The sequence below is a fragment of the Protomyctophum bolini genome (assembly GCF_963924005.1).
Source record: "Protomyctophum bolini genome assembly, chromosome: 15".
Taxonomy (NCBI): domain Eukaryota; kingdom Metazoa; phylum Chordata; class Actinopteri; order Myctophiformes; family Myctophidae; genus Protomyctophum; species Protomyctophum bolini.
In genome coordinates this window covers 3080826-3152471 of record NC_137876.1, presented here as the reverse complement: position 1 = coordinate 3152471, position 71646 = coordinate 3080826, and the positions used below count along the sequence as shown (strand labels likewise).

General features: G+C 48.0%; 9 protein-coding genes across 9 annotated transcripts; 5 read left to right on the top strand and 4 right to left on the bottom strand.

Annotated features, from left to right (window-relative positions):
• Positions 1-14205: 14205 nt before the first annotated feature.
• LOC308329212 (ATP-dependent RNA helicase DDX3Y-like) lies at positions 14206-16389 on the bottom strand (the record flags this gene model as incomplete). Its single annotated transcript, XM_080783416.1, has 2 exons — positions 14206-15988; positions 16130-16389. 2 exons carry the CDS (start codon positions 16387-16389, stop codon positions 14206-14208), a joined length of 2043 nt encoding a protein of 680 aa, XP_080639542.1.
• Positions 16390-16837: 448 nt separating this feature from the next.
• Positions 16838-17410, bottom strand: LOC308329211 (vacuolar protein-sorting-associated protein 25-like; the record flags this gene model as incomplete). The annotated part of the gene is made up of 1 exon (XM_080783415.1): positions 16838-17410. The coding sequence occupies one exon, from the start codon at positions 17408-17410 to the stop codon at positions 16838-16840; it is 573 nt and encodes a 190-aa protein (XP_080639541.1).
• Positions 17411-18263: 853 nt separating this feature from the next.
• On the top strand, positions 18264-18872 carry LOC308329210 (NADH dehydrogenase [ubiquinone] 1 beta subcomplex subunit 8, mitochondrial-like; the record flags this gene model as incomplete). Its single annotated transcript, XM_080783414.1, has 1 exon — positions 18264-18872. One exon carries the CDS (start codon positions 18264-18266, stop codon positions 18870-18872), a length of 609 nt encoding a protein of 202 aa, XP_080639540.1.
• A 2924-nt stretch (positions 18873-21796) lies between these two features.
• LOC308329209 (IST1 homolog) lies at positions 21797-22894 on the bottom strand (the record flags this gene model as incomplete). Its single annotated transcript, XM_080783413.1, has 1 exon — positions 21797-22894. One exon carries the CDS (start codon positions 22892-22894, stop codon positions 21797-21799), a length of 1098 nt encoding a protein of 365 aa, XP_080639539.1.
• Positions 22895-25170: 2276 nt separating this feature from the next.
• Positions 25171-25449, top strand: LOC308329002 (SH3 domain-binding glutamic acid-rich-like protein 3; the record flags this gene model as incomplete). Its single annotated transcript, XM_080783149.1, has 1 exon — positions 25171-25449. The coding sequence occupies one exon, from the start codon at positions 25171-25173 to the stop codon at positions 25447-25449; it is 279 nt and encodes a 92-aa protein (XP_080639275.1).
• Positions 25450-29726: 4277 nt separating this feature from the next.
• LOC308329208 (cysteine protease ATG4B-like) lies at positions 29727-30890 on the top strand (the record flags this gene model as incomplete). Its single annotated transcript, XM_080783412.1, has 1 exon — positions 29727-30890. Exon 1 carries the CDS (start codon positions 29871-29873, stop codon positions 30888-30890), a length of 1020 nt encoding a protein of 339 aa, XP_080639538.1. The 5' UTR covers positions 29727-29870.
• A 2023-nt stretch (positions 30891-32913) lies between these two features.
• On the top strand, positions 32914-33297 carry LOC308329207 (proteasome assembly chaperone 3-like; the record flags this gene model as incomplete). Its single annotated transcript, XM_080783411.1, has 1 exon — positions 32914-33297. One exon carries the CDS (start codon positions 32914-32916, stop codon positions 33295-33297), a length of 384 nt encoding a protein of 127 aa, XP_080639537.1.
• Positions 33298-43408: 10111 nt separating this feature from the next.
• Positions 43409-44449, bottom strand: LOC308329206 (transmembrane protein 120B-like; the record flags this gene model as incomplete). The annotated part of the gene is made up of 1 exon (XM_080783410.1): positions 43409-44449. The coding sequence occupies one exon, from the start codon at positions 44447-44449 to the stop codon at positions 43409-43411; it is 1041 nt and encodes a 346-aa protein (XP_080639536.1).
• Positions 44450-44906: 457 nt separating this feature from the next.
• On the top strand, positions 44907-47213 carry LOC308329205 (trifunctional enzyme subunit alpha, mitochondrial-like; the record flags this gene model as incomplete). The annotated part of the gene is made up of 1 exon (XM_080783409.1): positions 44907-47213. One exon carries the CDS (start codon positions 44907-44909, stop codon positions 47211-47213), a length of 2307 nt encoding a protein of 768 aa, XP_080639535.1.
• Between the last annotated feature and the right edge of the window lie 24433 nt (positions 47214-71646).

Here is a 71646-nt window from a genome sequence, read left to right as displayed (position 1 = left end):
GACGAAGCCTTTTGAAATCCTCCGGAGGGAACATTTTATCCTCCGTGCGTCGGGTCGGTTCGTTCTCTCTTGGCGGCGTGCCGCGGTGAATGCTAACGCTGGAGTCCAACGACCGCTGTTCTGTTCCCCCTGTCTGACAGTGGCGCTCCATGTTTATTTCCCTCTCTAACCCGGTTGGTTTTCAACCCTTTTCATATTAACTCATTTAGAAGTGTGGGAACGTCATAACCAATCCAACCGACGGCGAGATAAGCGTATTTTCACTTATATCAAACGAGAGAAGAATAATATTCAGATTTTCTTTTTCTCCAAAGGCCACCATACTCTTCCTTCATCCGCGGTCCTGTTCACTTCCCTGTTCATACCGCTGCAGAAAGGATCCCTCGTATCTCCTAATCTAGGGTTAGCTCTCCATGGTTTTGACCAGATGGATATACCAAGCTCTTCAAATCATGTCTGACTTCTGACCTGCCTGTCGTTCAGAAAATATGAACGCGAGGCGATTATAATCGGAATCTTAGCGAGGTAAGCAAGCGAAAATATGCCTAGGTTTTTTTTCCCAACAAATGTAGCGGTATGTATCGGGTCTGGATCAAATGTAGCGGTATGTATCGGGTCTGGATCAAATATAGCGGTGTGTATCAGGTCTGGATCAAATGTAGCAGTATGTATCGGGTCTGGATCAAATGTAGCGGTATGTATCGGGTCTGGATCAAATGTAGCGGTATGTATCGTGTAACCCAGCCAACATGGCAACCCACGAATGGCAACCCATGTCAACTGTCAATCAAGGCAGTATAAAAGTGACATCAGGTCCTACACTCCCCACTCCCACTTCCACCTTCCACAAGATGGCCGAATTGTTTGGCAGCAGCATGGCAGATTCACTGTGACAATCCTGGAATACTCATCGGTGAGTCATATAGGCTTGGTGTCATTAACTGTAACTTGGATCAACTGGTTAACTGTTTGTTTATTTTGAAAACATTTGATTTATATTTTGAAAGCATTTGATTTATGATATGTTTGAACTTTTGGTTTAATTAATATTGGTGTATTCTATTATAATATATATATGTCATGTTATATAATTGTATATATTATGAAACACCTTGAATTTTGATTTATTATAATATATATATATATCATGTTATATAATTATATATATTATAAAATACTTTTGGTAAAGATATAGACTTATTAGATAAATGATTAAAGATTCGATCCTGATCAAATCGAACTCTTTATTCATTTAATAGTTTTATTTAAAGTTGTACAACAATGACTTTTCTGAACATAAGACTGATGTAGACACCTGGCCTTGCAGGTCAGGTTTTTTGTTTCCTTAAAAGGAAAACCCCACTTGGATGGTTCCGGTACCTGGCTTCTGGTACGGAACCTGGCGAGCCTACCCGGACCTCGACGCCCCCCTCCCTCCACAAATGTGGTAAAACCAATTCTCCCCCCCTGGAGAAAGAGACTGAATTTCCCTAGAATTTCCTAGAACCTGGACAGTCATCACCACATTTAAAGGGCCCCCATTCTTTTTGGTTTATTGTTTTCTATAATGTTCAACGTTGTTTAAATTGTTTTTGGTAATAATAATAATATCTCAGTTACACTTTACCTCCAGTTTCTGCCTCCCTTATTTCCTTGGTTTTCATACACTCATTGAGCTCCTTTTTCCGAACCTGGTTTACTTTACACGCAGTCAATCTCTACCCATTGTGCCACTAGCTACATGTGGCGAGCCAGCCAGGAGCTCAATACGTGTGAAAACCATTGAAGTTTTGAAGTTTTCTGAATATTTTGCCTGAATATTTTCATGATGGATTTCATTGAACAATCAGGGGTTAATGTGACAAAGTCTGTACTTGTCAAAAGTCAAAACAACACAGCAGAGACAGACGACAAACTGGTTGAATGTTTAACGAAATATGGGGCCATTGAAAAAGTAATTCCAGTTGATGATCCTAACAACACTGATTACAAAAACCTGATCGTTGAGTTTAAAGAGGAGTCTGCTATAGCAGCGTTAGAGCCACTGTTGCCACTAGTGCACACTGATGATGATGAAGGAGTTGTTTATCATATCAACTCACTTGCAGGAATACACACCAAGGACTATCTCAAACAAATCTCAGAAATAGCCACCTCTAGTGGCAGGAGTTTTGAGGGTTTGCTTAAAGACATGCTCAGGCATATGAGTAAAGAACTGAAAAAACCCAGTGAGGGTGAAGGGGAGTCACCTGAGTTGAAAGAGGAAGGTGGTGAGCCACCATCTTCAAATGGAAAGACTAGACATGTCAAAAGGACCGTGTCTCTATCAGCAGCTGATTTAAACCCCCCTGACATACAAAAAGTTGTGGTGGAACATATTTTGAAGAGAGAAGACTTCAGTTCTCATTCATTGTCTCCACTCAGACTGCGTACTTTCTCTGGGAACTGTCCCAAACCCAACAATGAAACTGACTATGAAGCATGGCGAGCACAAACTGAACTGTTGCTTGCTGATCCTAGCCTGTCTGCCTTGCACGTCACCAGGCGAATCCTTGACAGCTTGCTGTCTCCTGCAGCTGATGTGGTCAGAGGTCTGGGAGCTAATGCTCGACCAACGACTTACTTGCAAGTCCTTGATGCAGCCTTTGCCACCGTCCAGGATGGAGATGAGCTTTTTGCTCAGTTCTTAACTACTTACCAAGCTCAAGATGAGAAATACTCTGCTTATCTACAGCGACTACAGCTCACCTTGAACTCTGTGCTGAAGAGGGGTGGGGTCCAACCTAGTGAAGCAGAGAAACATCTCATCCGACAATTCTGTCGTGGCTGCCTGGAAGACCCAGTCATAACCAACTTACTTGATAAGAAGAAAGACAATCCTCCATCCTTCGCAGAGCTTTTGCTCTTACTGCGCACAGAAGAAGACAGACAGCTGGCAAAAGAGAATCGGATGAAAAAACACACCAATACATCCAAACGTGTTCACTTGAGTTCACACAGTGCCTGTGTATGTGGAGCAACATCAGAACAAGGACTCAGTGCACTTGATGACCTTAAGAAGCAAATGAATGAGCTACAGAGCCAGTTATCTGCCCTGCTTTCACAGCAGAAATCACAACCCACATCGACCAAGTCTAAGGTTGCTGCTACTGCTGTGCCATCTTCCTCCACTAAACCCAAGCCTTGGTACTGTTTTAGGTGTGGCGAGGATGGCCACATCTCTTCCTCTTGCAGTAATGCAGCAAATCCAACTCTTGTGATGGCAAAGAAGAAGCAACTACAACAGAAACAACAGAATTGGGACAAAAAGAATCCATCAAACTGAAGGCAGTCTCTGTGGAGGGACAACCAGAGGCTGCAGTGACACGATGTCCCATAAATTGCAAACAATCACAACCCACTTCCCATACATGCAAGCTACCAAAAGGACTCATTGGAACCAAAAGCACCGCACAAGTGTTCATTAAAGGAAAACGATTCAACTGTCTATTGGATACAGGCTCTCAGGTGACAACCATTCCCCATTCCTTTTACTCCAGTTTTCTTGCTGACCATGAGATCAAACCACTGGTCAATCTACTGGAAGTTGAGGGGGCTAATGGTCAGTGTGTGCCTTACATGGGCTACATTGAACTAGATGTTACTTTTCCACCTGAGTTCCTTGGAACATCCATAGACATACCCACACTTGCTTTGGTGGTGCCTGATGTCAAATCAATGCAATCTCTTATGCTTATCGGCACAAACGCACTTGATGTTCTTTATGAGAGATGTCTTGAAGATGGCTTGCAAATTAATCATTCACTTCCACATGGATATAGAACAGTCTTGAAGGTCCTTGAGCTGAGACACAACCAATTCAATAATGGTGTGATCAGAATGCATGGAAGTTGTCCACAAACCATTCCACCAGGAGGAACGGTGGTCTTGGAGGGAACTTCTATAAACTGTTTTTCCCAGAATGCTGTGCTTGTTGAGCATCCTACTTTCTCTTTGCCTGGCAGCTTGATTGTTCAATCATGTCTGGTTGACTGTTCCAAACTTCAGCCTGGTCAGTTGCCTGTCATTGTAAGCAATGAATCTGGTCACGATGTCGTCATTCCTGCCAGATCTGCGATTGCACAAATGAGTACAGTTAACACCATCATTGCAAAAGAGCAAAGTGTATCCGATCAAGATCAATCTTCATCACAGCCACTGAACTATGACTTCAGTGACTCGCCTCTCTCACCTGAATGGAAAGATCGCATTACAGCCAAGCTAAACAGCATTCCAGAAGTTTTTGCAAAACATGATCTTGACTTTGGCAGAACAGATAAAGTTACTCACCGGATCAAGCTTTCCAATGAAACGCCCTTCAAGCAAAGACCAAGACCCATCCATCCACAAGATGTCGATGCTGTCCGTACACACCTGCAGGAACTCTTTGAAAGCGGAGTAATCCGAGAATCTGAATCTCCTTTTGCATCACCCATCGTGGTGGTAAGGAAAAAGAATGGCAGTGTACGACTCTGTATCGACTATAGAAAATTGAACTTACAGACCATTAAGGATGCTTATGCTTTGCCAAAGCTTGAGGATGCTTTCACAGCTCTCTCTGGATCTGAGTGGTTCTCAGTTCTTGATCTGAAATCAGGTTATTACCAAATTGAAATGGAGGAAGCAGATAAAGACAAAACCGCCTTTGTGTGTCCCTTAGGATTCTGGGAATTCAATCGCATGCCCCAAGGAGTAACAAATGCACCGAGCACTTTTCAAAGACTCATGGAGAAATGCATGGGAACAATGAACTTGAAGGAAGTCCTTGTCTTCATTGATGATGTGATTATTTTTGCACCTACCTTGGAAGAACATGAAGCAAGGCTTATGAAAGTGCTCAATCGGCTGAAAGAATTTGGGCTGAAACTGTCTGTTGAAAAATGCAAGTTCTTTCAAAGATCTGTTCGGTACTTGGGACATGTGGTTTCACGCAATGGTGTTGAGACCGATCCTGACAAGATTAAAGCTCTCACTACTTGGCCAGTACCCAAAACCTTGAAAGATCTCCGATCCTTTTTAGGATTTGCTGGGTACTACCGAAGATACATAAAAGGCTACTCTACTATTGTCAAACCCCTCCATGACCTCACATCTGGTTATCCGCCATCTCAGAAGAAATTCAAACCAACAATAAAACCAGAACAATATCTAAACCCCAAAGAGCCATTTGGTGGACGCTGGACATCCGCTTGTCAGGAAGCCTTTGAAACAGTCATTCAAAAACTCACTACTACTCCAGTGCTAGCATTTGCTGACCCTCAGAAGCCATATATCCTGCATACTGATGCCAGCTCCATTGGTCTGGGAGCTGTGCTATACCAGGAACAAGAAGGACAGAACAGAGTCATTGCTTATGCCAGCAGAGGACTCTCTCGAAGTGAATCCCGTTACCCAGCACATAAACTGGAATTCCTTGCTCTCAAATGGGCAGTGACAGAAAAGCTCAGTGACTATCTTTACGGAAATGATTTCACTGTTATAACTGACAATAATCCTCTTACTTACCTCTTGACAACAGCCAAGATGGATGCAGCCAGCTACAGGTGGCTTGCTACACTATCCACCTATTCCTTTAAGATTCTGTATCGAGCTGGCAAGCAAGCTGCCGATGCAGATGGACTTTCTCGCAGACCACAAGGTGATCTGTTGGATGATTTAAAGTCTCAAAAGGAAAGGGAACGAATATTGAAATTCTGTGATCATCATCTTCCCGATTCAGAATTCATTCCTCTTGATCAACCCACAGTTCAAGCCATCTGTGACAGACAGCTCATCTACAGTTCCAATGCCAATCCTCATACTAATACCTTGACTCTTGTCCAATCACTTTCCATGTCCACTAAAGCCCTCCCTGACAGTTTTGTGAATGACCAGCAGTTTGGATCCTCAGTCATTTCTCAGCTTACAGACGCTGAGATCACTGCAAAACAAAGAGCAGACCAAGTCCTTCAGCATGTGATAACTCAACTGGAAAGTGGAGTCACACCACCACCTACCTTGAGGGATGAGCTTCCAGATCTGCCACTTCTCCTTAGAGAATTAAATCGGTTGGAGCTCCGGAACAACATTCTTGTAAGGAAGAGACAAATCGGCTCTCAGTGCTCTTTTCAACTGGTCTTACCACAAGAACTGCGAAACCAAGCTCTCACCAGTCTGCATGATCAAATGGGCCACATGGGAATGGAAAGGACACTTGACCTGGTCCGAACCAGATTTTATTGGCCAAGGATGTCTGCCGACGTTTACACAAAGATCAAAACCTGTGAAAGGTGTGTGAAAAGGAAATCTTTGCCGGAAAAAGCAGCACCTCTTGTCAATATAAAAACAACCAGACCACTGGAACTCGTTTGCATGGACTTCTTATCACTGGAACCAGATGGAAGGATCAAGGACATTCTCGTAATAACAGACCATTTTACAAAATATGCCGTTGCAATTCCCACACCCAATCAAAAAGCCAAAACTGTTGCCAAATGTCTATGGGATAACTTCCTAATCCATTATGGGATCCCGGAAAAACTCCACAGCGATCAAGGACCAGACTTTGAATCCCGGACAATAAAGGAACTCTGCAAAGTGACTGGAATTCACAAAACACGGACAACACCATATCACCCCAGAGGAAACCCAGTGGAACGTTTCAATCGTACACTGTTGAACATGCTTGGAACTCTGACGGAACAGGACAAAGCCCACTGGAAAGATTTTGTCAAACCCTTGGTACATGCATACAACTGCACCAAGAATGATGTCACAGGATTCACACCATATGAACTAATGTTCGGACGCCAACCGAGACTTCCCATTGATTTAGCCTTTGGCTTACCTGTTGAGGACAACCAACAAATATCCCATTCTCAATATGTCAAAGATTTGAAATCTCACCTGGAGGAAAGCTATAAAATAGCAACTGGAAATGCTGACAAAATCATGCAAAGAAACAAAACCAGATTTGACAAACATGTCACCGCTTCTGAATTATCAGTTGGAGATCGCGTTTTGGTCAGGAATGTACGCTTGAGAGGAAAGCACAAATTGGCAGACAAATGGGAATCTGATGTGTACATTGTTGTTAAAAGAGCTGGTACTCTTCCTGTTTACACAGTCAGACCTGAGAACAAGGAGAAACCTTCTCGAACACTACACCGAGATCTACTTCTTTCTTGCGGTTACTTACCTGCACCTGAAAGATCTCACACGAAACAGCCAATCAGACCAAAACCATTCCCAACTGCAGACAATCATACTGATACTACAGACAATCTAACAGATGAGGATGAAATTATTCCATCTCACTGGTACAATGGATTTTCCGACTCTGAACTTCCTAAATTCACAACAACAATCAACATTCCACAACCTTCCCTCATGGATCCAACACCCACAGAGACCACACAGAGCCCATCCTCTGATGCTCCTCTGAACCAAACCGACATACCCGACGATGCTGACGGTTCATACTTACCTGATGCCATGGACGGCCTGGAACCCCAATTACCTGGAAATGATACCCCTGACAGCCCTGAACCCCACTTACCTGGAAATGATACCCCTGACAGCCCTGAACCCCACTTACCTGAAAACGCAGAGCAAAGTCCTGAACCTGTCGACGCAACCCATTCCCTCAATTTACCACCCTCGGAGTCCTCAGACTCAGAGAATAGTGACGACCTACCTGTAAGGCGTTCAACTAGAACCCGGAGACCGCCTGACAGATTTGGTTACTCTAAACCTGGGAAACCCATCTTAAAAGCAGTGCAATCATTGTTTCATGGTTTAACTACTGCCTTTTCGTATGCCTTGTCAGGTCCAGGTGTTCCTAATTGTACTGTTTCACAGTAACTTATTGATCCAAGCCGGTTGACACCAAGCCAATTACATGTCACGGGACGTACATGAGATTAGGGGGGGAAAGTGTAACCCAGCCAACATGGCAACCCACGAATGGCAACCCATGTCAACTGTCAATCAAGGCAGTATAAAAGTGACATCAGGTCCTACACTCCCCACTCCCACTTCCACCTTCCACAAGATGGCCGAATTGTTTGGCAGCAGCATGGCAGATTCACTGTGACAATCCTGGAATACTCATCGGTGAGTCATATAGGCTTGGTGTCATTAACTGTAACTTGGATCAACTGGTTAACTGTTTGTTTATTTTGAAAACATTTGATTTATATTTTGAAAGCATTTGATTTATGATATGTTTGAACTTTTGGTTTAATTAATATTGGTGTATTCTATTATAATATATATATGTCATGTTATATAATTGTATATATTATGAAACACCTTGAATTTTGATTTATTATAATATATATATATATCATGTTATATAATTATATATATTATAAAATACTTTTGGTAAAGATATAGACTTATTAGATAAATGATTAAAGATTCGATCCTGATCAAATCGAACTCTTTATTCATTTAATAGTTTTATTTAAAGTTGTACAACAATGACTTTTCTGAACATAAGACTGATGTAGACACCTGGCCTTGCAGGTCAGGTTTTTTGTTTCCTTAAAAGGAAAACCCCACTTGGATGGTTCCGGTACCTGGCTTCTGGTACGGAACCTGGCGAGCCTACCCGGACCTCGACGCCCCCCTCCCTCCACAAATGTGGTAAAACCAATTCTCCCCCCCTGGAGAAAGAGACTGAATTTCCCTAGAATTTCCTAGAACCTGGACAGTCATCACCACATTTAAAGGGCCCCCATTCTTTTTGGTTTATTGTTTTCTATAATGTTCAACGTTGTTTAAATTGTTTTTGGTAATAATAATAATATCTCAGTTACACTTTACCTCCAGTTTCTGCCTCCCTTATTTCCTTGGTTTTCATACACTCATTGAGCTCCTTTTTCCGAACCTGGTTTACTTTACACGCAGTCAATCTCTACCCATTGTGCCACTAGCTACAATCGGGTCTGGATCAAATGTAGCAGTATGTATCGGGTCTGGATCAAATGTAGCGGTATGTATCGGGTCTGGATCAAATGTAGCGGTATGTATCGGGTCTGGATCAAATGTAGCGGTATGTATCGGGTCTGGATCAAATGTAGCGGTATGTATCGGGTCTGGATCAAATGTAGCGTTATGTATCGGGTCTGGATCAAATGTAGCGGTATGTATCGGGTCTGGATCAAATGTAGCGGTATGTATCGGGTCTGGATCAAATGTAGCGGTATGTATCGGGTCTGGATCAAATGTAGCGGTATGTATCGGGTCTGGATCAAATGTAGCAGTATGTATCGGGTCTGGATCAAATGTAGCGGTATGTATCGGGTCTGGATCAAATGTAGCGGTATGTATCGGGTCTGGATCAAATGTAGCGGTATGTATCGGGTCTGGATGGCGTCTTGGTGAACTCTTCCCTCGTCTGCGATCCATCGTACTGATGAATCGAGTAAATGTACTTAATTTCTTTCCACCACAGCTTGTATGCTTGTGTAGCAGGAAGATAAAACGATCTCATTTGATAACACCCCCCCCCCCCCCGTGCGTGCGTGCGTGTGCGTGTGAGATAATTCCCGTCCTTCACCTCACCCGAGGGGTTGAGGTTTGAACGGAGACGAAACCATGAGATATCAAAGCACGACATGATCAACGTGAATGTGATTCATCTCAGCCAGGCACGTGCACGTGCACAGTGCACGTGCACAGTACGCAGACATCAAAGGGAGCAGACTGTTGTCCAACACACCATGATAGGACCGACATGCTGGAATTCGACCGGAATAAGGTTGGCGAACATGCGTTAAGATTAGGTTATCAGTTATGATTAGGTTACGGTTATGGTTAGGTTATAGGGACCAGAAGCCTGCACGGGCTTCAGCCCCTGCCCTTTTACGCGTCTGTAAAATAACTGCCCTTTTACCCGTCTGTAAAACAACTGCCCTCTCCAGACCACGAATGCAGCGTTGGCTCCGGTTGGACGTAGCGCATGGCAGGAACACGTTATTCCAACCAGTTCCTTTCCCCTCCATCAGGCGCCCCGGCTGGCCAGGGGGAGGCTGTTTAGAGACCAGGATTACTGCATGCTTTTTGTGTGGGTAGGAGACGCGGGGAGAACATGCAAACTCCACACAGAAAGGCCCTTTCACCAACCCCGCGCGCACGCACACACACACACACACACACACACACACACACACACGGTGCATTAAGACCTGTCTGTGGTCATGGCCTGTGGCAGAGAGAGAGAGAGAGAGAGAGAGAGGTAATTCCAAAGAAAAAGACAAGAAGACAGTGGCCTTTGTTCATGTGAGCATGAAAAGGTCATGTCGGAAATAGATCTCTCTCTCTCTCTCTCTCTCTCTCTCTCTGTCATTTGCTGCAGTAAAAGGCTAAAGCCTCCTACGCCGGCCATTACAACACAACAGAGAGAGAGAGAGAGAGAGAGAGAGAGAGAGATCTATTTCCGTGTGTGTGTCGCACGCACGCACATGCAGAACCCCCCTTCCAGCAGCAGCCAGTGCAAGGTTAAGCAGTTTGCCAATGACACATTTCATTGGATATATCACATCCAGATGAAACTTTAAGTAGCACTTAAAGTGCTGAACGTCTGCCGTGCTATACGCATATGTTTAATTTATTTGATGCGATCCCTTTCATCCCTTATCCTTTATTTAACCCATTCTGAACGGGAACCCGTTTTGGTGTTAGCACTATGTCGTGCTTTAGCTATTGAAAAATAGCAGATCTACAAGCTCATAGCGCGCCACCGAGTGGCGCGCTACGAGCTTGTAGGTCTGCTATTTTTGAAAAATCTAAGGACGACTGACATTTTTTTAAATCTGATTTCAGGTCAGAATGGGTTAATCGGACCAGTGTGTGTCCAGTGGAAACCTCGTATGAATCTGATCTCAGGTCAGAATGGGTTAAAAAGAAGGCGACTTCTTACACGCTTTGAAATGCTTATTTCCATCCATGCCCTCGACTCCTAGCTGGCTCCGGGACTTTATTGGATGTGGCTGTTTGCGTATTAACTGTGAAAATGTAAATGAGTTGTTCGTCACCTTGGAATGGTTTCAGACGGACCATGCAGGGGTTTTTATTGACAGTATTCCGGTCAGTGAATTTAGAATACATTTATTGAGCATAATTGAGCATAGATATATGAAGCATAGATTGGCGTCAGGGCTCTGTCACTATTCATTCCCTGTAGGCTTAACATTAAGAGTTTAGAGCTTTGTGTGTGTGTGTGTGTGTGTGTGTGTGTGTGTGTGTGTGTGTGTGTGTGTGTGTGTGTGTGTGTGTGTGTGTGTGTGTGTGTGTGTGTGTGTGTGTGTGTGTGTGTGTGTGTGTGTGTGTGTGTGTGCGCGCACGTCCGTGTTCGAGCACCCTACAGTTTTTGGGTTTAAGATGCCTCTTCAATTGTCTCTTGAAACTTGATTTAGTTTATTCTTTTGTGATTATACCTGGCAGTTCACAACAATAGAATGAAAACTAGATAAAATTAGCATATAGTCTTGGTCAATAGTTGCAACATTTTCTTTATTTATTTCAAAATACCTGAAACTTGAATACTTTTCAAAATAGTGTTGAATCTTGTCCCTCCAAATTACAATAGTAAGTCAAATTAAGACTACAACATTAAATAAAAAAATAAGTATAACCACAAGGCTTTGGGAAAAAAAAACTATAACCAAGTTTTGGGGAAAGAAAAAACAATAATATTGAAACTGTAACCAAGTATTTAAACACAAATGCAACTTTAACCAAGCCATAAAATAAACTAGTAAACCCACTTAAAAAATGAAAGAAAAAGAAAAACTAAATGAAAATAAATACAAAAAAACCTAATGAACATTTCTAAACTATATTAGATATATAAAAAAAAGAAAACTAATGAACAATTCTAAACTATTAAGATAAGTCCCATCTTGCCTTGACTGATTCCTAGTCGGACTAGGTTGTAACCTCCCCTCATTTCTGTACGGGCATGTCTTACATCAGTGACTCTCAGAGTTGGGTCTAGGGAGACCCCGGGGGTCCCACACGAACCCATGGGGGGGGTCCTTGAAATGGAAAAAAAAGGTTTGAGAAACACTGTTGAAAATGCATTGATTGTCCTGACATTCCACGTTCCCATCCATCATCAGGTAGTCCCAGTACTTGAAAGAATGAACTGCATTTTTATGGCGCTTTTCAAAGTACTTCACAAGGGTTCATTCATCCATTCATTCATTCATTGGGAGGTGAAGCGGCGAACAGTCGACGCCAGCGTCCTCACTTCCCACTTCCACACACCAAATGGTGGCGAGCTAGCATGTGAGGCACCGACCGACGCATTGGATGGCGATGTGGGGTTCAGTGTCTGGCCCGCGAGGACACTTTGACATGTGGACAGGAGGAGGAGGAGGAGCCGGGGTTCGAACCACCGCCGACCCCACGGATGATCATTGGACGCCCAGCTTGCTCGACCTCCTGAGCCACGGCCGCCGAAAGAAGGGGGTGTTTGCGGGGACGTTCCCATCCCTCAGCAGGACGTCCCGTGCAGTGTTTGAAAGGAGGAGGGGGTGTTTTTGGGGGGCTCTGCAGCTTCATAACGTCTTGGCGGAGAACCTCCTCTACCAGGGTTGGAGTCTGTCTTTCCGTTTGTCTACTGGTTTTCCCTTTTTTTTCCCAGCAAATTGATGTTTCATATATATGGGTTGGGGGGGTTTGCTATAGCCCCCAAAAATCACCAAAGCCAATCCACCATTTATCATGTTGTTTGAAATGCTTCATTTAGGAATACCCCATTGAGATAATAGTAGTATCTCGTTTTCGGAGAGGGTCCTAAAAAAATCATCTTGGCTTCTGGTGTGATTTTAGTTTTTGGAGTCGGTTTGTTGGTCCACTTCCCCTAACCCTGTTGGTCCTCCGGGTCACGGTTGTTACCGCGGCGCTGAGGCCAAATGGAAAAAAACCAAACAGGGGTTCAGGGTTCGTGTACAAGCTGTCTCGGCACGACAAGCCCAACCGACTCCTGCCACTGTGCAGTCGAAAAAGCCGCGGCCGGGCGCAGGCGTTTTCCGACATGCCAGTGGCGCGAGACAGACATCCAGGTTACACCAGGGAAGAAACATATATATGGGTCCCTTTGGAGAACGGGCCATTAATTAGTAATATAGGCCCCCATATGTTTTGTCCTCACTGGCATCGTTTAGTAGTTGTTGGTTCCCCCAATAAGACGAGAACAAAGTATAGTACTTTTCTCTTTACAAGGTTGACGTTAAGACGGGGGCGTGTCGGCATCCACGCTCAAGCGTCTTAACGATGTGTGTTTGAATCTCTGAACTCTCCATCGCAGTGGGTCCTTAAGGTGGGGGAGTTCCGAATGGACCCTCCCTTACCGGTCTGCAACTAAGAGAGCGTAACGGACCCTTATACGGCACAATCTCGAAAAAACAGTTGCAGAACCACTGCTCCAGTGGGTCGCACGCTTCGCGTCACACTTTGTGTCGCACTTTACGTCGGACTTTGCGCTGCACTCCTTTGCTTTGTAAAGAAATCGAGGGCAGAGAATCGGGGTTGGTAAAGTACTTGTTGTGTCACTAAAGCTACATAGCATAGCAACCTCTTCCTATGCCGACTAGTTATCGTTGTAACTCCCTATTATGATCCCTATGATTTTTGTCCCGTGACAAAATCCACACAACTTCTCGCGGCTTAAAAACGGCCATTGTTCCGTTGAGGCGTGAGAGCCGATCTGATCGATTGATGATCAACACCTTCTCAGATGATGATCAACACCTTCTCAGTTGATGATCCACACCTTCTGAGATGATCAACACCTTCTCAGTTGATGATCCACACCTTCTGAGATGATCAACACCCTCTCAGATGATCAACAACTTCTCAGTTGATGATCCACACCTTCTCAGATGATGATCAACACCTTCTCAGATGATCCACACCTTCTCAGATGATGATCAACACCTTCTCAGATGATCAACACCTTCTCAGATGATCCACACCTTCTCAGTTGATGATCAACACCTTCTCAGTTGATGATCAACACCTTCTCAGTTGATGATCAACACCTTCTCAGTTGATGATCAACACCTTCTCAGTTGATGATCAACACCTTCTCAGATGATGATCAACACCTTCTCAGTTGATGATCAACACCTTCTCAGTTGATGATCCACACCTTCTCAGATGATCAACACCTTCTCAGTTGCTGCCAAACCAGTCTTTCTCGAGGGGGGTGTAGTTGTTTCCGCCGTCGTTGCCGTAGAAACTTCCGCCGAAGCCGCGCTTTCCTCCTCCCTGGCCGCCGCCGCCCATGCTTCGCCCGGGAGGCCCGCCTCCTCCGCCGCCGCCTCGGACCCCCTGACCCCCCGGCGCCCCCCCGAAGGCGCCGCCCGGCCCGGCGGCCGCCGACTGGCGGTAGTCCCTGGCTCCGAAGCCGCCCGAGGAGAACCTCTTGGAGCGCCCGCCGCCGCCGCCGGCTCCGCGGTTGCCGCCGCGGTGCTGGTGCTCGTAGGCCTGGCGCTCCAGCCAGGCGGGCACCTCCTGCTTGGCCTCCGTCAGCAGGTCCAGCAGGTCCTTGGTGATGTTGGCGTTCCTGTCGTTGAAGAATGACGTGGCGGCGCCCAGGTTGCCCACGCGGCCCGTGCGCCCGATGCGGTGCACGTACTCCTCGATGTCGCCGGGCAGGTCGTAGTTGATGACGTGCTTGACGTTGGAGATGTCCAGGCCGCGCGCCGCCACGGCCGTGGCCACCAGGATGGGGCAGCGGCCCGTGCGGAACTGGTGCAGCGCGTCCTCGCGGTCCCGCTGGCACCGGTCGCCGTGGATGGAGGTGCAGGCGTAGCCCTCGCGGAACAGGAAGTCCTCCAGCTGGTCGGCCTTGCTCTTGGTCTCCACGAACACCAGGGTGAGCGCGTCGCGCGCCGTGGCGTTCAGCAGGTCGAGCAGGAAGGAGCGCTTGTCCCCCTCCTCCACCCACTCCACCTTCTGCGTGATGTTCTCCGACGTGGAGCCCACGCGCCCCACCGCCAGGAAGATGTAGTCCTCCAGGAAGTCCCGCGCCAGCAGCTGGATCTCCTTGGGGAAGGTGGCGCTGAACATCATGGTCTGGCGCCCGCCGGGGCCGCCACCGCGCGGCATGGCGTCCTGCTCCACGATGCGGCGGATCTGCGGCTCGAAGCCCATGTCCAGCATGCGGTCGGCCTCGTCCAGCACCAGGTAGCGGCAGTGGTCCAGGCCCACGCGGCCGCGCTCCATCATCTCCACCAGGCGGCCCGGCGTGGCCACCAGCAGGTGGCAGCCTTTCTCCAGCTCCTTGATCTGCTGGCCCACGTCCGCGCCGCCGTAGACCACGCGGGGCGCCACGCGCGAGCGGTACGAGAACTTGCGCGCCTCCTCGTGGATCTGCAGCGCCAGCTCGCGCGTGGGCGCCAGCACCAGCGCCACGGGGTACTGCTTCCGCCGCTGACGGCCGCCGCCGCCGTTGTTGTTGTTCTCCTGGCTTCCTCGCCGCGCCGCCTCGCCCGCGCCCTCGCCGAAGATGTGGCTGAGCACGGGCAGCAGGAAGGCGGCCGTCTTGCCCGAGCCCGTCTGCGCGCACGCCATCAGGTCCCGGCGGGCCTTGATGATGGGGATGGCGTGCTTCTGCACGGGCGTGGGCCGCGTGTAGCGCGTCAGCGCGATGTTGTTGGTGAGGATCTCGGAGCCCAGCTCCTGGAAGCTCTCCATGTGCGGCGGGCAGTCGTTGCCCGTGGCGTCCACAGGGATGTCGTCGTACTTCTCGAAGTTGATGCCCGTGCTGCCGCCGGAGAACAGCTCGTGCTCCAGCCGCTCGTTGGGCTGCAGCAGTTTGGACCAGAGGTCGTCGTCGTCGTTTTCTGCCCAGCCGCCGTTTCCTCCTCCTCCTCCTCCTCCTCCGCCGTAGCCCCATCGCTCACCGCCAAACTTCCTTTTTCCCGCCACGCGGTCGCTGGCGAAGGCGGGCCTGTTGCCTCCCCGATCGTTCCCCCGTCCCCGGAAGTCGCCAAAGCTGGCGGCGTCCCTGGCGGCTCCTCCCCCTCCTCCTCCTCCTCCTCCTCCTCCCCCTCCCCCCCAGCCGCCGTTGTTGTTGTCGTAACCTCCGAACCCTCCGTTGTCGCCGTGAGGAGGGCTCGGTCCACGACCTCGGAAGCCTCCGTTACTGACGTCGTGGTTGCCGAATCCGTTATTGTCGTGCCCTCCCCCTCCCCACCCACCGTCGTGCCTGGAAGCCTCCTTGTTCCTGAGGTGGGGGGGGATGTAGCGCCTGCCCGGGCCCCCCGGCCCCCCCGGCCCGGGGCCCCCGGGGCCCAAGGTCAGGTCCCGGGCCCCCAGCTGCTGCTGCTGCTGCTTATCGACCGCGCTCATGACTTTAAACGAGAATCACACCTGTGGGTAAATGAATTACCAACTCTGTTAGCACTCTGAAAAGAGCGTTTTTCTGCGCTGGCGGGACACAGATCTGCCTCTTTATGTAATGTATAACGTAACGTGACTGACGTCATAGTACCAAAGAGAGAAATATCCAGCAGTCCGAAGTCCTTCTGGTACGTTTAATTCATAATAAAGCACACGGACGGGCACGGCCTCGACGCGGATACAATACGTCATCGTACCGAAATCACTAATTACTGACATTTTATCCCATTTTCTTTTGGGAGGGCCCTCCAACGTTATGGCAGCCAACTCTATGGACTTTTAATGTTTGTTTGACCCAAATTGTGATTGGCCAGAATGAGATGATGTAAAGTATGATGATAAGAGCGCCCCTCACTTCACACGGGTGTGATTTCTTTATGCTTTTCACCCCTATCAGTCAGAAGAACTTGACGCCCTTGAGGTCGTCCATGGCGATGAGCTCCGCCTTCCCCTGGGCCTCCAGCGCCTGCAGCGCGCGCAGCAGCGTGCGCTCCTCCAGCCCGTGGAACTCCTCGCCGGCCGTGCGCTCGCCGTGCGCCAGCTCGTACAGCGTGAACACGCCGTCGGCGTGGCCGCCGCGGCACGCCCAGCGGTGCAAGAGCGCCGCCCACTCGGCGGGCCGCCGCCACATGACCAGGCAGCGCGTCTTGTCCCCGCCGCGGGGGTCCAGCCACTCGGCGTGGCCCTGCCGCCGCAGCTCCTCCAGCACGGCGCGCACCGCGTCCGCCGGGAGCCTCCGCTGGATCTTCCTGTTGGCGAACAGCGGCGGCGGCGGCGGCGGCTGCTCCTGGAGGCCCGCCCCCCCTCCTTCATGTTGCTCCAGCAGGTCCAGCGTGTACAGCCGGTGGTGGCGGCAGTAGGACAGCACTAACGAGCACCAGGCGGCCAGCTGCTTGCGGCGGGTGTCGGCGTTGGGCTGCAGCGTGAAGAACGGAGGGAAGCCGTGCTGCCACGGCCACTCGAAGGCCATCGCCTTAGAATCTGGATGGAACTAGTGCTGGTTGTCTAGGCTATAGGACACTAGGCTATGGGACACTAGGCTATGGGACACTAGGCTATGGGACACCGCTGCAGTGTTGTCTAGGCTATATGGGACACCGATTCAAACTTAAACCGGGATGTTTAACGGAGCCACGTGGGAATGGTGGTCTTTGGTAAATCGATGCAATTGGTATCTGGGTTGTAAAGCCAGATCACCTTGCGGTTGGTATGTGTTTGACGTGTTCTTGACCTTGATCTTGGACCCTGTGTCTTGAGTCTTGAGTCTTGTCCTAGGTGCTGGATCCTGGATCCTGTGTCTTGAGTCTTGAGTCTGGTCCTAGGTGCTGGATCCTGGATCCTGGATCCTGTGTCTTGCTTTGTTGGGTGCTGTAGATTCTGAGGCTTTGGGATCGTTGGAGATACCGCGGGAAAGGATTCACCGCTGTGTTGCTCTTAGCTCGTATCTCTCCCTGTCTGTTTCTCTCTCTGTCTCTGTCTCTGTGTACGTCAGCGTGCCTTGGCTTTCTGTTCTGCGTTCTGAGGCTGGTGTCGTTTCTTTTTAATGGTGGGCTCAAGTAGCGAGTTGTTATCGTAATTTAATTCCCCCCACGAAGCGCTTACCCATATATGGAGATCCCCAGAATCCTGTCACCAATAGCATGTCATAGTTGTGAGGTCATGACATACATAGTGTGATGGTATACCCGCTGACAACCACACTATCGCGCACGTTGGGGCTTCGCTAACGGTTTGCGACGGCGAGTGTCGGAGTGACGGGAGAGAGCGGAAGTTAAAGACGATATTATCACGATAACATTTGAGCACAAAGCCGGTCGGAGAACATGGCGGCCGGTCTCCAGCGATGGGTTCGGACGCTGACCAGAGGGAGGAGGGGAGGTTCCGCCGGAATCCCTCCGACGCTAGCGCTGTGCAGCCGAGCCTCCTCCTCCTCCTCCTCCTCCTCCAAGAGGGACACGCTGCCCGGGCCGTACCCTGAAACGCCCGGCGAGCGTGCCGCCGCCGCCAAGAAGTACAACATGGCGCCCGCCGACTACCGGCCCCACCCGGAGCGCGGCGAGGGCCACGGCGACTACCCCGCGCTGCCCGACCGGTCGCAGCACGAGCGCGACCCCTGGTACGCCTGGGACCACCCGGACCTGCGGCGGAACTGGGGCGAGCCGTTGCACTGGGACTTCGACATGTACACGCGGAACCGCGTGGATACGTCCCCCAGCGCCGTGCCCTGGCGCACCGCCTGCGCGCGCCTGCTGGGCTTCCTGGGCGTCATGGCGCTCGGCTTCTACCTGGGCGAGAGGTTCCCGGCGTACCAGGCCGTGGCGCCCAAGCAGTACCCGTACGGCGAGCTGTATCTGGAGAGAGGAGGTGACCCCGAAAAACGCCCTCCTCCCGGCGGCCACGACGACCAGGAGGTCAGACATTATGAAATATAATGAACGTTTGCTTTGTTTACCATTTAATTATTTTTTATTATTTTTCAATCACAGTGTACAGAAAATAAAACTGTGCAGTAACAATTAAAGCAGAAAAAAAGGAAAAACTGAATGCAAAAGTGAACAATAAAGGCGAAAATTTAACAAACATACATAAAACGAAATAGAAATAATAATATAAACAATAAGGCGATTTATTGATGTTCATGTAAATTCAAATGCAGTTCATATAATTGTCTGCTCAGTTTACAACTAGACAGTGCCTCCAGTGTGCGCCTCCTCCCACTTATCCTATTTCAACAAATTAACTTTTGTTTGCTTTTGCAAACACAAACACTGCCCACTACCAACACATTTAGTGAAAACACATTTTCCCACAAACACTGCCCTCAAAAACAGTTTAAAGGGACACTTGCAAAAATATATACGTTAATGACGCTTAGAAGATTTAGAACACTTTGGGGTCTTTATGTGTGTAATATGTGGTTTTAGATATTTTAGATTTTAGCAGGGATCTCTGATGTCATCGACAGTGGGCTCACTTCCTTCCTGGACTACAATTCCCATAATGCTTTGGTGCACTGCTCCTCCGTGTGGATAGGGGGCGGGCTGTCTTACTGAGACATGTAGTCCATGAAGGAAGTGAGCCCAGTTTCGATGACATCAGAGACACTGGGCTCACTGCTAAAAACTAAAATATCTAAAATGACATAAAGACCCCCAGGAAAGTGTTCTAAATCTTCTAAACCACTGGCTACGAAGTACACACACACACACACACACACACAAAACACACGCGCGCGCATAAGCACGCAACGAGGTAAAAACATAGCAGGGGCAGCAAACCACTATAAGAAAAGGGCAGGTTTCGGTTTGGGTCATTTGATAGTGGTTACAGATCATAGCCTGTAAAATAATTTGCTGCTCTGCCATGCTTTCTTTTGACATTTCTGAAGATTACACAGTTGAGTGAACAACGTCATTGCTCATGTTTGTCTGCATTGAGGTGAAGTTGAAGACGGAGTGCCGTGATTTACTTGTACTTTTTTCCGTTTTGTATATGTGTCTATGGACTTTATTCTAATATAACCCCCATGTGTGAATAATCAAATATGTCTTCCCTGTGAATTTTCGGTTTCTTCTGAAAGCCTTTGAGTCAAAAGACCCAATCAAAAATACACATTTTTTTGTGACATCGTAACCCTAACCCCTCCCCCCGTTATCATACAACACACAGCTGTGGGGGCGAGGCTTATGTTCAGGTGGGTGGTGCTCAGGTGAAAGCCAGGTATAGTTAATGAACTGGTGGGTGTGGCCATATAAAAACATAATTTTTACCCCTTATCCACACTTACCAAATTAACAGCTCCTGGCGTAATGTTCCGTCTGATAAGCTTTATTATTGATATCAAACCGGATCGCTGATTTTTTTATTTATTTTTGGCTTGACCTTTCCTTCTTTAGCGATCCTAGACCGGATTGCGCAACCGTGCTCCTCCCTTTTATACAGGCTGACTAAAAAGCTGAATAACTCAAAATCTACAGAGCTCTCCATGGTTTGGATAAAACATCTGATGTTTGGAGGTCTTTGCTGATTATCCGGTGGTCTAGATGGAAACATCGGCGCTTTCTATAGAGCAAGGATGGCTTCATTTTAGCTCGCTTGCATTGCCGCTATTTATTTAGCATTAAAGATGGACGCCCAAACAGGATGCGAGTCCAGCGTGTGCTACATTGAAAACGGCTCGGCAGTCTGCTCTGTGTCCAGCGTAATATGGGTTAACCCATTATGCGCGGGAACCCCTTTTGGTGTTAGCATTACGTTATGCTTTAGCTATTTAAAAATAGCAGATCTACAAGCTCATAGCGTGCCACCGAGTGGCGCGCTACGAGCTTGTAGGTCTGCTATTTTTGAAAAATCGAAGAGCTGACATCTTTTAGAATCTGATCTCAGGTCAGAATGGGTTAATCAGACCAGTGTGTGTCCAGTGGAAACCTCGTATGAATCTGATCTCAGGTCAGAATGGGTTAAGGTGGACCGGTCGGCTCTGTGTCCAGCATAATATGGGTTAAGGTGGACGAGAGACTGGACTCGTCTCGAGTCCGGCCTCAAGTGCACCTTTTCATTTAGTCTTGTCTCGTATCGATCTCGCCCCTTAATTGACTCGGACTTGACTGTCTGGCAACCAAGGACTCGGGACACTTCCCCCAGGAGTTACACGAGTCACTACATGGCAATGAAATGAATGTATAATAAGCATGTTTTGAGGAGTCCAGACAGAGAGACAGCTAGTTATCTTCTAACGGAGTGTAGCTGAGGTGCCTGTGTGTTCTGTACCTACCTAAAGATCACACCCGTATCGTTATACATCATCATACAGCATCTCATGAACAACTGCATGTATGTGATTGGTTAGCCGATTTGTCTACATATGACATACATTTTCACTTCATTGTCAATGGCATTTAATGTTGGTGTTTGCCACACATTGGCATCATATTTGGTGGACATTTGACCTAATTTCTCCTTGCATTGTCAATGGCAATTATTGAGACGTGTGAGGACAAAAGCTGTATATATAAAAAAAATAAACAAGATCTGGTCTCGGCCCCACACACATTCTTTTGAGAACCTCTTGTACATAGTGTCGTTGTAAATCAGTGTCGTACATATTGTGAAGAAAGCCTGGAGACTTGACATCCGGTAATTGGGTCCTTATGATCAAAATAAGAACATAATGGTGTGTAAAAAACGGACATGACCAAGTCATGTCCGTTTTTACAAACGTTTACACATTTGTCCGTGTACGGACATATGGGATAACCCCTGACCCCTGCTCATAGGTTTATAACGGACATATGGGATGACCCCTGACCCCTGCTCATAGGTTTATAACACACGGAATGAGAACCTGAGATCACCTCTACGTGTTGTTCTTGAGCGCTTCGAACCGTCGCGTCAAGTCGTCAAAGTCGATGTCCTCGCTGGTGGAGGACGTGGAGCTGACGCTGTCGGCGGCCATGCCCGCCGGGAGCGTGTCGGGAACCGAGGGCAGCTCGGGCAGACCGCCATCGCCATAGGGGCCGGCGGTGCTCGCCCCAAACGCAGGCCCATATGGGGGCGGACAGCCGGACGCCTGAGGAGTCAGGGCTCCTCCTCCTCCTCCTCCTCGCGCAGAGGGCTGGAAGCCGCCAAAGGTCCCGGCAGGCGGCGGTGCTCCTCCTCGGGGAGCCGGGTAGTTGAACGCTGTCGGTGTCGGCATCAGCATGGCAGCCGGAGTGGTGAAACCTCCTCCTCCTCCACTCTTATGGTCGACATGGAGGGCGCTGCTACCCATGTCGATTAAGTCCTTCACCTCGCTGCAGGTGCAGACCTGCTCGAGCGCAGAGCCGCCACCGCCACCACCGCCAACGCCTGGCCCCAACTCCGCCGCCGTTGAGTCGTCGGGCTCGTACGTCACGTTGTAGTTCTTGGCGATCTCCACCAGGTAGTTCTCCACCAGGACGCGGGGCGGCGCCTCCACACTTAGCTTGCGCATCAGCCGCTCGTTGACCGTCGCGGCGGCGGTGCCGCCACCGCCGGCGGCGAGCTGGGTGTTGGCGCTGCCGGCGCCGCGGCACAGCCGGCCGAACTCGCGGCCGTACTTTGCGCACAGCTGGTCCGACACCACCCGGAGCTCGGCCACCTCGGACTGGAGGCGCGGCGCGGCCCACACCAGCGTGGCCGCGGCCTCGGCGAGGCCCGCGTCCAGCTCCCGCATGGACTGCACCAGGCCGAAGCGCGCCAGCAGCAGCTCGCAGAACAGCTCCAGGATCTCCATGGCCTCCACCACGTAGTCCTCGCGGATGATGTGCTCCACGCGGATGCGCGCGCGCTCGCCCTTGCCCGTCGACAGGTAGTCGGCGATCTCCCGCCGGGACTTCTGCGCCAGCTCCGTCTTCTTCTTCTCCAGCAGCTTGAGGCGGTTGATGACCAGCCGCAGGTTGACGCGGAGACGCTCCGCACGGAAGTCGCCACCCATGACGGTCAGAAACGTTTTTTTGGGGGGGGGGTTTTGCCGGACGTAGGTTAAGATACTTAGTCGTTGGTTCTGGGTGTTTGGGCCGCTAAGGAAGGATGCCTTGTGGGTGGAGGTTGCTTGCTTGCTTATAAACTACTTGATTCCTACTTAGTCGGAAGTAATCCACAGATCGGAATAATCGGAAAACAAACCCCGGTTATCGTGTGGCTGGCTGGCAGCGGGATATCTGCCAGCGATCTGTCTCTGGATTTTCCACTAATAAAGTTTTGCTCTCGTAGGTGGGGATGGGATAGGCTTGAGCGCTCCACACATAAAGACGATATAAACGTTTTAACGGATCCTTCCGTATCTCTCGGGATAAGCGGACCTCACACCGTGGAATGCGGTCTGCTTTTATGTTGAGCTGTCCTCGATGCTTTCATCATCCACTATGGAATCACCTATACGACCAAATATGGATCTTGGACGATCTGGGACGTCGGCCATCCTCTATGACGTATCTACGACGTGTATGCCTCCATTTTTGGGCCAAGGTCTCATCCTGATCAGGACGGAGAACCTCCTTTTGAAAGATGCAGACCTTTGGGCATCCTCGGCTGTTTGTGTCACGCAAGTTTTTGAGAATAACTGCTAAAGCAGGAAAAAGGTTTGCTTATATCGGGTTCCACGGTGTGTCTTTTCAAATGGGGGGTCCGTGGGCCTAATTTGTGTCTATGTGGTGGGGGTCCTCAACATGAGCACGTTTGAACACTGTTTCTCACTTCCGCAAGTCTGGAACTATTCATGTTGGGCATCCCTCTGTCTGCAAAGTGGTCCGCTTGGGGTCAAATAGACCACGAATGGGTCTTTACAAGTGTACAAATGGTCTATAGGGGTCCATTTGGTGTATATTGCGGTCCCAAAGATAGAGATGCTATCAAAGGGGGTCTGTGGTGGCTTATATATATAGGAATGACTAAGATACGTGACCTTCTCCTAAATATTATCGTTTCGCACGGCGTGGGTCCCTACTGGCGTTAATGGTAGCGCTGCTCGCCACCACTCCGGTGGCGTTCACCTGTGAGGCTGCGTTGCGACCGCCGCCCGGTCGCCCCGCGCCCCCAACGAAGGCCAAATCGCCCCGTGGAGCACCTGCCAGGTGTTTGCTGGCGAACGACTGCAAGGTACCCGGCTGGGCGTTGTTGTTGTTCTTGTTGTTACCGCCCGGGTGATTCTGATGAGGCGTGTAGTGGTTTCCTCCGCCGCCGCCGCCGCCCCCCCGCTGGTTCCGGTCCTGCTTCCCGGCGGCCGACTGTTGCTTGTTCTGGTGCTGGTGGTGCTGGTGGTTCTCCTGGTTCTTGTGCAGGTGCTTGTTGTGGTGCTGCTGGCTCTCCTGGGCCAGCAGCTCCGGGTTGGGCTCGCTGAAGTTGGGCTCCTCGGAGAACTCCTTGCAGAACTCGCCGACCTTCCGCAGGTCGCCGCTGCGGCCCGTGTAGAGCGTGAGGCAGCCGCGGTACGGCCCGGCGTAGCCCTGCGTCAGCCGCATGATGTCGCCGGGCCGGATGGGCGCGCCCATCTCGTCCCACAGCGAGATGGCCATGCTGCCGCTCTCGTCGGCCACCTTGAAGCAGCGCACCGTGGCGCCGTCCTTGATCTTGGTCTCGCGCTCGATCTCCAGCACGATGAACTCCACGTTGATCTTCTTGGCGTTGTTCCGCACGTCCTTGATCAGACTCCGCGGCTCCGCCTCGTTGTTCGCGGCGGCGGCGTTCGACATGATCGAGGGTGGCGGTGGCATTGACGGCGAATGGATTATACGAACGGGCGGTAATATGTGGGTTATATATATATGGTTAGTAATAGTATATATGGTAATATGTGGGTTATATATATGGTTAGGCGTTTTATTGTATTTTCTTTAAATGATAGGTTTCGACTCGCGATAATGCCCGCTCCGCTCTGCGTGGCCTGCTTTTAATTTAATGAAATAAAAACGATCTTGATATTTGCATCATCATTATGACGTCCCTATGAGGTCGGCCATGTCCAATTATGGAGTTGTTGAAATTCCTTACTTGTGGATTTCAATAAACACAATAACTATACGCGATACTTCACAAATCATCACGACGTCACAAACGCGTGACCCCACACGTCACGTTTATCGTACATAAAAAAAGCCGCCCGTGACCTTGGAAGGCCAGAGTTTCTTCTTCGCTCAGCGCTAAGAGGTCGAGAGAGAAAGACCCAACGGGATGCGAATCACGTCCTCCGTGTATTATACAGAGGGACCCAACATGGTGATCAAGATTTACTACACGTCGGTCGCCGGCTCCAGGGAGGTCAAGTCGCAGCAGGAGGAGCTGATGCGATTCGTCGAGGGCAAGAACATCGACCACGAGCTCATCGACGTGTCGGTGGACGAGCGGCTGCGCGACCGCATGCGCACCAAGGCGGGGAACCCGCGCGCCGTGCCCCCGCAGCTGTTCAACGGCGACAAGTACCTCGGCAGCTACGACAAGTTCTCGGAGGCCGTGGAGGAGGGCCGCGTCATGCAGTTCCTGAAGCTGGCGTGAGTTTTATGTCCGCATCGGCGGTCGTCCATGCCTCCGTCCGGCCTTGTCTGTGGCAAACGTTTCGATTTTTCCTTTTTTCACGCACCATTATATAGTGCTCTTATTTTTGAGGGGCGCTAGCTATAGCCCCTCCCCACGCCCAGCTTTGTGCGTCTTGTCTGTACATAAGTGATGACTTGATTGGCTGAGCACGGAATGTGATGAAGTATGATGATTAGAGCGCCCCTCACTTCACACGAGTGTGATTATTTTTTATTATAATACCCAATCACTGAATGTCAAGTCTGCAGGTTTTCTTAAGCGTATTATTTATTTATACTATCACACATTATGAGTCCAATCAGTACTATGCTTATCAGACGTTTTATTTGCAAGGACCGACATCACAATGGAGCCTCTCAGAGTAAAGGCCTATTCATAGTCTGGATTTTCGGTGGTGAGGTGACCACCGCTCCGGTGGTGAGGTGACCACCGCTCCGGTGGTGAGGTGACCACCGCTCCGGTGATGAGCTGACCACCGCTCCGGTGGTGAGGTGACCACCGCTCCGGTGGTGAGGTGACCACCGCTCCGGTGGTGAGGTGACCACCGGAGCTGAAATAACGTTGAGCGGTGGTGAGTAAAAACAGAGAGAAGGGCTGGAGCAGTGGCGGTGGTTTGCTCTTCACCGCGGCTCGTGACGTCATGTTGTAGTTCGGTGGTCACTTCACCACCGAAAATCCAGACTATGTATGAGCCTTTACAGACCTGATAGGGTCATTCAGGGCTACATCTTTATGTGTTTTGGTAAATGTGACTGTCCACGCCGCTAGCCCCTCCTATGACCAGCTTTGAGGCTTTGTGTGAACACAAACCTTGGCTTGTGATTGGTTGATCACCCCATAGCGATGATTTGACCGGCTGCTCTTCCCATAGCGATGATTTGATTGGCTGAGCACAAAGTACATTATTGAAGATTAAAGTGAAAGGGCAGAAAAGTGAAGACGCCCAAAAGTGATTTGCCGGAATGACTTTTGTGATGATTTGATTGGCTGAGCACGGAATGTGTTGATAAGAGAAGCCGCACACTGCAGGTCTAACCTCCCATTCATGAACAAGATTCATCTTTATTGTCACATCACACTTTTACAAGTCAAAAGGTGGGTTGAAATTAGGTGTTTGTGCATCGTTCAAGAACAGATATCACACATGAATGGGGAGTTAAAGTAGTTTTTGTTCGACCTGCTCCTGTGCCGATTTATTGAGGTTAGGTGAGAGCACTCGGATCGGCTGTTCAGCACGCGACAATCACAATCATTCTTTATTGGTTTACGGGTGCAGCGAAGTACGTGGACTCGTTTAGTTTGTGCACACTTTTACATTTTGTAGTTCCATGAGAAGATGGAGTAAGGGCCGATTCATTACTCCTATTTTAGAGCCGAATAAAAGTCGGTTTGGCGCTGTAGAGCCTACACTATGATGTCATTTGAGGTTCGGGGGGGGGGTACCGTCCTCTTCGGTGCTACTGAAAATTTCTGATGAGCCGAAATGATTTCGGCACTACAGCGCCGAAACAGCGGTAAAATAGGAGTATGAATCGGCCCTTAGAGTTAGAGCAGGAGAGAAAGGAACGACATGTGGGGTAGAAGGGATGCACCGATATGGAAATGATTGGCCGATATCAATGTTTAAAAACCGATACCGAACTTACTACGTTTATTTAGTTTTTTTTTAGTTTTTATTTCCCCCTTTTTGTGCAACGGAAACAACACGGAATAGATATTATAATAGTTATCACATTTGATATAAAATACAGTATCAGTGATATATACACTTTTAATACACTTTTATAGGTAAAACATGCAAATGCGCATTTTGGCACTTCCCATTGCCCGCCGGCGGGTGCAATGGGGCTCAAAAAGGCCTTAATTGACACTTTAGAAATGTGCAGATATACAATTTACAATATACAATTTAGGCATTTATCAGACGCACTTAATCCAGAGTGATTTACAGTAAGCACGAACAGAAACATGGTAATACATCAGATACATAAAATAGTCAACATGAATCATACATACGTATAAGCTAAGAACCGTGGAATAATACTATGCGTACACTATAAAGTGCTATGTCTACATAAAAATGCGATCTACAGTAAGTTACATAAGTTGAGCCTTTGCATACGACTGTAAGGTCGTCGGGGCTACTATGGGGCACGTGCTACGGGCTAAAATGGACTCTGAAGAGGTGGGCTTTCAGATTACGGCGGAAGATTGGGAGGTGAGTCTGCAGTTCTGACTGCAATGGGAAGTGCATTCCACAGTTCTGGAGCCAGAAGGGAGGTAGAGTCTGGGACGTGTGGAGCGTTGTACTGTACTGTGTGTACCGGTGTATACACCTATGTTAGTTTGCTTACTGTGGTTGAGTGAGAAAACAATGTTACACATTAAGCAATTCAACTGTGGACCCCCTGAATCATCTTGGGACCCCAGGTGGGGGCCCCCATTGGTCATATTATACAATACACACTGGGTCCCTGGAATTAGCCTTTCTATCCATTGGTTAGACTCCTTTTTGCCCAAATATGTCCCTTTTACATTATGCCCAAATATGGAGATTTCTGTATCTGCCTGCCCCTTTTACATTATGCCCAAATATGGAGATTTCTGTATCTGCCTGCCCCTTTTACATTATGCCCAAATATGGAGATTTCTGTATCTGCCTGCCCCTTTTACATTATGCCCAAATATGGAGATTTCTGTATCTGCCTGCCCCTTTTACATTATGCCCATATATGGAGTTTGTAGTCAGCAGTCATCGGTGATATTTGCGTAATTTATAGACAGATTGAATGTAAGACGTTGTTTGAAGCCGAAAAGAGGAAGCCGTTCCACGTTTCTCTAGAGGTTTTTCCAGAAAGGATTTGGCCTCGTCGGCCTTTTCAATATCTTCCTCAGAACGTCGTTCGAAGTCGTCGAGGCCGCATTGGGCGATGTCTTTCCCTCGCAAGCGTTCTTCTTCTTCTTCTTCTTGACGTCGTCGTGAGACCGAACGGCTTTGGTGGCCTCGGCTTCGATGACGGCGCCCACGTCGCCCCCTCTCTGCCAGCAGTGGCTGATGAACATTCCGAACTGTGCCTCGAGGAAGTCGTTCAGGAGCGCCGCGAGGTCCTCCTCTCCCCCGTGGAGCTGTGGGCGCAGGGTGATGCCCGTCGTGGCCGAGTTCCTCTGGCCCGCGGGGTCTTCCGTCAGGCCCCTGATGGCGGCGGAGCCCGTCCCCCCGGTGGTGGGGACGAGATTCCCGATGGCGGTGGCGTCTGTCTCCGTCACAGCGTCGGGGTTCCGCTGACCTGCAGGGTTCATCTGGGCCTCGGCAGCATCACCAGTGGAGGTGGAGGAGGTGGAACAGACCCGATGAAGAACCTCCGTCCTCTGCAGACGGGCCTGCGGCGGCTCCTCCACCGCTGGAGGTGAGGAGGGTGGCGGTCCCGCGCCGCCATAGTCACACGGCTTCGACCACCTGAACGCGGCGAGGGGGAGTTCGCCTCGTTGCTCAGCCGGACGGCAGGCGGGAAGATCACCTCCTTGCTCAGGACGGCTGCAGGCGGAGGAGAGATGGACTTGCTGCTCGGCGTGCTCAGCACAGAGCGAGGGCGGCGTCCCCTCGTGGTTGTAGGGGCACTTTGTCTTCTTCGGACAGACGGCCTGCGTCTCGAAGGTGCATCGAATGCGACTGATCCGCTTTATGTAGTGCTTCCTGACGATGGGTTTCTTTTTCGCCATGACTTAACTTCAAAGTACTCACTCTGTGCCCCGCTGAGAGAGAGAGAGGGAACTCGTATGAGACATGTAACCTGTGTTGCAGTATAAATACCATCACGTCATCTATGATGTCAGCGTGATGTCACTGTTAATCATATATATGTATAGTGTATAGGTAAGCTTATGACATCAGTTTTAGATGATGTCAGTACTGTGATGTCAGTCATCTCCATATGTGGGCATTGATTTGTTGATCAACGGTTTTGTTGACAGTATGTGTGTAGCCCGAATGGAACTCCATGATTGGGCGGGGTTACCCATTAAGTGACGTCATCAATATGACATCAGCCAGCTCCATATTTGGGTATATTTAGACAGACAGACAGAGACACACACAGACAGACAGCCAGATGGAGCCAGGCCTCAACCTATACGTCAGACACAAACATTGCCGTGATCATTTCTGTACACCCAAGTTCTGGAGATATGCGATGGGGGGAAGAGTTGATGTTCCTGTGACACCTCAGGGACCCGTTTGGATCTTGGGGAAGGAGTTCGACGCCGTGGCGGAAAAGGACGAGGTTTCCTCCGCCGTCGCCTCGCGGCTCTGGTTCACGTACAGGAGGAACTTCCCGCCGATCGGGCCGTCGGGGCCCACGTCGGACGCGGGCTGGGGCTGCATGCTGCGCTGTGGCCAGATGCTCCTCGCCGAGGCCCTGGTCCGCGGGCGCCTGGGCCCGGACTGGCGCTGGGTCAGGGGGCGGGACCAGGGGGCGGAATACGCCGGCATCCTCGACGCCTTCGCCGACGAGGAGGACGGCGTCTATTCCATACACCGGATCGCCCGGGCGGGCGTGGGCAAGGGGAAGGCCGTGGGCCAGTGGCACGGGCCCAACACGGTGTCGCAGGTCCTGAAGAGACTCGCGGCGCTCGACCCGTCGCCGGGCCGGCTCGCCGTGCACGTGGCGATGGACAACGCGGTGGTGATCGAGGACGTCCGACGTCTTTGTTCGCCTCGGCTGGACCTTCACCACCACCGCCACCCAGAGGGAGCGGGGGGAACGACCCGCTGCGTGGAGGAGGGCGAGGCTGCTCACGGTGCCTCCGTCCTGCAGGCCGAGAAGCTGGAGCCGGCGGCCCCCTGCTGGAAGCCTCTGGTCCTGCTCATCCCCGTCCGGCTGGGCCTGAGCGGCGTCAACGCCGCCTACGTGGAGACCCTGAAGCGATGCTTCACACTGCCTCAGTCGCTGGGAGTCATCGGGGGGAAGCCCAACAGCGCCCGCTACTTCATCGGCACCGCGGGCCAGGAGCAGCTCGTCTGCTTGGACCCGCACATCACGCAGCCGGCGGCGGAGCCGCGCCACGACGGAGGAGGAGGAGGAGGAGGAGGAGGGCGGATCGACGACACGTACCACTGGCAGCGGCCGCCCTGCCTCGTGGCCGTCGGAGACATTGACCCGTCCATCGCCGCCGGCTTCTTCTGCGGCACGGAGGACGACTTCGACGACTGGTGCGCGCGCGTCCGAAGCTTTTCGTCCCGCGGTGCCGACGGAGGCTGCCTGCCCATGTTTGAGCTGCTCGACGACCGGCGCGGCGTGGTCGCCGCGGTCGGCGCGGACGGCGTCCTCGGCCTCTCGGACGCCGCCGACGGGTCGGAGCGGTTCCTGTACTCGGAGGACGAAGAGTTTGAGATCCTGTGAAGGGGGATGGAGTGGCGAACAAAAGTCGAAAGTCGTACGATCTGTCACACACACGTTACCGCAGTGACATTTGTTCTCCGCATTTGACCCATCTCTTGGAGCGGTGAGCCGTAGCCGTAGCCGTGCCACGCTCGGGAATCACTTGATTGGTTGATTTGACCCCCCCAATCCAACCCTTTGATGCTGAGTGCCGAGCAGGGAGGGATCCATTTTTACAGTCTTAGGTATGACCCGGCCGGGGATCGAACCCCGACCTCCTACAGTTTCAGGGCGGACACTCTAACCACAAGGCCTCTCTCACTGTCTGGTGTCTCAAACATCGCCTATACCTCTCTGCGAGACGTGAGAAATCAGATCTATCTCCTTCTAATCCTATACATTACAACATTTTCTGAGTCACTCTGGCATGAACAAACAAACCTGATACGCCCATATATAGGCATAACCATGGCCACGTCACTAGGACAGACTCAATAACCATAAACACACTTTGGTGTGCCACAAATCTGTGCGCCCGTATATGGGACCGTCCCCTATAGGCAAGGACTCAAGGGAAGCAGGTCGGATATGTGGTTATCCACAACCACGGATCGGACCGGTTATGTCCATTTAGAGGCATATAGATACTGGACCAGTTGTCCAGAACCGCAGATCCAACAGATGTGCACATATAAGGGCATGTGGGTTTTCACCAGTCATCTCCATATAAGGGCATGTGGGTTTTCACCAGTGATCTCCATATAAGGGCATGTGGGTTTTCACCAGTGATCTCCATATAAGGGCATGTGGGTTTTCACCAGTGATCTCCATATAAGGGCATGTGGGTTTTCACCAGTGATCTCCATATAAGGGCATGTGGGTTTTCACCAGTCATCTCCATATAAGGGCATGTGGGTTTTCACCAGTGATCTCCATATAAGGGCATGTGGGTTTTCACCAGTGATCTCCATATAAGGGCATGTGGGTTTTCACCAGTCATCTCCATATAAGGGCATGTGGGTTTTCACCAGTGATCTCCATATAAGGGCATGTGGGTTTTCACCAGTGATCTCCATATAAGGGCATGTGGGTTTTCACCAGTCATCTCCATATAAGGGCAGCCTTTGGAAAATAGCAGATCTACAAGCTCACGATGTGTCGCAATGTGAAGCATTGTGTGCTTGTACTTTTATAAAGTCCATAGACCTGGCTGGTTCTAAACTGCTCTAAACAAACTAACTTAAAGTCCATACATGGTAAATGGTGCATTTAGACAGCGCCTAATATCCAATTAGGCCCTTTACATATAGATTGTGCATTACATTCACCCATTCATACACACACCGATGACAGAGGAAACCATGCAAGGCACCAACCTGCACATCAGGAGCAATTAGGGGTTCAGTGTCTTGCTCAAGGAAACCTGGTTTGAATCCAGTCACTCTACCCCCTTAGCCACTGCCGCCCCTGATAATTGGCTGGCTCTAAAGTGCTCTAAACAAACATTGTAATATCCTCAAAGTCCATAGACTTGGCTGGCAAACGATTTACGTCATAAGTGCCCGAGACAAACATTACAATAGGAGGCGGTGGCGTTGGCTCACGGGTAGAGTTCAGTGCCTGGATGGGTTGCCAGTTCGAACCCGGGCTCAGAGTTAGTCGAAGTAATGTGCTGGGTTGGTGCCTTGCATGGTTTTACGCTGCTATCGGTGTGTGAATGTAATGCACAATCTATGTATAGCGCCTTGGATAAAGGCGCTATATAAATGCACCATTTAGCATTTGACATTTACCGTGTAGCTGCCATTATGATGTATACTCTGCAAAAGCCATGCCTTTGAGGGGATATGGCGCCGCTCAAAACCGTGACTCATGTAGTATTTATATTGTTATATATATATATATATATATATATATATAGCACGCGTGAATTACGTCAGGCGTGGGCACTCTACACGTCAAAGTGACGTCAGTCTGGGTACTTATAGCCCGTTCCCGTCAGCTTGTTTGCTTCGAGATTATGAATGTATGAGTGTTTTCCGCCATGAATCCCAAAGTAGCCTCCCTTAGGTATAAGACGATGGACAAGAAGATCAACGAACTCACCACGCAGTTCGTGTGCACCGAGTACAGCGACTACATCTTCCTGGTGTGCACGCAGTACGGCAAGATCGGCACGCTGGTGTCGGTCAAGCCCGTGCTCAAGAACGACGGCTCGGCCTCGCCGTTCAACATCACCAAGGTCATGCTGGGAGAGGAGGACGCTCACGCGGTGGAGACCGCCAAGGACATGGCGGCGTTTGCCGTGCGAGAGGCGGGTAAGAGGCCCGTTCTGCTGGGACTGTCGCTGAAGGACACGGCCGTCGAGTCCATAGAACAGATGAAGGCTCACGTCAAAACTCTGATCGTGTGGCTGCTGAATAAATAAATGACCGAGGGGTGAACCCGTTGGATGTCTGATTATCAGACGTGATGATGATGATGATGATAACTAGAAACTACTGTTCCTGAAGAAACAGTGTGGGCTCGATGGTGTGAATGTGTTGACCCACATGGTGTCACTGCCCCAAGCATGATCTAGTACGAGAGTGACGACACTAGCGTCGACTCTCATGCTCATTCTATGGCAATGGGAAAGTTCCACTGTTTGGAACTATAGCCCATAGACACCCCGCTTTGTCTAAATGGGATAGTTCCCAATGTTGTTTGGAACTATAGCCCCATAGCACCCCCGCTTCACGGCGAGATCAAAGCGTGTCGTTACTCTCTCCTTCTATGGCCTCCGTCTTCCCATTGGTTGACCCGCATGACGTCACAGCCCAGAGTGCAAACGGCAAATTACGATAACATCAGTGCACCCGCTACTCGAGCACGCAATGAATGGCTTGAGAAGCCCCGCCCTCATCTGGAGAGAGAGAGGAAGGAGACAAGCAAGACAACGGGCGAGATGTGTTCGGGTTAGCATTGATTGGGTTTGACGCGTGATTAGTGGGAAGATAGTGTAACGAGCTGCCGATATGCCATTAGCATTCTTGTCAACGTACGTGACGACTAAAGCAGAGATATACATCTCGGGACGGGTAGAGGGAGATTAAGGATGGAAGGGTGGAACAGATTTAGAGGCAGAAGACTGAATCCCACGATAGTACAAACAAGGACTTGGCCGTCAACGGTCTGCCATGGGAGCAGGCAAGAATCGAGTGACTTGAAAGTCGGAGAATTTTGTTTAATAATAGAGCAATCTTCTCGGAATGTTATTTTTTTAATGACGGCCAATTTTTGTTTCTGTTTTGGTAGTTTTGTGATAGCAAGATGTGTTCAATCCCGCCGGCCATGAAACAAACCTTAACCTCTCGCCGTGCGTTCCGATGCTAAATCGACAGTGCTGAGCCGAGACTGTTCACTGAGAGGCGAGTGACTCGTCAACGTCCCCATTCCTCTCCCATTTTTTTATTATGTTAAAATATTCTTCCCAGCAACCATGTTTGTGTGCATTTTATTTATTCAGCAGCACTGACTCGTATGTCCAGATACACTTTTTTGAACTTTATGTCATGATATGGACCCACTTCTTTAGACTCCACACCTCAGCCTGTAGCATTTGACCAAATTACATGTTTTTGTTACTCTTGGGCTTGTTTTTTTCCTCGACCACAATGTTAAAATGTAGGCGGCCGGTTATTCAGACAGATGCTATGTTGCTAGCACTGGGGAATGCTACAGCTTCAAATACCCATATTGTTCTTTTTGACCAGCTCTGCGGCCATGTGTGCACGTCATTGTCCAGATCGATGTTTGGGTGAAGCTGGTTCATTAGGCGTTCCACAATATCCCCACATTCGCAGTGGGAACTGTCTGCGAGACCCCACTTCTGTATTGCCGCACCGAAACGTCCCACGCCTGTCCTCAGGCGATCGAGGGTCTGGTCAGGATCTGAGAGGTCCTCGATGTAGTGGTGTTAGCCTGGATGGTTCTGCTGCCTTCCACCGGTAACCACCATCTCGCCTTCACCCAGGAAGCCTTGGAGGTGTCGGTCGGTGAAGTTCGCAGGGTTTCCTCGGCCTGTGTGACAAACGGGTGCTGGAGGCGTCTACACGCGTCTCTCAAACCTTTAAGTATGCGTTTGTGTCACCTTGTCTTGTATAAGTGCCTCTGATGAATGCCTAAATGTGTAAATTGACCGGCAAAGCCATATATGGTTATTTGCGTTCCAAACTCACACGTGATTGGCCGAGACGTGTAGCCCATGTCACAGACACGTGGATACTTAGTGTCTCCTAATTAGCCTTTTTTACACTCTCTCCCAGCAGCCGTTGTCATGTCGTCCGCCAACCGAGCGTTGATCAGGACGCAGCAGGCTGAGCAGACCGTCAACGGCATTCCGACGCAGGTCGTTTGCACCGAGTTCAGCAACTACGTGTTCATGGTGGTCACGCAGTACGGCAAGGTGGGGACGTTGATATCGGTGACGCCCGAGTCCCGGACCGGCGACGCGACCATGCTCTCCTCCCCCGCGTTCTCCACCAGGGTCCTCCTGGGGAAGGACGAGGCCCTGACGCACGTCTGCGCCAAACACCTGGCGGCCGCCGCTGCCGCGGTGTCGCCGGAGGCCTCGGGCAACCGGCCCGTTCTGCTGGCGCTGTCGCTCAGGGACTCGTCGCTCGACTCTGTGCGGCAGATGAGAGACCTGATCAGAGGGATGATGGTGACGTCGACGTCCTCGAGTGAAGAGCGAGAGGCGGAGGTGGCCGCCGTGGTGGAGCTGCCGCCGGATTTGGACTTTTTCGGCGGAAAGATTGAGGCGGGTGTCGGAACGGGCCGCGAAGGCGACATCGGTGAGGACATGGGTGCTGACGTTGGAGCGGGTGCTGAAATTGGAGCGAACATGGGTGCTGACATTGGAACGGACATGGGTGCTGACATTGGAGCAGACATGTACATGGGTGCTGACATCGGAGCGAACATGAGTGCTGACATTGGAGTGGACATGGGTGCTGACATCGGAGCAGACATGTACATGGGTGCTGACAGCGGAGCGGCCATGTACATGGGTGCTGACGTCGGAGCAGACATGTACATGGGTGCTGACAGCGGAGCAGACATGTACATGGGTGCTGACATCGGAGCAGACATGTACATGGGTGCTGACATCGGAGCAGACATGTACATGGGTGCTGACATTGGAGAGGACTTGGCAGTGGAGGACTGTCCTCCGCTAGGCGTCACTCCGGCGGCGGCACCACTCCTGCTCCGGGAGCCCCCTGTGGGACTGTTTATTTAGTCACCACCACGCCCCCCTCTGGATCTCTGATGACCAAGACAAGACTTAGTGGAATGCTCTATTTTGACACTTCTGATTCACTAGGTTTCAAATGGTCATATCTTCTTCATTTCCCCCCCAATTTCAATGAGCAATGCATCATATGAAAGGTTACAGTGTGCAGTTTCATAATATGTAAAGAACTGAAAAATGACCATATACCTTGTATATCAAACTACTGTCCCCGGTCACATTTGACCTGAATTCCCCTTTTGTTGTCAATGGCAGATCTTGAGACATGTGGGGGACAAAAGATGTTTATAGACTGGGCTGCCTAGCGCCCCTTAAAAATAAAGAACGAAAGAAAGAAAGAGTGAGCCTAAAAAATACAACCACCCGTATTTATTTACTAGCAACTTTATAGTAAAAAAAACAAGCCCAAAGTCAGTTAAAAGAGAATTCCAGACTAGACTTACCTTTATTTCTATAGTTGTTACGTCCACCACCAAAGAGGTCCAGGTGTTATTTTGTGCAAAAGCGCATTATTGGCTATTTCCACTACCGTAAGCCCTCAATGAATTTAATTGAATTGGGTTTTAGTGCTAATTCGCTTATTTCCAGCGCTCAAAAATGATATATCCTCTTCATAATGTAAATAGTATCCAAAGCGGCATACTTTACTACTTATTTTGATGGAAACAATCCTCCGCTAAATCGCTCAAAAAATGTATAATTCTTTTCCAATTCTTTCATAATAATTTCCGTTAAACTGGATAATAATATCAGAATATGGTGAGAAATGGTTAGTCCCCAATTAACCAATAAACCCTATTTTATGCTATATGTCTATTCAAAACTAGACGATCTACAGCCTCCTAAAAAGCATAACCTGAGTACAACTTTCATTCACCTACGTTTGAGTTCAGTGCCTGGAAAATGCATGCACACACGCACATGCACGCACGTACGCATGTACGCACACATTAATTCCGCCCGCGGCTGCTGCTGTCATGTGAACACAGACACAGAGCAGAGCGTTGGGTTGTTCGTGGAGGAGAGAGTGTAGGAGTCGTCAGAAGCTTGTTATCAGCTGGAGAATGACTGATTCTACCCCAACGGAAAGCATTGTTGGATAGTTAAAAATGAAACCAAAGACTTCACACCATTAATCTCTGTCTGTCTCTCTCTCTCTCTCTCTGTCTCTCTCTCCACCAGATGGAGATGGTGTGATGTATATATTTTTTTGCAGGTGCTTGAAAAGCGTCTGGACGGCATTCACTACTACCTCTAGTATACACTGACACGACAACGCGTATTCAGGGCGGAGTCACCACCCCCAGGGTAAGTTGTGATTTGCTCTCGTTCACTGCAATGCAATTTGCGGCATTTTCAAAACAATATTGCGCAGAGTAGCGATTATCAAACGTATTTGCAATGACATAGGTTGAAAGATCTGTTGCCCGTAGACAAGGCAGGTTACCTCCACAGGTTAGATATTATCGGCATAGATGTTTGTCCGTATGTGATTAAGGATTGGAAAAAGTTGCATTGGCTCCATAGAAATGCCAGGTAAATGTCCCGGATGTGACGTTTTGGGGCGTTCCTGTCTTGTTTCGTGTCAATGTATTCGTCTCTAGGAAAATTGAAATTGAAAAATCAAAATTCACCCGGACACCTAGGAAAAAATAAAAATCACCCCCGTGTGAAGTGAGGGGCGCTCTTATCATCGTACACCATCATGACCTAACATGTCTATTTGCTCAGACTCTATATGACGTAAAATTGTCCAGTCATTGTCAACGGGAATTTAATGTTTTGTTTGTGTACGAAAAGCTGCACTAATTGGCTGAATATTAGGAAGGGGAACAAACGTACCTTTCTATGATGTCACTGAGCATCATGCAGGCACTGAAACATCAGCAACATTATGAAAATTACTAAAACATATAATTATCAGGGTGAAAGTCACCCGTGTTTAGTGTTCTAGGGTTCAATCCTATATTATGGTATGTACACCGTGCTGCTAAAAACCTGCTGCGGCTGAAATGTGGACCTCTGGAGCTGGCAGTCGATCAATATATGAATTACATCGATGCGCCCTGGCCCTTTAACCATACACGTGTAGCCTATAATGTTTCCCCCATGACAATATATAACTCTAATGTCGTATTTAGTCTGACTCTGAGCAATGCGCTGGCATGGCTCTGGCTGTTACAATAACGTGTGGTATTATTTTATTGGCTCAATACAAAGTCGGACAGTGTTTTGTTTTATCCGCTCCCAAACTGTGAGGGGTAACAAAATGAACAAAAGTGAACGAAAATTGTACTTTGTTACTTTCCACCAATGATAACATTGCAACAACGTTGCGATGTGTAACTCCGGCTAAGACCTGTCACAACAATAACAAATGACGATGATGTAACGCCCTGCAAAGCAATCCCCAAATTCACCCAGAGAGAGTAGTTCCACACTCACTCCATGCAGAAGGCGACATTTGCATACTTCTGTCGTAACAAAAATAGCCGGTCTATGAGCTCAAAACTACCGATCATCTATTTTTTTCTATATCTTTTAATTGAATTTCAAATCATTTGAACGTATTATTTAATTTCAAATGCGTTTGGCCCATCGCGTTAGGCGATGGGCCAAAAATTGTTTGTGAAAAGGTGCCATGGCTATTAGCAGTCTCACCATGTGCTGAGTTCTCCCTGTGTGTGTGTGTGTGTGTGTGTATGTGTGTGTGTGTGTGTGTGTGTGTGTGTGTGTGTGTGTGTGTGTGTGTGTGTGTGTGTGTGTGTGTGTGTGTGTGTGTGTGTGTGTGTGTGTGTGCGTGTATGCGCATGCGCGTGTGTGCGTGCATGTCTTAGAGAGTTGAAGGTCGGGGAAAGGAGAGAGTTGCATCACACACGCTTCACTCAGAGAGAGAGAGAGAGAGACAGAGAGAGAGAGAGACAGAGAGAGAGAGAGAGAGAGAGAGAAAGGAATCAGAACGGAGCTTACATTGATGTTCTGGGAAGGTTCTTCAAAAGACACACGCACCACGTGCACACACGCAACACACACACACACACACACACACACACACACACACACACACACACACACACACACACACACACACACACACACGCACATATGCAAATGCACGTACGCTCCCACACATAAGCATGCACCTAAGCACGCAGTAACCCAGATTTGTTTCTCTGATCATTGTGAGCGTGTTTTCTGTGTGTGTGCGTGCGTGCGTGGGTGCGTGTGTGCGTGCGTGCGTTGTAATGGTGCTGGAACTACACATGCAGATTTCCATTAAGTTCCCAGACCTGCCATCTGGAACGCACCTGATCTGCGTTTCAACCTGAACAGCTGAATGTATTTCTCAGGATCACTTTTTTTCCCCCTTTTTTAATCAAACACAGCTAAAAATAACCGTGCATTATGCTGCAGTGCTTAGCCTGAATACCACACATGCTGATTAGTTGGAATAGTAGTAAAGACAAGATGTACTGCAGAAAGCTATAGGTATACGTCTACGTCAGAGTTGCAAATGTGCCTCCAAATGCCTTCATCTCGCATTCCGTTCCCACATTGTGTCCCAAGCGATACGTTTTGGTGAGACTGTGTTCTGAAAGTTAAATGACTAGTCTGTCACAACACGCATCATTAAGTAATGTCTGCGTTGCTATTTCAGCACTTTGGTTAGAAAGGCTTCCTCACGCACGCACGCACACTTGCGCGCACACATGCACGCACACACGCATGCATGCACTTTTTTTTTTACTATTCTAAAACATTTAAAAATAGTTCAACTAGCCAATCTACATCGACACGTTGTTAGCTTGTAGATTTGCTATTTGTACTATCTCTCTCTCTCTCTCTCTCTCATAGAGCCCTGCACTGGGTTTTTCATGAAGTAGTCCAGTATCATTGCTGACCAGACTTTCTGACTGACAGGAATGGCGATCCAAGTTAACAGATTAATGACAGCAAAATGTGTGTGTGTGTGTGTGTGTGTGTGTGTGTGTGTGTGTGTGTGTGTGTGTGTGTGTGTGTGTGTGTGTGTGTGTGTGTGTGTGTGTGTGTGTGTGTGTGTGTGTGTGTGTGTGTGTGTGTGTGTGTGTGTGTGTGTGTGTGTGTGTGTGTGTGCGGTGTGTGTGTGTGTGTGTGTGTGTGTGTGTGTGTGTGTGTGTGTGTGCATGTGTGAGCAGATGATAGATAGCTGCATGCCAGGCGTGTAGAAGGTGATGGATGGTTGCCATGTCCTCAATACAGACACATCAAACATTCCCAGACGTCCACCCCCCCGTCCCCCCCCCCCTCCTCAAAACAAAAAAACAAAAAAATCACATCCTGTATTATTAGTATTTGGTGACTGTGGTGACTGTGAGGTCTTTCTGAACCATTTAGAGATGTTGAAGTTGGTTATCTTTGATGACTGCGGTGACTGTGAGGTCTTTCTGAACCATTTAGAGATGTTGAAGTTGGTTATCTTTGATGACTGCGGTGACTGTGAGGTCCAGGTGAAGATTAAGATCACCTGAGATAAGAGTTCTGTCATAGTTAGTGGAGCAGATAGATGAAAGTTCTGATATTTCTGTTAGAAATATTGCTTTACTGCATTTTGGCGGGCGATAAATGCTAATCATTGGCATAGAGGATTGACCATGTAGTATCGTGGCCTGGTATTCAAAGGATGTAAAGCTGCCAAGGGTCAGAGCCTTGAATTGTAACGTGTCTGAAAGAATTATTGCCAGTCCACCTCCTTTCTTAGCCTCGCGAACAGAGAGAATGAAACTGTAGTTTGCGGGACAGGCTGGCGCTAGGAGAACAGCTCCATCCGAGCCAAGCCATGTCTCTGTTCCAAACATTATTATCTAGCTTCTCTTTACAGATTATATCATTTACAGAGGAGGACTTATTTGTTAGTGACCTGATGTTAAAACAAGGCAAGGTTAAGCTTGTTATCACATTTTGTGGGGGCTGTGATGCCTGTGAGGTACAGTGACCAAACGGCATTCTCTCTCCAGACCACTCCTTGTGTTGGACACTCTATTTGAGATAACAGTAGAGATGTTGTGAACCTCAACCTGTGCAGTGATTGAAACACCAGGCTTTCTAGAAGCTGTTCCATAAGGTTGCATATTTGCTCAAACACTATGATGTGAAATTCTCCATTCATTCTCAATGTAATGTTTGTGCAGGACGGAGATCAATACTTATAGGAGCATCATTTATATGCAGAGATTTGCAGATTTGTAGGTATTTCTTATTATTCTTATTAGTATTTCCAATTTCCAATGCTTTTACTTACTACTTTCCATTACATCTCAGAGCCAGAAATTGTACTGCAAAAGCAAGATCGTCTATTTTCAAAAGAATTTTCACACATTTTGAACTTAGAGTATAGTATGTGACATTATGAGTACTTTTACTTTTAGTACTTTAAGTACATTTTTTTTTGCCGATACTTTTCCACTTACTCAAGTACATTTTGAATACAGGACAATGTAATGATGTAATGCAATGTATGCAATGTAGAGTATAGATCTACATTGCATATAATATATATTTTACTTACTTTTCCCACCACTTTCCAACAAACTCCGGTAAACTTCCGAATTGTACCATCACACCTGTATATATTACCGTAAATTACCGTATATTACTGTATATGCCCCGCTAAACTTCGCACTGCTTGAATCTTTTCACGCAGTGCGAGCTGCTAAATGGAAAGACTCGAGGCTCGGAAAGACTTTGGAGTTTCAGACGCATGCTTCTATTAGAGCCCCATATAGTGGTAAATAATATTTAAAAAATCACACCCATGTGAAGTGAGGGGCGCTCTTATCAGTAACCATACGTCATCTCATGAACAACTGAAGTGATGTGATTGGTGTTCGCCGATTTGCTCGTCTACATAATGACGTAAATGTTTGTGTTGCCACAAATGTATGTCATGTTTGAGGCGCATTGTGGCCTAATTACTCCTTTCACTGTCAACAGCAAATATGAGACGTGTGGGGACAAAAGCTGTATATAGAGCGGCCCTCAGAAATCACACCCGTGTGAAGTGAGGGGCGCTCTTAACATCGCACATCATCATGACGTAAAATTCTCCTTTCTTTGTCATTGGCAAAATTGGTGACACGGGTTAGGACCTAAAGAAGCTATAGCGCCCCCTCACACAAATAATCAATAATGATTTGTAGTTCCCTCAAAAAAGAACATCATGTCATACCTGTTGTTCTACCTCCACTGTATCTTTATTCCTATCTCTGATTTATTTCCTCATTTATTTGTATTTATTTATTGAGACACCCTCCGACGGCTGGCTTTCATTATGTGATGTCATGAGGAAGCCTGGACGTCAAACGGATGTTTGCTTCCTGTGATGTACAAAAGCAAACAAAGGCACCCCTCACTTCACACATGTGTGATTGTTTTTCTTTTTCTTTTTTTTCTTTTTATTTAATTACATCCAGTAGGCTACCTATTATTTTTGCCTAAATGTGTGTCTTTGTGTGTATGATGATTCGATTGGCTGAGCACGGAATGTGATGATGTACGACGATATGAGTGTCACTCACTTCACACAAGTGTGCTGATTTTTCTTATCTCATAATTTCAAATGTAAACGTAAAACATATTAAAAGACTCTCCGTACGTGCATTGGGCATGTGTCTCACCACGTCCACATGGTATCCTTTCCATTGCCTTGAGGTTTGTCTTCTGACAGCCCTACTACTCTCTATCCATCCATCTTCAACCGCTTATGCGTAGTCGGGTCGCGGGGGCAACAGCTCCACCAGAGTGTTCCAGACTTCCCTCTCCAGAAAAAACATTAGTGACTACTATACTACTCTATAGCTAGTGTACTCTATGGTCCTACGGTTCTCAAAGTGGCGCCCGGGGACCCTCAAGGGATCATTGAGGGGATGCTAGGGAGTCCCCCAGACAGTGGAGCCTTACGGGTCTGTAACTAGAGTGTACTATCGCGGACCGCTTATCAGTAGTCGGGCCGCGGGGGTACCAGCTCCACCAGAGCGCTCCAGACTTCCCTCTCCAGAGAAACATTTGTAACTTCCTCCTGGGGGGGTCTCTAACCAGATGTAATCCCTCCATCTCATCCTTGGTCTGCCCCGGGGTCTTTAACCAGATGCATGGACCACCTAAGCTGGCTGCTTTCCAAGCAAAAAGGCCAGCGATTCAGATCCTGAGCGTGACTGAACTTCTCCCCCGGTCATCTCTGAGGTAGATAGATGTCCAGCCACCAACGAGCTCAGTCCAGTTTCTGCGCCAGCTTCCGCGCCACCTCCTCCTCCGGCTTCTGGGTGAGCTTCTGGTGGACGACGCGCAGCGTGGTCAGGAAGTTGCCCAGGAAGAGCACGAAGAAGCCCAGCGCCAGCATGTACACCTGCCACTCCTTGCAGTCCTCGTCGCGCGCCATGCGGAACAGCGTCACCGCGATGTACAGGTGGCAGAGGTGGCCGAAGAACAGGAAGGGCAGCAGGAAGGAGAGGCCGCGCCACATCCAGGACTGGAAGCCCTCCACCGTCAGGTCCATCTGGTTGCGCTCGCCCAGCGCCCGCAGCCGGTACAGGCAGCCGCTCTGGTAGTAGTACTGCAGGTACTGCACGAAGTTCTGGTAGATGTGGAAGGCGAGGAACTGGCTGCGGAAGCGCTGGTACGTCGGGCCCTCGGGCCACGTGAGCATGACGCCCGACAGCACGGTGCTCACGTAGTGCTGGATGACCCACCACCCTTTGATCCGGGAGCCGTTGCTGCGCAGGATGCTCTCGCGTATGGTCAGCGTGCAGTAGTACCACACCAGCAGGAAGTTGAAGATCTCGTCCGTGACGCGGAAGTTGATGAAGAAGAGGCACGTGATGGCCAGGAACATCAGGATCATCGTCATGTAGAGCTTGAACTTCTCGTACTCCTCCTTGTAGGCGAATTTGGCCTGGTCGCTGAGCAGCGTGACGTTGACGTTGCCCAGGACCAGCCGGAGGTACAGGCCGTTGCTCTTCGGCAGGTAGGCCTCCATCTCGAAGAACACGTTCTCCTTCTGGTCGATCTGCGTCTGGATGTCCTCCATCAGCTTGGCGTCCTTCTCGTCGCGGCAGGTCTGCGCGCACCTGTTCAGGCTGCTTCTGAGGTCCTTCATGGACTTCCTCTGCTTGGTGATGGTGGCGCTGCACGCCGCCTGCAGGTTGGTGAGCTCCTCCAGTTTCTGCTTGTAGACTTTGTCCGTTTCCTGCAGCTGCTGATATTCGTTGTCCGTTTCCTCCCACTCTGTCTGAAAGTGTGCCGGCAGTGACATCGTCGCGGTGCCGGAACGTTTGGTTGTTGCTCCAGAAGAAAAGGGTTATTTAATATCTTCTAGTTGTTCTTTTCTCGTCTCTCGGTTCTCGGTCAAAGCGGAGTTGCTCCAGGTCTGTGGTGGTCATCACCGTTCCAGTGTCACGCGCCAAATCGTATTTTCGTAATTTCGTATTTTCCAAATAGTGTCGTCTGTCCTCGACACCCGGGTTTGTGCTCTGCAATCAGTGACAAGGTGACAACATCGGTGACGACGACAGCTGATGACGAACCTGCAGCAGGTAACGACAGGAGAATCTGTTTTTGAACATCATCTAAAACTATACTGTTATACTGGAAGGACTATTGAAACCCAAATATGGATATTGCGACATCATAGTGCCATATGACCGATGTTTTGGACTGGCCAAAGTATCGAGGTTAGACCGATGCGGCGTCAGAACAGCCTAATGGACCTTATGGCTGGTTTCCGGGCCCTCGGTGCGCTCTCCAGAGCGGCATCACGCGGACAATATGCTCTGAAGTCTCGCAACTTCTCGGCAGCGCCTGCCGTTCGGGGCAGAACCCACGTGAGCTACGACGTCAAAGGGGACAAAGTCCACGGAGACGTGGCCGTCGTTCGGATCAACGATCCAAACTCCAAGGTCAACACCCTGTCGGTGCAGATGCAGCGGGAGATGGCTGAGGTCATGGACGAGATATGGGCGAACGACAACGTCAAGGGCGTCGTCCTCATCTCCTCGAAGCCCGGCTGCTTCGTGGCGGGAGCCGACATCGGGATGATCCAGGCCTGCAGCAGCGAGGAGGAAGCCGCCGCGCTGTCTCGGGAAGGCCAGCGGATGTTCGAGAAGATGGAGAAGTCTCCCAAACCCATCGTCGCCGCCATCAACGGCTCCTGCTTGGGCGGCGGCCTGGAGCTCGCCATCGCGTGCCAGTACAGGATCGCCACGACGAGCAGGAAGACGGTCCTCGGCACCCCCGAGGTGATGCTGGGGCTTCTGCCCGGAGCCGGAGGCACACAGAGACTCCCTAGAATGGTGGGACTGCCCGGCGCGCTGGACATGATGCTGACCGGCAGGAACATCCGAGCGGATCGAGCCAAGAAGATGGGCCTTGTGGAGCAGCTGGTGGACCCGCTCGGTCCCGGCCTGAAGAGGCCAGAGGAGAGGACGATGGAGTACCTCGAGGAAACCGCCGTCGAATGTGCCAAGGGACTCGTCAACAAGACCCTACCGCTGGCCAGGCCAAGAGGCACGCTGCAGCGTCTTCAGGACTACGTCATGAGCTTTGGGTTGGCGCGGAAGTTCGTTTACAAAACTGCCCACGGTAAGGTCATGAAGCAGAGCAAGGGACTTTACCCGGCACCGCTGAAGATCATAGACACGGTCAAGGCGGGCCTGGAGCAGGGTCCCGCCGCGGGTTACCTGGCTGAATCTCGGAGCTTCGGTGAGCTGGCGGGAACCAGCGAGTCGCGGGCCCTCATCAGCCTTTACCACGGCCAGGTGGCGTGCAAGAAGAACCGCTTCGGGGCCCCCGAGAGAGACGTGAAGACGCTGGCCATCCTGGGAGCCGGTCTGATGGGGGCCGGCGTGGCCCAGGTGACGGTGGACAACGCCGGCGTGCGCGCCATCCTGAAGGACACGACGGCGGAGGGTCTGGCGAGGGGCCAGCAGCAGGTCTACAAGGGCCTCAACGACAAGGCCAGGAAGAGGAGCATCACGTCCTTCCAGAGGGACGCCACGCTCTCCAGGCTGAGCGGCCAGCTGGACTACGGCGGCTTCGAGCGGGCTGACATGGTCGTGGAGGCCGTGCTGGAGGACCTGGAGCTGAAGCGCCGGGTGCTGCGGGAGGTGGAGGCGGTGGCGCCGCCGCACTGCGTGTTCGCCAGCAACACGTCGGCGCTGCCCATCGGGGACATCGCCGCCGGCAGCGCCCGGCCCGACAAGGTGGTGGGGATGCACTACTTCTCCCCCGTGGACAAGATGCAGCTGCTGGAGGTGGTGGCGGCGGAGCGGACCTCCCAGGACACGGTGGCCTCGGCCGTGGCGCTGGGCCTGCGCCAGGGCAAGGTGGTCATCGTGGTGCGCGACGGCCCCGGCTTCTACACCACGCGCTGCCTGGCGCCCGTGCTGGCCGAGGCGGTGCGGGCGCTCCAGGAGGGCGTGGGCCCCCGGCGGCTGGACGCCCTGATGACCGACGGCCTGGGGTTCCCCGTGGGCGCGGCGGCGCTCGTGGACGAGGTGGGCGTGGACGTGGCGGCCCACGTGGCCCGGGACCTCGGCGAGGCCTTCGGCCCGCGGCTGGGCGGCGGGAACGTGGCGGAGGTGCTGGAGGCCATGGTGGCGCGGGGCCTCCTGGGCCGCAAGGCGGGACGGGGCTGCTACGTCTACGACCGCCCGGCGGGCAAGGACGTCAACCCCGACCTCGACCCGATCCTGGAGAGGTACCGGCTCGCCCCGAACCCCGCCGTGTCCTCGGACCGGGACGTGGGGCACCGGCTGCTGTCTCGCTTCGTCAACGAGGCGGTGCTGTGCCTGCAGGACGGCGTGCTCACGGGGGGCCCCGCAGAGGGCGACGTGGGGGCCGTGTTCGGGCTCGGGTTCCCGCCGCGCCTCGGCGGGCCCTTCCGATTCGTGGACTCCTTTGGCGCCGGCAGGCTGGTGGAGACGATGACGAGGTTCGAGGCGGTCTACGGGGAGCAGTTCACTCCCTGCCAGCTGTTGGTCGACCACGCAAACGACCCGGGCAAGAAGTTTCACCCGTGAAGAAGCCCTGCTTCCGGCTTTAACCCATTTAGACCTGACACCAGATTCTACAAAATGTCTTATTTTTCAGGGACACACACACACATGTCTGTCTATAGGAGTGGTTGCACCACTCAAAAACACACTCATGTGAAATGAGGGGCGCTCCCCCGGTCAAAATCCACGTTGTGTTTGAAATAGACACTTGTGCTTTCTAAGGTGTGATTCGGGGCATCCTAATACTGTCCAATAATTAGATACAGATTATGACAGGCAGTTTCTGCTCTCAAAATATGGCATAAAACTCTGTTTGAAATAGACACTCGTGCTTTCTACGGTGTGATTTGGGGCCCTATAAGGATGGATACAAAATTAATATCAACATCCTACTACTGTCTAATAATTAGATACAGAGTGGGGTGAAGTTATGACAGGCAGTTTCTGCTGTCATAATATGACCCCCCAGTCAAAGAAAACCTTTAGTTTGATGGTGTTTTATACGTTTGAATGAGGCCTAGGACTTTTCTGTGTGGATGTATGGGGCAGCTGTCAAAGCGTGCGTGCATCATGCGTGACAGAGAGAGAAAAAACGAAAGAAAAACGTACAGGAAAAATGAGGAAGTGGGTGAGGAAACGAAGGATTTGTCACGCACGTCGTGCACACACACACACACACACACACACACACACACACACACACTAATGATGAAAAGGAAATATTGATTAAAATGTCTCCCAATGAGACGGACGTTTCAGGATGAACTCTTTGATCTGGTGTCACGAAACAGCCTCTGTGTGTGTGTGTGTGTGTGTGTGTGTGTGTGTGTGTGTGTGTGTGTGTGTGTGTGTGTGTGTGTGTGTGTGTGTGTGTGTGTGTGTGTGTGTGTGTGTGTGTGTGTGTGCGCGCGTGTGTGCGTGTGCAACCAGAAGAATCTCTGTTGAATTTCAACCCTCCTGCATTCCTTCAGGCATTCCATTTAATTATGTCCTGAGGACGATTCTACAAAATACTACAAAACACTAGTTCTACTGTTGTACCGGTACCAGTACCACCACAGTCTGATACTGTTGTACCGGTACCAGTACCACCACAGTCTGATACTGTTGTACTGACCGGTACCACCACAGTCTGATACTGTTGTACTGACCAGTAAACACAGTCTGATACTGTTGTACTGACCAGTAAACACAGTCTGATACTGTTGTACTGACCAGTAAACACAGTCTGATACTGTTGTACTGACCGGTACCACCACAGTCTGATACTGTTGTACTGACCAGTACAAACACAGTCTGATACTGTTGTACTGACCGGTACCACCACAGTCTGATACTGTTGTACTGACCGGTACCACCACAGTCTGATACTGTTGTACTGACCAGTACAACCACAGTCTGATACTGTTGTACTGACCAGTACAAACACAGTCTGATACTGTTGTACTGACCAGTACAACCACAGTCTGATACTGTTGTACTGACCAGTACAACCACAGTCTGATACTGTTGTACTGACCGTTACCACCACAGTCTGATACTGTTGTACTGACCAGTAAACACAGTCTGATACTGTTGTACTGACCGGTACCACCACAGTCTGTGTGAAAGAACGGCTGACATAGAAACATAGTTCTTTCAGAAAACTGTCAGACTTTTTTAAATCTGATCTCAGGTCAAAATGGGTTTAACTACTATTAGAACTGGCCCCGTGGTTATAATGCACCACCATAATACTACAGGCAACAGACTGAGCTTTAAAGTATTTTCAGTTTTTAATTCAGTTTCTTTCTCCTTTTTCTTGCATTTGTTACTAGGCCTACAGGACATTTGATTTTTCTTTGAAGGAAATTATTCTGTGTCTGTTTCGCCCTGATATGTTTTGTTTTCCTCGGTTAAATGAACTCGGATAGAACCATGAGAAATGAACGATTTGATTTACTTTCTCATTTTACTATATTAAAGCAGTGTGAGGAGCAGAGAGCAGCAAACTGAGCTTTAATAATGCTTTTTTCACTTTTGAATGCATGCCATTTCATTCCTGCATTTATTTCTTGCTGTTTTGCCTGTTGAAGAACGTTTTCATTTGCAATTACTGACAGAGAACATAAGAACATTTTGCAACTTATTTTTTTATGTTTTACTCATTTTAATGATTAATGTTAGTCCTATAATATATACTAGGTCCAGGCTGGTTCAATAATGTGCAATCATTTCAATAAGTTATAAATAAACCAGTCCAGCCCTCGATTCGGCTCTATGCTATAGTCCTAGTATAGTCCTTAAGGGTATCACCTTGCTGGCAAGATGGCTGCGGTCTGAATATATGACCCAAGAGGCTGCTTAGTTCTCGCCTGACAGTGGGAGAGGTTATCCAGTTGGACGTGTAGCGTGTGGACGAGGGAACACGTTATTCCAACCAGTTGTGTTGTTTTCTAGTTTGAGTGCTCCGCTTTGAACCCCACCTGAGTTGACATCCTGACCCTCTCAATTCATTTCACAATGCAATCTGTCCACCCCGTGTCCAGTATGTCTCCTAGGAGAGAGGCGAGAGGTGAGAGCGATCAATATGAGAGAGAAAGAGAGAGAGAGAGAGGGCAGAAGGGCAGTATCTGTGCAATTGTATAGAGAGAGTGTGTGTGTGTGTGTGTGTGTGTGTGTGTGTGTGTGTGTGCTTGCCGTGCGTGTGCGTGTGTGTGTGCTTGCCGTGCGTGTGTGCGTGTGTGTGTGTGTGTGTGCTTGCCGTGCGTGTGTGTGTGTGCTTGCCGTGCGTGCGTGGCGTGCGAGCGCCGTGCGTGCGAGCGAGAGGTTAGTTTAAATGCCAGGAGAAGACAGTGGTCAGTGGGTAAAAATCTCTTTATTTCCGGTTGACTGATTTAGAGGATTATCCGTCTTTACAAAGGTCAGCGCTGCTTCTCTTCTGGACACGTATAGCCTACAGTACAGTAACCCCCTAAAAAAATACAAAATAAATACAACATAAAATACAACCTTTTGAAAAGCCGGCGGCTGACCGCGCTGCGTTCGCCAACAACTCGCCACGACAGGCGTGACGGATCACCGGCCCGCGCCGCTGGGAGGGCGAAACAAACAAACAAACCGCCATGTTAGAAGATTCTAATCAGGGTTGATTTTGACTTCATAGTTTTAGTCATAGTCTCTTGAATTATAGTTTGCTTTTAAGTTTTAGTCACATCTTAGTCACACCTGGAATGATTTAGAGTTTTAGTCTAGTTTCAGTCAGACTAAATCTACAGTTGATTTGGTCGACTAAAATTTATTTTGGCGGGCCTTGATGCCGTCGTAATGACTAATTTAACACTTTCTGAAAATAGCCGTGCGCTGTGAGCTTGTAGATCTGCTATTTTCCAACTGGATCTGATTTCCACTAGTCCATTCCTATAACGTTTGTGTTAATATTACACCATAAAACCACCATTACCGTATTCATTCACAAGGGGAGCACGCACCACAGTTAGGGAACCCCTGCTCTATATGATAAACAGTGGTGGATAATCACATATACAGTACATATATACGCGTGTACTACACACACGTACAAATTTGCGGGCCAAATATTTAGCCTTTGTTTATTGACGTCACGTCACTAATTTGCCGGCGGTGTGCATAATTACCTTAATTACAAACTCAAGTGTTAATCGATAATTGACCTTTCTTATCTCGACGTTTTTGACCATGCAGATTGCGCCATAATGTCAGATATTGATTGAAGAGCGCATGTAACAAACGATGTGCGTTTTGTGTGGCCTTGGCGTTGTGTGAATGTGACGATAATGGAGTCAGCACACGAACAAACACATGTTCTGATCAATAAAGGAGCTTTATTGATCAGGTTTTATGGCTCATCTATGGGCGACTGTGGCTCAAGACGTAGAGCAGGTCGTCCAATGATCCGTGGGTCGGCGGTTCGAATCCCGGCTCCTCCTCCTGTCTACATGTCGAAGTGTCCTTGTGGGCAAGAAGACACTGAACCCCAAATTGCTCCTGATGTGCTGGTTGTTACCTTGCATGGCTGCCGCCGCAATCGGTGTATGAATGTGTGTGTTGAATGGGTGAACGTAATGCACAATCTATGTAAAGGTGTGTGAATGTGTGTGTGAATGGGTGAACGTAATGCACAATCTATGTAAAGGTGTGTGAATGTGTGTGTGAATGGGTGAACGTAATGCACAATCTATGTAAAGGTGTGTGAATGTGTGTGTGAATGGGTGAATGTAATGCACAATCTATGTAAAGGTGTGTGAATGTGTGTGTGAATGAGTGAATGTAATGCACAATCTATGTAAAGCTGTGTGAATGTGTGTGTGAATGAGTGAATGTAATGCACAATCTATGTAAAGCTGTGTGAATGTGTGTGTGAATGAGTGAATGTAATGCACAATCTATGTAAAGCTGTGTGAATGTGTGTGTGAATGAGTGAATGTAATGCACAATCTATGTAAAGCTGTGTGAATGTGTGTGTGAATGGGTGAATGTAATGCACAATCTATGTAAAGCTGTGTGAATGTGTGTGTGAATGAGTGAATGTAATGCACAATCTATGTAAAGCTGTGTGAATGTGTGTGTGAATGGGTGAATGTAATGCACAATCTATGTAAAGCTGTGTGAATGTGTGTGTGAATGAGTGAATGTAATGCACAATCTATGTAAAGGTGTGTGAATGTGTGTGTGAATGGGTGAATGTAATGCACAATCTATGTAAAGCTGTGTGAATGTGTGTGTGAATGAGTGAATGTAATGCACAATCTATGTAAAGGTGTGTGAATGTGTGTGTGAATGGGTGAATGTAATGCACAATCTATGTAAAGGTGTGTGAATGTGTGTATGAATGGGTGAATGTAATGCACAATCTATGTAAAGGTGTGTGAATGTGTGTGTGAATGGGTGAATGTAATGCACAATCTATGTAAAGGTGTGTGAATGTGTGTGTGAATGGGTGAATGTAATGCACAATCTATGTAAAGGTGTGTGAATGTGTGTGTGAATGGGTGAATGTAATGCACAATCTATGTAAAGGTGTGTGAATGTGTGTATGAATGGGTGAATGTAATGCACAATCTATGTAAAGGTGTGTGAATGTGTGTGTGAATGGGTGAATGTAATGCACAATCTATGTAAAGGTGTGTGAATGTGTGTATGAATGGGTGAATGTAATGCACAATCTATGTAAAGGTGTGTGAATGTGTGTATGAATGGGTGAATGTAATGCACAATCTATGTAAAGGTGTGTGAATGTGTGTATGAATGGGTGAATGTAATGCACAATCTATGTAAAGGTGTGTGAATGTGTGTGTGAATGGGTGAATGTAATGCACAATCTATGTAAAGCTGTGTGAATGTGTGTGTGAATGAGTGAATGTAATGCACAATCTATGTAAAGCTGTGTGAATGTGTGTGTGAATGGGTGAATGTAATGCACAATCTATGTAAAGCTGTGTGAATGTGTGTGTGAATGAGTGAATGTAATGCACAATCTATGTAAAGGTGTGTGAATGTGTGTGTGAATGGGTGAATGTAATGCACAATCTATGTAAAGCTGTGTGAATGTGTGTGTGAATGAGTGAATGTAATGCACAATCTATGTAAAGGTGTGTGAATGTGTGTGTGAATGGGTGAATGTAATGCACAATCTATGTAAAGGTGTGTGAATGTGTGTATGAATGGGTGAATGTAATGCACAATCTATGTAAAGGTGTGTGAATGTGTGTGTGAATGGGTGAATGTAATGCACAATCTATGTAAAGGTGTGTGAATGTGTGTGTGAATGGGTGAATGTAATGCACAATCTATGTAAAGGTGTGTGAATGTGTGTGTGAATGGGTGAATGTAATGCACAATCTATGTAAAGGTGTGTGAATGTGTGTGTGAATGGGTGAATGTAATGCACAATCTATGTAAAGGTGTGTGAATGTGTGTGTGAATGGGTGAATGTAATGCACAATCTATGTAAAGGTGTGTGAATGTGTGTATGAATGGGTGAATGTAATGCACAATCTATGTAAAGGTGTGTGAATGTGTGTATGAATGGGTGAATGTAATGCACAATCTATGTAAAGGTGTGTGAATGTGTGTATGAATGGGTGAATGTAATGCACAATCTATGTAAAGGTGTGTGAATGTGTGTATGAATGGGTGAATGTAATGCACAATCTATGTAAAGGTGTGTGAATGTGTGTATGAATGGGTGAATGTAATGCACAATCTATGTAAAGGTGTGTGAATGTGTGTATGAATGGGTGAATGTAATGCACAATCTATGTAAAGGTGTGTGAATGTGTGTATGAATGGGTGAATGTAATGCACAATCTATGTAAAGGTGTGTGAATGTGTGTATGAATGGGTGAATGTAATGCACAATCTATGTAAAGGTGTATGAATGTGTGTGTGTGAATGGGTGAATGTAATGCACAATCTATGTAAAGGTGTGTGAATGTGTGTATGAATGGGTGAATGTAATGCACAATCTATGTAAAGGTGTATGAATGTGTGTGTGTGAATGGGTGAATGTAATGCACAATCTATGTAAAGGTGTATGAATGTGTGTGTGTGAATGGGTGAATGTAATGCACAATCTATGTAAAGGTGTATGAATGTGTGTGTGTGAATGGGTGAATGTAATGCACAATCTATGTAAAGGTGTATGAATGTGTGTGTGTGAATGGGTGAATGTAATGCACAATCTATGTAAAGGTGTATGAATGTGTGTGTGTGAATGGGTGAATGTAATGCACAATCTATGTAAAGGTGTATGAATGTGTGTGTGTGAATGGGTGAATGTAATGCACAATCTATGTAAAGGTGTGTGAATGTGTGTATGAATGGGTGAATGTAATGCACAATCTATGTAAAGGTGTGTGAATGTGTGTATGAATGGGTGAATGTAATGCACAATCTATGTAAAGGTGTGTGAATGTGTGTATGAATGGGTGAATGTAATGCACAATCTATGTAAAGGTGTGTGAATGTGTGTATGAATGGGTGAATGTAATGCACAATCTATGTAAAGGTGTGTGAATGTGTGTATGAATGGGTGAATGTAATGCACAATCTATGTAAAGGTGTATGAATGTGTGTGTGTGAATGGGTGAATGTAATGCACAATCTATGTAAAGGTGTGTGAATGTGTGTATGAATGGGTGAATGTAATGCACAATCTATGTAAAGGTGTATGAATGTGTGTGTGTGAATGGGTGAATGTAATGCACAATCTATGTAAAGGTGTATGAATGTGTGTGTGTGAATGGGTGAATGTAATGCACAATCTATGTAAAGGTGTATGAATGTGTGTGTGTGAATGGGTGAATGTAATGCACAATCTATGTAAAGGTGTATGAATGTGTGTGTGTGAATGGGTGAATGTAATGCACAATCTATGTAAAGGTGTATGAATGTGTGTGTGTGAATGGGTGAATGTAATGCACAATCTATGTAAAGGTGTATGAATGTGTGTGTGTGAATGGGTGAATGTAATGCACAATCTATGTAAAGGTGTATGAATGTGTGTGTGTGAATGGGTGAATGTAATGCACAGTCTATTTAAAGAGCCTTGGATAAAGGCGCCTTATAAATGCACCATTTACCATTTATCTCTACGTTTTTGACCATGCAGATTGAGCCATAATGTCAGATATTGATTGAAGAGCGCATGTAACAAACGATGTGCGTTTTGTGTGTGGCCTTGGCGTTGTGTGAATGTGACGATAATGGAGTCAGCCGAGTCACACACGAACAGACACATGTTCTAATCAATAAAGTAGCTTTGCCTGGTTTTATGGCTCATCTATCCCTCCCCATTCCCCCCCCCACGTCCCCTCCCCCTCACAGAACGAGATCCATCCTCATCGCATCGGATCCCTCCCCGACATTCAGCTATTTAGGCCAATGAGCTTCTAGATCTAAGCTTATCGATATTTTTTAAAAATGTTGAAAAATTATTTTTAATATTTTTAAATCTCGATCTTGGAAAAAAAATCCATGTCCTTTTAGACTAAGTTCTCACGGTTGTCTCGCTACATGAGCTTGTAGATCTGCAGTTTTTTTTTTTTTTAACATTTCTGCAATTTTGAATAATTATATATATTTCTATAAAATATGTTGAAGGTCAAATTTTCTGAGGGGGGTCCCTGGAAATAAATATGTTTGAGATGTATTTTCGTTTTAGATGTGCATGGGTCGGTCGCGTGGCCAAATGTAATTTTAGGGGTCGTTGACATGAAAACGTTTGACTGACACAGAAAAAAATTGTTTTGGATATAGAAGACAATATTTTTTTAGAATCTTCCTGAGGTCCTAATGGGTTAATGCAAGGGGGAAATGTACAGTATAGCATTCACACAGAGGCAAATCAATGTTCTTTACGTGGAAAAAATATAAAAGGCATTTGGGAAGCATATACAAATAGAGACATAAATAATAATCAAATGGGCTTTAATAAAAAAGGGAGAGATATACAGTAGATAGACCACATACTGTAGAATACAGTTGTTTCATCCTGGGGGGGGGGGGGGGGGGCGTTCGTTTCGTTCTCTGCCCACATACGATGCTCGGCACGGATCAATTTTCATTTTGCTTTTATGATCACGGCTTGTATTTCTTCATTCGGAATTCCAGATCAAACGGATCAATCAAACCCTCCTCAGACCGTGCAGTGCAGTACACTTTTGAAGTTTAACCCATTTTGGGGCGGGAACTCCTTTTGGTGTTTTAACACATTCTGACCTGAGATCAGATTCATACGAGGTTTCCACTGGACACACACACTGGTCTGATTAACCCATTCTGACCTGAGATCAGATTCTTAAAAATGTCAGTCGTTCTTCGATTTTTCAAAAATAGCAGACCTACAAGCTCGTAGGGGGCCACTCAGTGGCGCGCTATGAGCTTGTAGGTCTGCTGTTTTTGAAGAGCTAAAGCATAACATGACGCTATAACACCAAAATGGGTTCCCGTTCAGAACGGGTTAAAGCATTATATGTTATACTTTAAAACAGTGAAAAATCGTGAAAATGTGACGCAAATCTTTGAATATAATTATATTCTTTCAGAGCGAACGTTTATAACTCAAATCGTTGCTTCTAACAGGTCCCTGGAACAACATATTTTCAGATGGGGGGTCGGTGGCCAATTCCATATCGTTGTTGGGGTCCTTGACATGAAATACTGGGCACCACCGATACAGAAACATGAGGTATTTCAGTAAACTGTCAGGATTTAGACATTTGTTTTTATTTCGACGTCAGGCCTGAATGGTTTAAAGTGTGTGTTTTGCCATCACCTTATATATTGGCAGTCCTATATACTGCAATGCAATACATTTTATTGGCTCCACTGTGTAGATTTCACGACTAAAAATGTGCTCTGAAGGAGTACAGTACATCACAACTTAGAACGTTCATGTTTTTAAAACACAATGTAACTTTATGTAACAGACGTGATCTTGCGTTGTGTTATATGAAGCACCATAGACCAGGATCGCAGCAGTGAGTAGATTTATTCTCTGTACAAAAAGACAACGAGGCAATCACTGCTCTGCTCTTGTGTACGTTTTCCACAATGTCAGTTGCTGGAAATAAACAGATGCAGTACCCTGAGAACACAGTATGTATGTGTCTAAGTTACAACTTTGGGTACATAAAATAAAATAATCTGCAGAGCAAAATAAACACAACCTATACCGCTTCCAAAGCCAGTATGAAATGGGAAGTGCGGTAAGGTTACGTCATTAGGTTATAGGTCATAGGTTACGTCGTCAACCGCCTGAACTCTTAAAGTGACAGAACATTGGATCACAATACAATAATAATGCCTGGGCAAGTGGAAGCACTATTAACCACGTTACATTTAGTTTAATGAATGCAATGTACTGTAATGCTGTCCGAACTGTATGGTAGAGTATAGGCTAAAAAACGACACTCCTCTGAAACAGGTTTGATGATGACTACAAGTATTTGGTTTCATAAATTATACATCCTTCTTCCCAAAAGGACTTTCAAACTAAAGAACTCAATACAACAACTGTTTAACAGTGAGTGGACGACACCATAAAGCATTGCACTTGTTTACAATGGGGCCCACCGTTTTCAATTCATCAAAACATTTAGAGACGTACGAATATACACAACTATATAGTAAAAAGGGAAAAGAAACATATTATACAGTGAGGGGAAACAGGGGGTGGGAAGCTCTTCTACATAGACTTCTATTGGCGAAGACTGACACAAAGTCCTGGACCGGAAGTTTACGGAACACAATTCAGTCTAATGGGCTTTTAGAGTGACAAACTCTAAAAGCCCCCCCCCCCCCCCCCCCTCCCCTGACATTTGATGGCTCAGTGAGTCCAGGGTGGTGGCATCTGATTGGTCCGCAGGGCAGCCAGGGTCCCCCGTCGTCACGCCTGATTGGTCCGCAGGGCAGCGATGCTCCCGGTCGTCACGGCGATGTGTGACAAAACACATGAACCTCGTTGACACACACGCTGACATTTAAACATGACTGACTGACTGACTCATCCACTGGCCTGACACACACACACACACACACACACACACACACACACACACACACACACACACACACACACACACACACAAACAGACACGCGCACGCACCCAAGCACACAACACGCTCACACAAACACACACACACACAAGCAGACTCGCTCACCAGCGCAAGCACACATACAAGCAGCTCTCACGCACACAAGCAGACATGCGCACACACACACGCACACACAAGCAGACACGCTCACACACAAGCAGACACGCTCACACACAAGCAGACACGCTCACACACAAGCAGACACACTCACACACAAGCAGACACGCTCACACACAAGCAGACACGCTCACACACAAGCAGACACGCTCACACACAAGCAGACACGCTCACACACAAGCAGACACGCTCACACACAAGCAGACACACGCTCACACACAAGCAGACACACGCACACACAAGCAGACACACGCTCACACACAAGCAGACACACGCACACACAAGCAGACACGCTCACACACAAGCAGACACGCTCACACACAAGCAGACACGCTCACACACAAGCAGACACACGCACACACAAGCAGACACGCTCACACACAAGCAGACACGCTCATGCACGCAAGCAGAGTAGCAGACATGCTCACGCACGCTCACGCACAAGCAGACACATGCACGCTCGGCGCACGCATGCATGCTCACACACATGTATGCATGCATTCACACAAAGACAGGCACACGAGCGCACGCACAAGAATAATTTGCTAAATTAAAACCACGGCGTGCTCTCTCTCTCTCTCTCTCTCTCTCTCTCTCTCTCTCTCTCTCTCTCTCTCTCTCTCTCTCTCTCTCTCTCTCTCTCTCTCTCTCTCTCTCTCTCTTTGGTATGGTCTTGTCATTATTTGTGCTAGTTTTCCATGGTGTTGTGCATCTCGTTCTGTAGTATTGTCCCAGGTGTTTCCTGTTGTCTTTATAATAATGTGTACCTGTCTTGTCTTAACTAGTGATTTGATTTGTGTGTTTCCACCTGTTTCCACTCTTGGTGCCCTGATTGTCTGTTATAATGAATTGCATTTTTTTATAGCGCTTTTCCAAGTGCTCAAAGCGCTTTACAACAGTTCATTCATTCAGTGTCTTTGCCCAAGGACAGGAGGAGGAGCCGGGATTCGAACCGCGGACCCATGGGATCGTTGGACGACCTGCTCTACCTCCTGAGCCACAGCCTCACCTGTCTCGTTCGTCCTAGGGCGTGGCCAGAGCCTACGGTAAGCTGACTCTGCCAGATGGGGGCGGTATTGGGTAACCATGTTCCCCAACACAGCATCCATCTGAGATCGCTCAGGGAGTTGAGCTAACACCGATCCGTTCCGTGGTTCGAACCAATCAGCGTGAGCTAAGGGGCGGGATATGTGCGAAACCGGTTGTGACGCTATATAGACACGTCAAAATCGTGGGATAAAACAAATATATAAAAAAATATATATATATATATATATATATAAAACATGAACAAAAGTAAAACATTAAAGGTTTTTGTTGTAGAGGGCAGGCACCAGGCACCCCCCCCCCCCCCCACACAAACACACCTACGTCACACAGACGATCCGACCAATATGCCCATATATGGAGATTCTGTATATGACTGGTTTGTTTGGCGCCTGATGACGCCGACGACATCACATTGCATTGGTAACTCCTTATATGGTCATGGCTGTGTCATGATTGCATAGCCATGTGTGTCACTGTATGAGCGGCCAGCGGGTCCGTTTAATCGGACGGTATGAAGTGCAGAGCGCAGTGAACTGACTGGCAGTGACTGCGATAGACCGGACGTCATATACAGCATGGATGCCATATTTGGGTGTTCATGGAGACATTTGATCCCGGAACAACACAGCTTCCAGCATCCAGTCGGGGCCGGAGGCGCTGAGGGCCGGCGAGACGGTGGCGCTGTCCCGGGCCGAGGTCATGCGCAAGATCGGAGAGCTGTTCTCGCTGCGGCTCCGCGTGAACCTCGGCTCCGACGCGCTCATAGCGCCCGACTTCTACTGGGACCGCGAGCGGCTGGAGCGCCTCTACGAGGACACGTGCCGCTTCCTGAGCGTGGCGCGCAGGGTGAGGGTGCTCAACCAGAAGCTGGAGCACTGCACGGAGCTGGCCGACCTGATGAGGAACCACCTGGGGGAGAAGCACGGCCTGAGGCTGGAGTGGATGATCATCGTCCTCATCGCCATCGAGGTCCTGATAGGGGTCGGGACATTATTTTAGAAATGGACTTGATCATTCTTTCGTACTTAAAGGTAGAGTCAGTGATTTCACTTAATTCAAATATCACTTATTTTTTTGTTTTGTTGTGATAATCCTCTCTACTATAGAGTGTGCTGACCATATAAGGAGTTCCTCCCTGTCCCCAGTTAACCCCTGGGGGTCAAAAAACCTTAGGTTTCGTTTTTGTTCTCTATCCTGATTGGATGAAAGCTTGTGTCCCAAGGCAAAAAAGGGTTTTTGACTGAAATCACTGACACCCCCTTTAAAGGTATATTCAGTGATTTCACTCAAAAAACCGTAGGTTTCGTTTTTGGCTGTGGGACCTAAGCCTTTCATCCAATCAGGATAGAGAGCCAAAAACGAAACCTAAGGTTTTTTGACCCGCAGGGGTTAACTGGGGACAGGGAGGAACTCCTTATATGGTCAGCACACTCTATAGTAGAGAGGATTATCACAACAAAACAAAAGAATAAGTGATATTTGAATTAAGTGAAATCACTGAATATACCTTTGACGCATAGTTCATTTTTTGCACCAATTACAAATGTCTACAGTATCGCAGGGATATTTAGATAGTATAAGTTAATTTGGGTGTATGTTTGCACTATAACTGTATAGTGTACGCTAAAGGTCAAACATTTCAGATGACTTAAACATGACTGAGACACAGAGTGAGTAGACAGGTTTCTGAACTGTCCACAGCCCTCCTCTGAGACACAGAGTGAGTAGACAGGTTTCTGAACTGTCCACAGCCCTCCTCTGAGACACAGAGTGAGTAGACAGGTTTCTGAACTGTCCACAGCCCTCCTCTGAGACACAGAGTGAGTAGACAGGTTTCTGAACTGTCCACAGGCCTCCTCTGAGACACAGAGTGAGTAGACAGGTTTCTGAACTGTCCACAGCCCTCCTCTGAGACACAGAGTGAGTAGACAGGTTTCTGAACTGTCCACAGCCCTCCTCTGAGACACAGAGTGCAAATAGACAGGTTTCTGAACTGTCCACAGCCCTCCTCTGAGACACAGAGTGCAAGTAGACAGGTTTCTGAACTGTCCACAGCCCTCCTCTGAGACACAGAGTGCAAGTAGACAGGTTTCTGAACTGTCCACAGCCCTCCTCTGAGACACAGAGTGCAAGTAGACAGGTTTCTGAACTGTCCACAGCCCTCCTCTGAGACACAGAGTGAGTAGACAGGTTTCTGAACTGTCCACAGCCCTCCTCTGAGACACAGAGTGCAAGTAGACAGGTTTCTGAACTGTCCACAGCCCTCCTCTGAGACACAGAGTGCAAGTAGACAGGTTTCTGAACTGTCCACAGCCCTCCTCTGAGACACAGAGTGAGTAGACAGGTTTCTGAACTGTCCACAGCCCTCCTCTGAGACACAGAGTGCAAGTAGACAGGTTTCTGAACTGTCCACAGCCCTCCTCTGAGACACAGAGTGCAAGTAGACAGGTTTCTGAACTGTCCACAGCCCTCCTCTGAGACACAGAGTGAGTAGACAGGTTTCTGAACTGTCCACAGCCCTCCTCTGAGACACAGAGTGCAAGTAGACAGGTTTCTGAACTGTCCACAGCCCTCCTCTGAGACACAGAGTGCAAGTAGACAGGTTTCTGAACTGTCCACAGCCCTCCTCTGAGACACAGAGTGAGTAGACAGGTTTCTGAACTGTCCACAGCCCTCCTCTGAGACACAGAGTGAGTAGACAGGTTTCTGAACTGTCCACAGCCCTCCTCTGAGACACAGAGTGAGTAGACAGGTTTCTGAACTGTCCACAGCCCTCCTCTGAGACACAGAGTGAGTAGACAGGTTTCTGAACTGTCCACAGGCCTCCTCTGAGACACAGAGTGAGTAGACAGGTTTCTGAACTGTCCACAGCCCTCCTCTGAGACACAGAGTGAGTAGACAGGTTTCTGAACTGTCCACAGCCCTCCTCTGAGACACAGAGTGCAAATAGACAGGTTTCTGAACTGTCCACAGCCCTCCTCTGAGACACAGAGTGCAAGTAGACAGGTTTCTGAACTGTCCACAGCCCTCCTCTGAGACACAGAGTGCAAGTAGACAGGTTTCTGAACTGTCCACAGCCCTCCTCTGAGACACAGAGTGCAAGTAGACAGGTTTCTGAACTGTCCACAGCCCTCCTCTGAGACACAGAGTGAGTAGACAGGTTTCTGAACTGTCCACAGCCCTCCTCTGAGACACAGAGTGCAAGTAGACAGGTTTCTGAACTGTCCACAGCCCTCCTCTGAGACACAGAGTGCAAGTAGACAGGTTTCTGAACTGTCCACAGCCCTCCTCTGAGACACAGAGTGAGTAGACAGGTTTCTGAACTGTCCACAGCCCTCCTCTGAGACACAGAGTGCAAGTAGACAGGTTTCTGAACTGTCCACAGCCCTCCTCTGAGACACAGAGTGCAAGTAGACAGGTTTCTGAACTGTCCACAGCCCTCCTCTGAGACACAGAGTGAGTAGACAGGTTTCTGAACTGTCCACAGCCCTCCTCTGAGACACAGAGTGCAAGTAGACAGGTTTCTGAACTGTCCACAGCCCTCCTCTGAGACACAGAGTGCAAGTAGACAGGTTTCTGAACTGTCCACAGCCCTCCTCTGAGACACAGAGTGAGTAGACATGTTTCTGAACTGTCCACAGCCCTCCTCTGAGACACAGAGTGAGTAGACAGGTTTCTGAGCTGTCCACAGCCCTCCTCTGAGACACAGAGTGAGTAGACAGGTTTCTGAACTGTCCACAGCCCTCCTCTGAGACACAGAGTGAGTAGACAGGTTTCTGAACTGTCCACAGACCTCCTCTGAGACACAGAGTGAGTAGACAGGTTTCTGAACTGTCCACAGCCCTCCTCTGAGACACAGAGTGAGTAGACAGGTTTCTGAACTGTCCACAGCCCTCCTCTGAGACACAGAGTGAGTAGACAGGTTTCTGAACTGTCCACAGCCCTCCTCTGAGACACAGAGTGAGTAGACAGGTTTCTGAACTGTCCACAGCCCTCCTCTGAGACACAGAGTGAGTAGACAGGTTTCTGAACTGTCCACAGCCCTCCTCTGAGACACAGAGTGAGTAGACAGGTTTCTGAAGAGTCCACAGCCCTCCTCTGAGACACAGAGTGAGTAGACAGGTTTCTGAACTGTCCACAGCCCTCCTCTGAGACACAGAGTGCAAGTAGACAGGATTCTGAACTGTCCACAGCCCTCCTCTGAGACACAGAGTGCAAGTAGACAGGTTTCTGAACTGTCCACAGCCCTCCTCTGAGACACAGAGTGCAAGTAGACAGGTTTCTGAACTGTCCACAGCCCTCCTCTGAGACACAGAGTGCAAGTAGACAGGTTTCTGAAGAGTCCATTGACTAGACAGGATACACAGCCACACAGACACAAATGAGTGGACACCATTTTTATAATAAATGAGCATTAGTGTGAGGACCAATTATTATATAAAGATAGGGTCAAAAAGAAGTGTTCCACTCGACATGCGGCCATGACTGCGCCGACATGTGTTGGCTTATAGTGTAATTAGATGTACGGCATTGTGTAGTCCTATACGCGCATAATCAGTGACACGATTCATTACGGATGGATTAGGAGAAAAGCGGTGATACGGGGAGTAGGGTGAGAGAGGTTAACCCCTTCTGGGCGGGAACACATTCTGGTGTTAGCACTATTTATGCTTTAGCTATTGAAAAATAGCAGATCTACAAGCTCGTAGCGCGCCACCGAGTGGCGTGCTACGAGCTTGTAGGTCTGCTATTTTTTTGAAAAATCGAAGACATAGAAGACATTTTTAGAATCTGATCTCAGGTCAGAATGGAAAACTGTCAGGATGTATAGAAGACATTTTTAGAATCTGATCTCAGGTCAGAATGGGTTAATAACTTAACATGGGATGTGAAAGCTACACAGAGACAATTACTGTTAACATGGCACTTCAATGGTGTCGGGGCGGCCTGCTGTGCATGGGGCTAATATTTCACCCTGGATTTATATCCACATTGTACCAGTCGAGTACCACAGCTAGCAGCATAGCGGCTTACGTCTCCTGCACCGCTGGAAGAAATACTGCGTATACATGCTACCAGTAAGACGCGCAAACGCGGGAAGCGAACGCAGCTCGTACATATTTGCGTTTTGGACGTACAGCTGCTTTGGGGACTCTTTATATGGTTATGGCTGAGTCATGGTGAATGTAACAGCGGGACAGACACTTGCATCAATCATAAAGAAATCACTCAGCTCCATATATGGGCACAAAGGGGGGACACACAGACACACACACAGACACACGCACAGACATGATCTGCTAGGTCTCATAGTAAGTGCTCACTGCGTTCGCTACAACCCAGTGTAAACCAAACCAGGCCGGGAGATTAATACATCAGCCCAGGCCACCCCACGCGGGTAGAGCACACTTTGTTTTTTTTTAAATTCATGAAATCATGAACGCAGTGTGCAATTTACGTGGAATCTTTCACAGACTCTCTCTTCTACTCACTGTGTCTGTCTGTCTGTCTCTCTCTTCTGCTCCTCCGTCCCTGTAGCCCAGGGATACTCAAATAGATTTACCTGTGGGCCACATTACAAAAATGGCAAGGGGCCAGGGGCCAGTAGATAAAATTACGACATTAATGATACTTGATAACTTCTCTCTTTCAATTGCTTTATTTTCGCAAAATGTATCAAAGTACAATGTGCATGCACACAATATGTAAATAAATAAATGTGTTACATTTTCTTGCATAAACACAAAAAGCTGTTTCCATAACTGCACAAATTATTGCACATAACATGAGTAGCTGTTATAATAACATAATAACATAACATGAGTAGCTCTTTGCCTGCCTGCCTGCCTGCCTGCCTGCCTGCCTGTCTGTCTGTCTGTCTGTCTGTCTGTCTGTCTGTCTGTCTGTCCATGAGTAGTTATTTGTCTGTCAATGAGTAGCTGTCTTACTGTCTGCCTGTCTATGAGTAGCTGTCTGTCTGCCTGTCTATGAGTAGCTGTCTGTCTGCCTGCCTGCCTGTCCAATTGTCCATGAGTAGCTGTCTGTCTGCCTGTCTGAGTAGCTGTCTGCCTGCCTGCCTAATTGTCCATGAGTAGCTGTCTGTCTGCCTGCCTGCCTAATTGTCCATGAGTAGCTGTCTGTCTGCCTGTCTATGAGTAGCTGTCTGCCTTCCTGCCTGTCCAATTGTCCATGAGTAGCTGTCTGTCTGTCTATGAGTAGCTGTCTGCCTGCCTGCCCAATTGTCTATGAGTAGCTGTCTGTCTGTCTATGAGTAGCTGTCTGCCTTCCTGCCTGTCCAATTGTCCATGAGTAGCTGTCTGTCTGTCTATGAGTAGCTGTCTGCCTTCCTGCCTGTCCAATTGTCCATGAGTAGCTGTCTGCCTGCCTGTCCAATTCTCCATGAGTAGCTGTCTGTCTGCCTGTCTATGAGTAGCTGTCTGACTGCCTGCCTGTCCAATTCTCCATGAGTAGCTGTCTGTCTGCCTGTCTATGAGTAGCTGTCTGACTGCCTGCCTGTCCAATTCTCCATGAGTAGCTGTCTGTCTGCCTGTCTATGAGTAGCTGTCTGACTGCCTGCCTGTCCAATTCTCCATGAGTAGCTGTCTGTCTGTCTGCCTGTCCATGAGTAGCTGTCTGCCTGCCTGTCCAATTCTCCATGAGTAGCTGTCTGTCTGTCTGCCTGTCTATGAGTAGCTGTCTGCCTCCGGACATTTGAAGGAATTTATAAAACCCCCCCGGACTGCCCGGGCAGCCCCCCAAAAGAGGACTTGTCCGGGCAAAACAGGACGGTTAGCCTAAGGTGGACCCTCTTGTAAACAATTGTAATACTTTATGGTGTTGTCCGCTCACAGTTAACAGTTTTTGTTTTGAGTTGTATACCTGCAAAATACTGTGATTCTAGCAAACTGTTAATAAATACTTAAATCAATCAAAACAAAGCTCACAGCAGAGCAAACACTGCTGCAGACTACACAGAGAACTCACCCCAAAAATAGAAAGGAGGAGAGAGACTGTTTGTTTTGTGTGTGTGCGTGTGTGTGTGTGTGTGTGTGTGTGTGTGTGTGTGTGTGTGTGTGTGTGTGTGTTGGAACAGAAAAAGAACAAGAAAATGACACTCAGGCTTGTTGAACTATAAAATTCACTTAACGCGTGTGTGTGTGTGTGTGTGTGTGTGTGTGTGTGTGTGTGTGTGTGTGTGTGTGCATGTGCGTGTGCGTGCGTGTGGAGCTGGTTTCTGCTTAACAGCAGAGATATAGAACCTACTTCTTTCATTATGAAAGAAGGTTGTGAAAATAAAGAATCTACAAGCTTGTATAATATGCACTATAGGCTATATTTGAATTACATTTATGCCAAAACAAATAATAATAATAAGCCCAATCTAGGGAAGCCAGGGTTAATGTTGTTAAAACAAATGTGGCACAATGGAAGAAAAAGTAAAATAAATCAAAGGTTGAACAATTAACAATTAGTAAACAGCATGGGTCTTCTTGGCACATTGCTTCAGTCTTTTACAGTTAGTGGCACATGTGCTGCCTTCAGGGGGCGCTGTGACAGAACACAACGCGTGGTGTAATCAGGAAGTGCAGAAGGGAAGTTGACAATAGTTCCAGGAAGTGATCAGATTGGGAGTGAAATTGTTTTGTTTGTGTCCACATGGCACACCTTTCATCCTGAAGGACTGAACCTTCAGTCAGAACTTCAAATAACTCCATGTAGATAATCTGAGTGTCCTAAAGAATTGCAGTGTTGTTTTTGGCAGCAAATTTCTATTTTAGTTTTAGTCAGTCTCTTGAATAGTTTTCAGTTTTAGTCACATTATAGTCACCTGGAATGTTGGTCTAGCTGCTAGTTTTAGTCGAATAAATATCATAAGATTTTAGTTGACTAAATCTACAGTTGATTTTGGCGGGCCTTGATGCCGTCTTAATGACTGATTTTACACTTCGGCTATTTGCATGCAACCTAGTTTAAAATTCTATACTGCATCTCTTCTGCCTTCCTAACATTTTCGTCTAGTTTATTATTCCATTGAGTTTTGTCAGTGGAAAAAAGTTAGTTGACGAACATGTTTCGTCTTAGTTTTAGTCGACACAAACAACGCTGCAGCACTGTCATGGTATTCTAACATTCTGCTGGTGGATTAATACGGACTGAAACAGGAACGTTGGAGCAAGGTCAACCAAGGAATATCTCCTGCATTCTCCAGACGATGGCCTGACATCAGGGTGAGAGATGTTGTCCTCCAGACGAGGCCTGACATCAGGGTGAGAGATGTTATCCTCCAGACGAGACCTGACATCAGGGTGAGATACTTATTTGTTGTTTGTTTGCTTGTTTCTTTTGCAATCACTTGCAGTTGTTTAGTTGGACCATCGAGGAGAGCTTGATTTATCTGTGAAATGCTTTGCTTTGCTTTGAAAAACAGTAACACTGTTTCAATCGAGGTGTGTTTGTTTTCCCGAAGAATAGAAAGAGCTTGATTTGTTTTTTGGGGAAAATGCTGGCTTTCTTAGTTCAAGTTATTGTTGTGTACTTTTTTTATTTATTGGCATATTGAGGCATTTCAGGACGTTGTCTGAACATGTTCTAGAGAAGAGAACGGTTGTCAACGTAATTGCTGGTGGATTGATTGATTGAAATGTTTATTTGAATGAAGCAATTTAAACAAAACAACAATATAAACAGAAACGTCAGTATAGCAAGCAGTACAAAATAATAAAAAAAATCACACCCGTGTGAACTGAGTGGTGCAGCTCCCCCCCCCCCTTTCCATCAATACTAAATATCATTCAATAATCTATTCAATACTTGTATAACTAAATATGTGATATCTATGCATACAAATTAATATCACACACACACACACACACACACACACTATTTTAATCCACAAATTACAATTAATTTTACAAGGAAACAAATATAACGGGGTTGACAGTTCATGTCCACTTAAGGGTACACATGGCACCTCCTTCTCCACACAGACAAACTGCCTATAACAGCCGAAACAGAACAGTATTTGGCAAGTTGGCACACACACACACACACACACACACACACACACACACACACACACACACACACACACCTAGTGAGATCCCTCACCGTCTTCCTCCCTGTAGCTCATTAAAATCATGTCTTTGAGCTCAAGTTTGTTTGCACATCTTTTTTAACACCACCGTGAAACCATTCCATAATCTCACCCCAGAATTAGAAATGCAAAAACTTTTTTCTAGTTGTACGCCTACATTTAACTTTGAAGTTGCAATTATAATCCCCGTCCTGGTCTCTTAAACAGTTTCTGTATATGTCAGTGGTAGTAACATTATTGTTCTCTTTGTACATTACTTGTGCTCTTTGGTAGTCCACAATGTCAATACATTTTAGACATTTTGACTCTAAAAATAGCTTGTTTGTATGCTCCTGATAACCCACATTGTGTATTATTCGGATAATTATGGATACGTTTGAAACTAAGGAAACAGAAGGCCTGCCATTGATTGTCTGAGACAGTCCTTCTCTTTGCTATTATTTGGAACAATCATTTGGAGATCTTGATGTTTGTGTGACTATAGCCTATAAGATTTGGGGATTTGGAAGCTGTGTTGGAATATATTGTTAGTTTGAAATTTCTTTATTTAGGAATACCCCAGAGGAGTATCATCCAAACTGGTTATAGAGATTGTGTCTTTGTGTTGTGATATTAACCACATGCGCGCAACTTACAATGTGTGGCAGGTAAAGCATCTACGCTGCTTTGAGTCTACTGGAATCCCAGCAGCAGCCATAGTGTGTGTGCGCGCGTGCATGTGTCCGTGCTTCCATGTGCATTTGTACATTTGTAAAATGTAATGCTGCATTTATATAGCGTTTTTATCCAAATCGCCTTACATAGATTGTGCGTTACATTCACCCTGAATGTCTGAACCAGCAAGGTTCAGAGTCTTGCTGCTCAAGTACACTTCGACACTTAGGCCCCTTTTCCACCGGTTGGTTCCCAATGGGAACCGGTTCAGTTATTTTCCACCGGTTGGTTCCCAATGGGAACTGGTTCAGTTCTTTTTGGTTCTTAGTCCATGAGACAGAGCTCCAAAATTGAAACGTTAATTATGAATTGAGTGTAGCAAAACCATACCTATATTAGATTGTTATCACCATGAAACTTCCCCAATTGAGTACTTACACGAAGACAATGATTTATTGTTTTACACATTTTACATTTTTAAATATGTGAATGACTCATTATGTAGGAAAATATGCAAAATAATCAAAAATATGAAAAAGCTACTACTGTGGAAGGGTTATCATATATGAATTTACTTGTATTGATCCTATAAACAATTTAATATAGGGTATAGTTTGCCCACCAATTTTGGAGCTCTGACTCATGGACTAAAAACCAAAAAGAATTGAACCGGTTCCCATTGGGAACCAACCGGTGGAAAAGAACTGAACCGGTTCCCATTGGGAACCAACCGGTGGAAAAGAACTGAACCGGTTCCCATTGGGGAACCAACCGGTGGAAAATAACTGAACCGGTTCCCATTGGGGAACCAACCGGTGGAAAAGAACTGAACCGGTTCCCATTGGGAACCAACCGGTGGAAAAGAACTGAACCGGTTCCCATTGGGGAACCAACCGGTGGAAAAGAACTGAACCGGTTCTCATTGGGGAACCAACCGGTGGAAAATAACTGAACCGGTTCCCATTGGGGAACCAACCGGTGGAAAAGAACTGAACCGGTTCCCATTGGGGAACCAACCGGTGGAAAAGAACTGAACCGGTTCCCATTGGGAACCAACCGGTGGAAAAGAACTGAACCGGTTCCCATTGGGGAACCAACCGGTGGAAAAGAACTGAACCGGTTCCCATTGGGGAACCAACCGGTGGTAAAGAACTGAACCGGTTCCCATTGGGAACCAACCGGTGGAAAAGAACTGAACCGGTTCCCATTGGGAACCAACCGGTGGTAAAGAACTGAACCGGTTCCCATTGGGGAACCAACCGGTGGAAAATAAATGAACCGGTTCCCATTGGGGAACCAACCGGTAGTAAAGAACTGAACCGGTTCCCATTGGGAACCAACCGGTGGTAAAGAACTGAACCGGTTCCCATTGGGAACCAACCGGTGGTAAAGAACTGAACCGGTTCCCATTGGGAACCAACCGGTGGAAAAGAACTGAACCGGTTCCCATTGGGAACCAACCGGTGGAAAAGGGGAGGCGAGCCCCTGATGTGTGTGAGAGAGAGAAGATGTTTTGGGGAGTGTTTGTTTTAGACAACTCAACATCCTGCATGTAATTGTGTAGAGTGTTTAGTATTTAGTGAATAGCTGGGAGGTGGTAGGGAGGGAGGGAGGGAGGGAGGGGGAAACGGTCATGTTCTGAACTGCATGGTCGAGATCTGATTGTTTTGGCTTTTCATTCATTTTTTGAAAGACCTATAGAGTAAAGACCTATAGAGTAAAGACCTATAGAGTAAAGACCTATTGACTGACTGACTGTGCCTTGTTGGTGCACGTACAGCACTGTACAGTATTAAATGGGACATTCACTAAGTATGTGACCACAATTAGAGTATGCATTCTCTAATTGTGTAGACTTCTTGTAAATTAATTAATTAATTTGGTTTCATTTAACACTCAAGAGTTTTGATTGATTGAATAATTTATTAACAGTTTTGGAGAAATTAGTACATTTCAAGCACAACTCGATACAAGAATAACGGTGGACAACACCATAAAGCATTACACTTGTTTAAAATAGGGTCCAGCATGTTCAATTCATCATAGAGACGTATAAGACATTTAGAGACATACAAAGGTTAGCCCATTCTGGGCGGGAACCCCTTTTGGGGTTAGCATTATGTTATGATGAGATGAGATATACTTTATTGTCCCGCGAGGGGAAATTTGTCTTGGGCATTTATGCTTTAGCTATTGAAAAATAGCAGACCTACAAGCTCATAGCGCGCCACCGAGTGGCGCGCTACGAGCTTGCAGGTCTGCTATTTTTGAAAAATCGAAAAACGACTGACATATAGAATCACAGCTTTTTCACAAAACTGTCAGGATGTATAGAGAAGACATTTTTAGAATCTGATCTCAGGTCAGAATGGGTTAAAGCTATATATATAGGGACCACATGGGAACCCCCTCAAAGGACCACTGGGTGGTCCCCATGCACTCCCCGGACCGACCACTAGGTTGAAGACCCACTGCTACAGCGTGACGCGGACCGTGGCGGGCAGCAGCCTCAGAGACGCTCCCGGGTGGCCGTTGTAGAAGGAGGGGAACAGCGCCCCCCCGTGGCCGACGGCCAGCTGGGTGAAGGTGTGCAGGTGTGTGTCGGAGTGGCCGTCCCAGAAGGACAGCGTCCCTCTGTCCCCGTCCAGCTGGAGACGGACGCTCTGGACGCTCGTCACCGGCAGGTAGCTCCACCCCTGTGTGGGAGGAGGAGGAGGAGGAGGAGGAGTTTTAGATGAAGCTCCACCCCTGTGTGGGAGGAGGAGGAGGAGTTTTACATGAAGCTCCACCCCTGTTTGGGAGGAGGAGGAGTTTTAAGACTGGCTCCCGACATGCGTTGCCGGTTAAGAGTTCCCAAGTACAAGAACAAACTGTAGGAGAAAGAACCAGGGCAAAGGAAAACGCTTGATTGTATCGCTCCCTGGT